This window comes from Centruroides vittatus, unplaced genomic scaffold (genome assembly GCF_030686945.1).
Source record: "Centruroides vittatus isolate TY-2023 unplaced genomic scaffold, ASM3068694v2 scaffold_944, whole genome shotgun sequence".
In the NCBI taxonomy this organism is placed as follows: Eukaryota; Metazoa; Arthropoda; class Arachnida; order Scorpiones; family Buthidae; genus Centruroides; species Centruroides vittatus.
This window is the reverse complement of record NW_027122722.1, coordinates 1,850,432-1,919,668: the sequence shown is the minus strand read 5'-3', so window position 1 is coordinate 1,919,668 and position 69,237 is coordinate 1,850,432. Positions and strand designations below refer to the sequence as shown.

At 42.5% G+C, this 69,237-nt stretch overlaps 3 protein-coding genes across 3 annotated transcripts; all 3 read left to right on the top strand.

Moving 5' to 3' along the window:
• Positions 1–23,102: 23,102 nt before the first annotated feature.
• On the top strand, positions 23,103–23,516 carry LOC136990540 (zinc finger BED domain-containing protein 5-like). The gene has a single exon (XM_067288943.1). It carries the CDS (start codon positions 23,103–23,105, stop codon positions 23,514–23,516), a length of 414 nt encoding a protein of 137 aa, XP_067145044.1.
• Positions 23,517–31,818: 8,302 nt separating this feature from the next.
• On the top strand, positions 31,819–33,661 carry LOC136990484 (transcriptional repressor scratch 1-like). The gene is made up of 2 exons (XM_067288870.1): positions 31,819–32,087; positions 32,511–33,661. The coding sequence occupies exons 1-2, from the start codon at positions 32,012–32,014 to the stop codon at positions 33,245–33,247; spliced, it is 813 nt and encodes a 270-aa protein (XP_067144971.1). The 5' UTR covers positions 31,819–32,011; the 3' UTR covers positions 33,248–33,661.
• Positions 33,662–57,247: 23,586 nt separating this feature from the next.
• On the top strand, positions 57,248–60,829 carry LOC136990557 (uncharacterized). The gene is made up of 5 exons (XM_067288959.1): positions 57,248–57,407; positions 59,045–59,188; positions 59,455–59,534; positions 59,772–59,887; positions 60,423–60,829. Exons 2-5 carry the CDS (start codon positions 59,046–59,048, stop codon positions 60,567–60,569), a joined length of 486 nt encoding a protein of 161 aa, XP_067145060.1. The 5' UTR covers positions 57,248–57,407; position 59,045; the 3' UTR covers positions 60,570–60,829.
• The last annotated feature ends 8,408 nt before the right edge of the window (positions 60,830–69,237 follow it).

Below are 69,237 nucleotides of genomic sequence, written 5' to 3'. Positions count from 1 at the left end.
ACTGCTATCACTGAAGAAAATATCGACAAAGTTCACGATTTGGTGTTAGCAGATCGCCGTTTGAAAACGCGTGAGATAGCTGAGACAACAGGCATCTCTGTCGACCGCGTGCACCACATCTTAACCGAAAATTTGAGTGTGACGAAGGTCTCAGCAAGGTGGGTGCCACGTCTGCTGACCGCCGAGCAAAAACGTGTTCGCACTTTGATGTCAAAGGAGTGTTTGGACTTCTACCAGAAAAATCCACAGGATTTCTTGCGTCGGTTTGTGACTACTGACGAAACGTGGATCCACTACTACACTCCTGAAACAAAAGAACAGTCGAAGCAATGGAAACACCACAGTTCGCCACCACCAAACAAGGCAAAGACAGTTCCATCAGCGAGGAAAGTGATGGCCTCGGTTTTTTGGGATGCTAAAGGCATCATCTTTATTGACTACCTAGAAAGAGGAAAGACCATCAATGCTGTCTATTACTGTGAACTTTTGGAAAAACCGAAGAAAGAAATCGAAGAGGCCACACTTGAAGAAGAAAAAGGTTCTGTTCCACCACGATAATGCACCTGCACATTCCGCCAGAATCACCGAACAAAAGATAAACGAACTTCGTTTCAAATTAGTTCCACATCCACCGTACTCACCTGATTTGGCCCCCCAGTGACTCCCATCTTTTTCGAAACCTAAAAAAATTCTTGACTGGAAAGAGATTCCACTCAAATGACGAAGTCATCTCTGAAGTGAATGAGTATTTTGCACACCTTGACAAATCGACCTATTGTGATGGCATAAAAAAGCTAGAACATCGCTAGAATAAGTGCATTGCTAATAAAGGAGACTATATTGAAAAATAAAAAAAGTTTTAACATTATTTTGTTTGTTGTTCTATTTGAGGCCGCGAACTTTCCGAACAGCCTTCGTAAATCTTAAACTCTCTCTTACATTACAATTTATTTTAACATCCGTCTTGAAAATAGACATTGAAAAAATAGAAAATCAATATAAGATAGCATGTATCGTGCATTTTCATACTATAATTACTATTATCTGATACCTAAGCTGCACGCATGCGTAGCCACTCTGATAAATATAAAGTCGCACGGGTGCTTTTACTTCCTGAGCACACAGCCGACAGCCCGACATCTACCTACACAACATTCATGATGATCAAATAATTTTTATATACGGGATGATTCGGGAGGAATATGCAATATTTCGGGAGATGATAGGATGAGTGACTCTAAGCAACATAATTCATATGAACAGGTATCGGATTTGTAATGGTTTGGGGCACCTACTATGGCGTGCCTCTTTTCGGGATCGATCTAGTATGCCGATCAATCAGATTACATCCACGCGTAGTGTCGTCGTCTCGTGCTGGATAAACAATTCAGACAGGGCGATACGCTTCCCGAGAAGTTGCTAAATATTTATTTCCATATCTATATACAAAATTTACAATTATATGTCGACCTCGAGACAATGTTCGAGGCGCGAGGTAAAGACACGACCAAGCAAAAGCAGGTCGACCAGAATATTGAGGTTAGCCTCGGTCTGACGTCACATAGTCAAGCGCCGTGTTGCCAACCGCTGCAGGTTACTGAGGTAGAGGAAAATAAAGTAGGAATTCACACCGTTTCCGCTCTGGAGCATTCTTCAGTACCATGACTTACCATGGTATCGACAAGTGCTTCAATGAGAAATTTGTTACATTTCATTATAATGTGTGTTGAAATTATTCCACAGTAATGCAATTTGTCAATGCATGTTAGAACACGAGTTGCTCGACTTAGGTCACTCCCGGCATTTCTTGGTTTGGGTAGTTTCCGACGTATATTTGTTTGTACGATAAAACCCCATAAACAGAAAACCGAAAGTTGGCCAGGAAATGAGCTGCCACCACCAATCCACCAGTTATGAAATATATGAACGAAATGATGGACCACTCCTAGTATAATAGGGTGGGGTTCCATCATCATGTAGGTTCATGCATTGCCATGTATTCAAAGGTACAGTACCTCTTCCAAAAACATATCACTGTACCTAACTTGTAACTGTTATGAATCCAACACACGTCAATATTAACTTTTCGAAATCACTCGTGTTATATATAATATTGCAGATTTGTCTCAATCATCACTATAAAGCAGGGATTCCGAACAGAGTCAATGGAATTTTGAAAGTGGTCAATGGGAAAATCACACTGGAAATATGAATTGACTTTGAAAATTTGATGATCACCGTACGGCAAGTTATTTTACGTATTACTTTTTACTATGAAGACCCCGCGAGGTGGTTCACGAGCCGATGTCGTGTTACGAAGGTACGGCCAAATGCCCTCTTATAAAATTCCCAGCGCTCAGGATGCCTAAGGATAACGTATGCGGGGTGGTTTGGCAATTGAGATATGGACGCCGGCTCTGCAGGAAACCCTTTTATTAGAAGGAATAAGACTCTTACCTGTCAAAAGGAAACGGAGAGTGGATCTTTAAGAAATAACTGAGCTTAAGGAACAGATCTTTGAAGAACCTCGCGTCTTCGAAACACGGGTTTTTATCTATTTTGTTCTCCGACCGGCCTCGGTGCCCATCTACCCTTTCGATTAGTCTCGTATCTGTTTCTAGGGTAATTCGAATCCCACTCGGGAAGCGGGAGCGATTTAATTCCATACCGCCTTCTAATACCAACAGGGGGAAGTCGATCTCAGGACTTCATCAGTTCCTCTGACTGTGTAAACTTTAAAAAGACAAAATTTCGTTTTTGCCTTTTTCTATTTCCTTGCAATTCAAACATTGTCTAAATTTTGGCGGCCCAGTCCGGAACCTTGCGTTACTAATTAATACTAAAAAATATGTTCACGAAATAACGGCGAATTTTGCACAATATTTTTACAAATCGATTAAGCTTAATCTTATCCGAAAAATTTTACTCCGGTGCATTTCGGCACTGCGCAAACTATACGAAAAAGCCATCAATGAGTTGTTTAACTTTCCCGGAAACATTCGGTGGCACCATCTGTTGTGATATTTTGTTTTAAAAACTTTATATTTTTAATTATTATAAAATACCAAAAAGCTTAATCTCGAGGATAAAAAAACGTAAATGCTAATAACGAGTAAAATCGCCATTATGTCCGACCCTACTCCAGATACGACACACATCCCACCCTTTATCTCCCTACCTCCTCGACCTTTAACCATCAAAATTTAATAGCATCGATCTTCCTAATAAGCCAACCTCGCTGCAAAATTTCAGAAATTTTCAACAAAAAGCACGGGAGTTATTAAGCTTGAAAGAGGGTGAACAAAATTGTGCCCCCACACACATGCACACACTAACATCCTTTAAACTTAGTAATAGAGCAGACCTTCTACCTGGTAATAAATGTCAGGCTTCCGGTGCTCCACTTTATTTTCAGACGTTCTCTGTTTCGCTCAATGCTTTACAGAAGGTGGATACATTGCGGTCGTAGCCGCTACATTTTTTTTTTAACCGACATATGTTCGTATATTGTTACATTCAGCATATTACATTTTATATATTTAAATTACATATTATTGAAACAATTAATATAATATGTAGATTTTTTATAATTCCATGTTGGCTGTTTTGTACTTTTTGTACAAACATTATAAATAAAAATAAATACAAATACAAAATGTAATATATATGTGGAGTTTTTTTTAGATGTTAATGATAGTATTAAAGTCTACACATGTTTTATGTTTTATTTAAAAGTACTTGAGATATTTTAATTAAGGTTTCATAGATAACCGCTGTGTTTGCTTGTCGTATATTGGCACTTCTCTATTATCACTGTATTTTCATATTACCACTATAGTATCGAAACGTTTCTGTAGCTGTACTAGTATCACTCTCACTGTCACTGAGTAGGTACAGTACATCCACAATTTAACACTTTAATTTGTAGAACTTTCACTTATAACACAAAAGGTATCACTTTCTTGTAGTACTTTCACGTGTAGTTTCTTAAATCACTGTACAGCAATTCCTCTTGCTCCTCCGTCGTATTTCCATATTATTTCTAGCACTTGTAGTACTTCCAAGATTATTTTGTTTTTCATGATAACATCTCATTCATAGCACTTATTTCATTATCACATTCATTATCACATCATTATAGCACTTATTTCATTAAACTTCCTTTTCGTTTTGTGGGTAAAATTAGATACACTTGTAGTACTTGTAGCACTATTGCCTGTTGTTTCTATTAGTTGTACCATTGTTAATAGCACTGTCGTTGTATTTCCACGTTTCATTATTTCTTCGTGATATTTTTCTACCGCTGTAATGTGTGTATTACTTTTCGCAATCGCTTATGATACTTTCATAATCATTTTTTGTTTGCATTGACGGCTCTCATCTCACAAATTTATAGCACTATAGTGGTTCTCTACAAATTATGTGAATGTTTTGATATGGATTGGTGTGCAGAGTTCATTACTCTGAGAATGCTTAGCACAATAAACACATTTAGCCATAAAGTTTGTAAATGTGTTAATAAATAATGATAAGCAAAGTCCAATACCCTTAGAGGCCATAACCCCAGTAGACAGAGTCCATTTCTCTGTGAATGCATATCACTATGAGCCCATTTGGCCACAATGTGCTAAAGTATGAAATGAAATAGAGTCTTATACTCTGAAATGGTATATTACTATGGATACATTTCAACATTCTGTATGTGGATGTTTCAATCCAGTGTGGAACGCAGAGACCTTCACACTGCCCTCCATATTAAATATAAGATTCTCGATAATAGAAACAATAATTAATACAATAATAGTAATAATGAAAATAGTTGTTGTTATATCATTCTCAGACCGACTGACTACTAGAATATATATACCTAGTGTTTTAAACTGTAGAATAACCGACAAAACCGACACAACCTCAAAAAGTATACAATAGCCATATCAGTAATTAAATTATACTAGTTAATGGGAATAATTTGACAATAGAGCATAACCAAACTAGTGAGCCAATATAGGTATCTACAGTGAATTTCAGCCTAGAAAGATTATTTATACAATAAAATATATACAGTTTGGTATACAGTGACAGGGGGACGATTATATTCTGGTTTTATAACATATTCCCCTTGTCAACTTGAAATACGATGGAACATTAAATATCGTTGAGAATTTTTAGAAGGGTCTAAAAATATGTTCGATTTTCTGCAAAAACGGCATCTAAAGTAGTACAGTACAACAAACTACTTCCAACAACCTTTACTCTGCAGTTAAATTATTTCTTTAATCTAACGTTTTCGGTTAGCTTTACTAACCCTCTTCAGGATCGACCAAAACCGTTATTTCAAAAAATGCTTTCGAAAAAAATCTTTACAATTTAGAATGCTTTCAAACTTTCCGGCTGCGCAATCTCAGATCATTCCCAGCTGCATATCGGCCGCTCTCCAAGCGGATGGGATTCGATACGATTCTTTAAAATTAATGCTTTGCTCTTTTTCATTGTACTTGCAAATACATCACGCCTCCGTATATTTAAGCTGCCTTATATTTGCCACTTCCTGTATAATTTTCGCATCGCCATTTGATAGACACCTCGTCCGGATCCGCTATCGCAAAGTTCGCTAACGCCGTAACCGGTTGCCTGTATCTTACATTTATTTTATGTTCCTCTATCCTTACCGCCAGCGATCTCTTCGTGGCCCCTATATAATACAGCTCCGTATTCCGCCTTTTATCTTGCACCGGTATTCTGTAAACCCCTGGAACTTTCATTCTGTCTATGGGCGCTTTGTCATTTCGTAGCAACTGAAATACAGTAGTGTTCCTCCTGTATGCTATTTTCTTATTCTTCTCTACTCCTATTCTTCTATATATGTTGCTTAATTGAGCTCTATACTCCATTATGGTAAATTATTTCCCCCCCTTTTCTTTACGCTCGTTATTACCTTTCTCTATTTCTTGCACCAACCCTTTTATTATGCTACTCTTTATTCCTACTCCTTCTGCTATTTTCTTGATGTAATCTACCTCTTTTCTTGTGTCTTGCATCCTGCTACAATGCGTGTACGCTTTTCTAAGCAGAGCTCTGAAGGCTGCCAACTTGTAGTTCGCCGGGTCATGGGAGGTCCATGGTATCATCTCTGGAATGTACGATGGTTTACAATACACCTTAGTAGCTATTTTTCCTTCTTCCTCTACTTCTATATCTATGTCAAGGAAATGTATTTTTCTATGGCTCTGTTGTTCTATTTCTAGCCTTGTTGGCAGCCTGGTTGGCAGCCTTCAGAGCTCTGCTTAGAAAAGCGTACACGCATTGTAGCAGGATGCAAGACACAAGAAAAGAGGTAGATTACATCAAGAAGATAGCAGAAGGAGTAGGAATAAAGAGTAGCATAATAAAAGGGTTGGTGCAAGAAATAGAGAAAAATAATAACGAGCGTAAAGAAAAGGGGGGAAAATAATTTACCATAATGGAGTATAGAGCTCAATTAAGCAACATATATAGAAGAATAGGAGTAGAGAAGAATAAGAAAATAGCATACAGGAGGAACACTACTGTATTTCAGTTGCTACGAAATGACAAAGCGCCCATAGACAGAATGAAAGTTCCAGGGGTTTACAGAATACCGGTGCAAGATAAAAGGCGGAATACGGAGCTGTATTATATAGGGGCCACGAAGAGATCGCTGGCGGTAAGGATAGAGGAACATAAAATAAATGTAAGATACAGGCAACCGGTTACGGCGTTAGCGAACTTTGCGATAGCGGATCCGGACGAGGTGTCTATCAAATTGCGATGCGAAAATTATACAGGAAGTGGCAAATATAAGGCAGCTTAAATATACGGAGGCGTGATGTATTTGCAAGTACAATGAAAAAGAGCAAAGCATTAATTTTAAAGAATCGTATCGAATCCCATCCGCTTGGAGAGCGGCCGATATGCAGCTGGGAATGATCTGAGATTGCGCAGCCGGAAAGTTTGAAAGCATTCTAAATTGTAAAGATTTTTTTCGAAAGCATTTTTTGAAATAACGGTTTTGGTCGATCCTGAAGAGGGTTAGTAAAGCTAACCGAAAACGTTAGATTAAAGAAATAATTTAACTGCAGAGTAAAGGTTGTTGGAAGTAGTTTGTTGTGATAATAATGCAGTTTATATAGTAATTAGTACAGTACAAGCCGAGTTCTTCGGGTAATCCTTAACCCTCTCCCTTCTAAATATACATTCTCATGGCATACCTTATTAAAACGCAGTAAAAACGCAAAACTTCGCATCTAAAATAGTTGAGTTCTTCAGGATAAGCCTTAAGCTTAGTTCACACTGAGCGCGATTCGCTGACGAAAACGAAAACCAGAGCGAATAACACGTCAGACATGACGTCGTTTCCGGCGAATTTTACCATTTTGCGAATCGCTTTGAAGTTCGGAACCGTCGAGCTTTTTCGCTAGCGAAAAAATTTCGCACCAATCGTATTCCCGCTAGTTGTCACGTGGTCATTGTTGTTTTCAAGATGGCTACAGAAACTTCCTACGCAATAGAGTAAATGTTGTAATTACGGATTTTTAATATTCCTCTCACCCAATATCGTTTTCTTTTTAATGTATCATTCATTTTCAATAAATAAACAAACGTGGTTAACGACGGAATATCGGAAGCGGCCATTTTGTTTTTCGAGATGTCGTTTTCTCTTACTTGCAAATGGTTGGCTCCTCAAAATTCGCAATCGCTTTTCGCTTTTGGTTGTAGGGTCAATTTTGCTATACGAATAAAAATCGCTTTTCGCTTTTCGCATTCGCTTTCGCTATTCGCTCAGTGTGAACTAAGCTTTAACTTCTCCCTCTCCCCTGCGGGGGGAATTTGTAAAAATCAGTGGCGTGCCTTCATTGGAAGCGGTGGAAGCAGCGCTTCCACCTTCCAATGACCTTCCCTTGTATTTTATAAAATATAAATTTTCGTATTTTAACGTACTTTGCATTAATTAAAATTAACATTTTATTATTACTGCATTCTATAGTACATGTGGAAAAAACGATAAGATTGCTATTGTATATTCGAATAATTTAGTGGCAGAAGGAATGTCGAAACCGGGTCAGTTTCCAATCAGCCAGATTATATAGGCATTAGCACATGCGGTTTACAGTGCACCAACCTCACCCGGTTTAGCTGGTAGAAGCAACACACGCATAAAGCATCTAATTTTATATCTCGGACCGGTTCTGAGCTGTTAGCCGCCTGCCTGTCAACTTCCAAGCAGCCAGATTATAGGCATTGGCGCATGCGCTTTACAGAGCACCAACGACACCCGGTTTAGCTGGTGGATGCTTCCTTCACACATAAAGCTTCTAATTTTATATCCCGGACCGGTTGTGGGCTGTTAGCCGCCTGCTTGCTAGATATTCGGCCGCCCTCGCCCGATTATGTGAATCACGAGTAGACTAGATCAACGGCGGGCAACCCCCGGCCCGCGGGCCAGCTACGACTCGCGAAAAGTTTCTATCCGGCCCGCGAGATCTTTAATAGATTATTAAATTGGAAAAATAACTAATTAATAGTTATTTTTCCAATTCTTTGTAATTTTCGAAAACGATAAGAGAAATAAATGTAATTGACTTTTTATTTATTTATTTCATATTTGCAGACTAAAAAAATTACAAATCACAAGAAGGCGTCAATTAACTACTACAACCCGCGGAAAAAAACGTAAAATTTATTTTGGCCCACGTTATAAAAAAGGTTTCCCACCCTAGACTAGATTTATAACTTAACCCAACCGATAGAAGTTTACTGGCATGTTTTTATGATAGTTCTGTATAGCTGACGGGAGTTTTAAAAAAATCCATTAAAATATTTGATATATTTATTCTGCGTTTATTCTGCTCTCCCATCTTATATTACTTACGGATTTCAATGTTAAACCGGTGATATTACGATTTGGTATGTCCCATCTGTAAGGGGATGCAGAAAAAACGTGTACAATTCTAGTAGTGTGTTAAAAAATTAACTGTTACTTTGGCAGCATCATTTACAATCAAATTTAATGAATGAGACGTACAATGGTACAAAAAAAGCTCTAGAATTTATTTTTCCTTAAATTTACGATTTATGTATCCATTGTCATAAAAATTTGTCTTTCCAATGTTTTCCCAAGACTACAGATATTCAGGTACAAAGTAACTGGTTTCGACTTATTTCTACTAAGAAGTAGTTAAATAATTAAAAGATTAGGGAATGGGGACATAAATGAAACCCTGCTGAAAGAGCCAGAATTTTACTTAAATAAAAGCTTAACCGAACCAATTAATAGCTCAGTACAGTGGGGAACTGATTTCCGTGTACTGTACACCTGGTACTAAAGCGAATTACAGTAGTTAGAAAACAAATGACTATTAAGTTTAACATATTTACATGTATGGTGAGAAACGTTTAAAATCTACAACAACCCTGTCGCGTCCTTTGAGACATACTAGTGATGCGACAAAAGAGCCATTTGACATTGACCGGTATCGGCACCCTCGGGATTTGGCAGCCCGCGTGCATGCACACGCCGCACACCTACCAGGACGTCTCTGATTCCATTCATTAGCCACTCGTAGGGAGCTATTTCACTAAGTGGATTGTTTTAAGATTTAAAAAGTAAAGAATATTTTGTTATTTTTATGTACGTTTCTTCACAAAGTTGTATCTATATATATAATCGAGACGAGTTGATAATAATAATAATAATAATAACTCTCCCGTGGTCACCACCTGGTCGTGGTGGGAGAGCCCAGTAATTTTACTGATCCATAGGGCAATGCAGGCTGGAGCATAAGCTCCTGGTAGGGACACCCATGCCAGTAAGGTCTATGGGGAGAAATGAAGCTAAGAGTGACCACGCCCACATTCTGTGGAGATATTCATCATGGTAATAACTAGATCAAAGTGTGATACCGGCTCGGACGTCGCCCGGGTTAACAAGGTCCGCGTTCGTGGGTTAGGCAGAGGCTCACGTTCGAAAAATAGGTCACAGTCTCCCTTGGTTACCGGTGGCGAAAGCAGCACCGGCCCAAGCATGGCTACTGCAATGCCCTCAACAGATGTGAGGAACCAACCCAGCCTTGGTGTTTCTGTGGCAATGCATCCACAGACCACAAAGGCTGGAAAACCACGCCAACGGATGAAATGGACAGTAGAAATGAACGAGTTTATCATCCGTACTTATTACACCATCACAAAACTCGAAACAAACATGACAGCATACAGACAACAACTACACCATAGATTCACACAACAGTATCCTCATCTCACTGTCACCAAAGGGTTGTTGATCAAAAAAGAACAATTATACACAACAACCTTATTCCACAAACAACACTTGAACTTATCAAACAACAGGTTGCTGATCAAATACATCAACAGACAGAAACATCTAACATTAATGAAGATCATGTAACCTGTCAGGATAATCCAGCAACAAGCATTGATAATAACACACATACAACAATTACCACTAATGATACTACAGACACTTCCTCATCCATCACTGATAACATAGACTTGGATTTAGTTAATACGCTCTCACTTATATTTCAGGAAACACTCACTAAATATACAGGTACAGATCCCACACAACGACCACGAATACCAAAAATCAACACGTCAAAGAAAGTAGGAAAAACACTAAATTATGTAAACACTCACTTACTACCACACTACATTCATTCAATTTCTACACTCTCAGACATTCATACATTAGTTTATGCTGGGGCAGTCACAGTAGTGACACAACATGGACTGAAAGTACAATCACAGACAAATACACAGAAAACACAATTCTATCACAAACCTGCCTGGCAGAGAAGAATAGAAACACAAATAAATGACATTAGACAGCAATTAGGCAGGCTGACACAATACACTAAAAACAACATAACACCCAAATTAAGGAAACAGCTCAAAAACATTTTCAAGAAAATAAAAACACACACAAAACACGAACATCACAACACACGCATTACAGAATACATTGATACACTAAAACAAAAACTTGCTGCCAAAGCACGTAGACTCAAACGATACAAAACATGTACACTACGAAAACAACAAAATAAATTATTTACAAACAATGAAAAACTCTTTTACAGACAAATTAATAACAAAGCAAACACTGATACACAGCACAGTGGCACACCAACAGAAGAAGAACTCACAACATATTGGTCTTCTCTTTGGTCCAGTGCTGTCACGCACAATGCCGATGCAGGCTGGATCGAGGAGGAGAACAGAAACTTGCACAACATACCAACTATGCCCTGTGCTGAAATAAACATACATGATTTCCAATACACTGTTAACAGAACACACAACTGGAAGACACCTGGTGTAGACAACATTCACAATTTCTGGTACTCTTAAATTTACCCCACCGAATTTGTGCCCAGGGCCCCTGGATTGGTAAATCCGGCCCTGTATACAGATACGAGCAGGTTAACGTATGCAACGTATCGACTCCGCAGTCCTACTAATTCGACACGATAAATGCCGCTGGCCAGTAAAGCGCGCGCAATCTCGGGGAACAGTGGTCCAGAAACTACAAGAATCGGCCGACCCCTCGATCCGAATCCTCATACTAATGCCAAAGATAAGCTTGGCGCTTGGAAGCGGTACCCACAAGATTTTTAGTGTGTTATTATTTTCTACATTTCGCCTCCCAGTGCCAGGCTTATATTTACCAAAGAAATCTCCCAAGGAAAATTTTAACCGTCGTTTAAATTGTCAATTTTTACTTGGCGATGTCTACGTATAACATTCGTAATTATTAGCGAGGTTGAGGCCGAAGTTTCAAACGCGAAAACGTGTACGTCGGACGTTCGGCGCCGCTTTCCTGTAAGCCTAGAAGTTTGACAATGGAGTTTGGAATGTCGAGCATGATTCCACTGACTTTCCAAACACCATTGTCAAACTTCTAGGCTTACAGGAAAAGCGGCGCTGAACGTCCGACGTACACGTTTTCGCGTTTAAAACTTCGGCTTGGAAAAGAGAGATCCGGGCGACAAAATAAGAGACGAACAATGCACAAAATACAAATTTTTTGTTCTCTTTATAAAAACCGCCATTCTTTTCTATCGACCCGGTAAATTTAGATAAGATTTTAAGAAACGATTAACTCTTTTCTTAAAAAATATTATTTAAATTTACGAGTTACAAGAACGATTTTGTAATTAACAAATGTATTTATAATGTATTTATACAGATTACGTATTGTATTTATTTATTTACTTTAAAAAGTAAATAGAAATGTCTGGAAAAACGGTTGATTTCTTCTCCCAAAATTAACAAATATACGTAAAAACAAAGTCGACATTTACATAAAAATACATTACATTTAATTTATATTATATTTAATGTATAAAGAAAAAATATATAAGAAGTTCTTGGAAAGAAATGCATTTCTTTGCTGCGTCTTGTTAACAGTTCTGACAAAATTAAATCATTTCCTTTTCCTAAGTTAGAAATAACTCGTAACTCGTATTTCGTAAGTCTTAACCATGTTTATATTTATATATATATTTTACCAATATTTACAATAAATAAGTAATATCCACCAAATCACATGCTTGCTAAGCGTGCAAAAATTTTTAAGTTTGTCGCTCGGTTGTCGCGTAACCCGAGGAAAGCCGTAATCGTGGCGTCGATAATTATTTCATTAATTACAGTTTTGGTATCGGTGCCTGATGCATTTTAAAGAAGAATATTTCGATTCTCAAACGCCCACTCGGAAGTGCGTTTTTTTTTACAGATCACAACTGCTTTCAACTGTTGCTTCAGTGTATATAATGTGACCGTAATTCCTTTAATTAAACTGTATAATGTTTTACTGTATAACTTTGTTTTTCGTGTATATGTAAGATTAAACGGTAAACATTTGAAAACGAGTGATCTACGCGTGTCTGACACTAGATTTTATACCCGTAAGGTGTACAGGTATGTTTTGGGAGATACGAACGGTTTTTTTTCATTTCTCCTGCTTTATAAACGGTTACGTTAGTTCACTGGTCCGTGATGTATTTATTTGTGGAAGGTCGTCACAGTGGCGTAGCGAGGGGGGGTGCAAGGGGGTCTATCATGCACCGGGCGCCACTCTCAAAGGGTCGCCCAAATGGTCTCCAAGACAAACTATATGTGTTTCTGGAGGGGGAGGAGGCGCCAATAAAATGTCGTGCTCCGGGCGCCAGTTATGTTCGCTACGCCACTGGGTCGTCAAACAAAAATACGTCTTATATAGATTCTCCATAGTGGTGAAATAAATGGAAAGATAAATTTGGAAATAATTCTTTAAATATTTTTAAAATTATTATTCGTAGCGAGTGGCGAGAGTTTAATTTTTCCAACACCTGTAAACGAATCTGTGTAAAATGCAATAATTTGGACGAATTAAATATTTTCGACAAACGAAAACGCATGTGCTAGTATCGTACCGGGGTGTACTATAGATTACTCCCTATGGAATTTCAGGATTTTGATTATATACAGTCAAACCTGTTTTTATGCGCTCTTTTTATGTGCGATTTTTATTTGTGCGATTTTTTTAATGCGAATTTTTAATTTGTGCGGTATAGTTGGCGACTAGTCTCGTGCGATTCGTCATGTCTCACGTTGACTTATTATAGCTAAATAAACTTATTATAGCATAAATGCACTTATTATAGTAATATTATTGCATGAATATGCGAAAAATGAAATAATTTACTTTTTAAGTCAACAAAACACCACCTGGACAAAAATAGTAAAACAGACGATAGACCAGACGATGCAGTCAAGTGCTGACATCTGTTGTCAATAAATTCTATTTCGTACGGTTTTGAGTTATTTTCTACGTGAGACTTTTTTTATGCGGTCCCTGTTGACCGCATAAAAAAATTATTTTTTAATTGTGTTGCGAAAACTATTATTTACAGCCATTCGTGAAGTTTCGTGAGATTTTTTTTAATGCGTTTTTTTTAATGCGGTCTCTATCCCCCGCATAAAAACAGGTTTGACTGTATTTGAACTCAGGGGACCGAGACGAGTTCAACGGTACCCTATTTTCTGACCGGAAATGAAAAATAAAAAAGTTATCACACTTTTTAAGTTACCATACTTTTTTAATGCTCTCATGCAGACGGCACCGTAGTTGCTAGTATTGCCATCTTGCGGTAAAGTCTGCAAACCGTGACGTCGGACTACGGTTATCTCCCGGAGGGTAAACACGCGATACGAGAGCGGAGAGAGCGACGCGACTTCCGATCATCGCGCGATCGCAAACATGGCGGCTGTTCCCACTGTTCGTGCTCCCGACTGACCTCTCGTACGGGAGCCACCACACGCCGCCATGTGCTAAACTAGTGATCGATTCACGGTAGTTCTTGAACAAAGTAAAAAAAGGGGGGAAACGTCTACTAAAGGCAATTTTAACGGCAAGCACGCGACTCCCGATCGCGATAGCGAGGCCGCCTTAGCGGAGAGCGACGCGACTCCTTTTCATCGCGCGATCGCCGGAATAAAGTGTGATAACTTTTTTATTTTTCGTCTCCGGTCCAAAAATAGGGTACCGTTGAACTCGGCTCGGTCCCCTGAGTTCAAATATATAATCAAAGTCCTGAAATTCCATAGGGAGTACACCCTCGAATGCTAAAGACATATCAAAAACCATTGTGTATACACCACAATCCACTCCATTTGGTTGTTGCACCACTCTCGGAAAGTTCAAACAGATGTCAATATTTACAGCGGGATAAATCTCGGCAAAAGTGTAGCTAAGTAAACCTGACGGCGGCACTTCCGGTCGCCATCTTGTTCGTGAACGAGACGTCCACAAACAAGAGGGCGACAGGCGCAACTACTAATTACACCGGCATTTAAAGATGATAATCTTTCACCCACCGTTAAAATATTTCTAATTCCTTACCTCCAATTTCTTCGGTAAATAACGTGGTTCGGATGATTCTTTTACAAATTCATTCTTTTCCATCGTAGAAACTTTTTCCGCATTATTAACACACGTCTACATTCGTTTTCTTAAGATTTTCGAATCTATTGGTACTTTCTTTCAGGACTAAAGGTAAAATTCCTGGTTTTCTCAAAACTGAAACACGTCCCAGAGCGGGACGTGTTTCAGTTTTGACAGTTAAACGTTACTCGTATGTTGAACAAACATATCGAAACTTTCTCCTAGTTTTGTCCTTTTGCTCACATCTGTCTCGTCGATTCCGACAACCTTTCCAGGTCTGCCAATTTTCGGGGCAAATTAGTCTATGAAACCATCATAACATGTAGTATGAAATCCGCCCAGTCAACAGCTGTTCGACTACTCTCGCCCACAGCCGATCAGATTAAGCTCAGCGTACATTCTATGCAAATTAGATGCAAAATAAGCGAAGAAATAGTTCCCCAGGAAATTTTCCCGAATTTACGTTTAAAAGTTCTTTCAAATAATGAACTGTTTATGTTGCATTTATGGCATCCAAAGGAAACAGAATCACAATCCTTTCGATAAATTAATTAACGAAGACCATAACAATTCGAACAATCTGCATCTACAAGTTGCAAACCAAACTTTATGACAGTGATTCTCAACCTACTTAGCTCCGCAACCCCAAATAGTAAATATAAATAAAATTAATATTTCGCGACCCCCCACCCAAAGGAATAATAACAGTAAGGGGCCATCCATAAATTACGTAAGGGCGATTTCGGCCATTCTAGACCCCCCACCCACCCCTGTGTAATAAATCGTAATATTTTCTTTGATCCCCTCCCCTTCCCCTTCCCTTCCCTATCTTACGTAATATTTAGGCATAATTTTATAGAAAGATTTTAACAAAAATAAATTTTTTTAATGAAACCCTAAAAACTTTAGGTCCAAAATATATAATTATTAATTAGTTAATTAATATGTACTGTTATTTATAAAAGACTATGTTAACAAATTTAAAAATATAAAAATTTAATGAATTCGAATGAACAATTTATTTTAAGAACTTTATTTTTTAATTATTAACAATCTTTTTATTATTATCATTAATCAACATCATAATATTCATTTTTATATTAATTTTAATTTTCACAAAAGGACGCAAAATACTTTGACAGATCGACTAGCTAGTGCACGTGTAAACAGAAACGTCATACAAAATGAAACAAGAGAGAATAGAGAGAAACCACATTCCGTTGCCATATTGGTTACATCTTGGCTAAGGCCAAGAAAATAATCTACATGCTACTAAAATGGGCAAGATTCTAGGTCCGAATGACGCGGGGGGGGGCAAACTGTCGACCCCCTGGGGAGCAAAAAAGTCAAAGGAACCATACCTGTATATGTGCGCGTTCGCGAGATATAGCCCTCGAAAGTTGGGCCGACGTCACGCGGGTTCGCGGGCAAAAAAGCCGGGTCACGTGACCCAATATTTTTTTTTTCGATTTTTCCGCCTCTCAGTGTTTAAAAAAAGCGTGCCCCCCTTTCCTAGTCCCCCCGCGCGCCTCCCCCTCCTGTCCGAGCCGCCGCCGCCGTCTCCCCTTCGCACGCGGCCCGCGGGCCAAGTCTCCCGCCCGCAGTCGTCCGGAGTCGCCATCTATTGCCTGTAAATACAAGTATCTATTATTATTACACCTCTTACCTGAGCGGGGATTCGAACCCCGTCCTGGCAGGCGCCGGTCCACTCCCGTACGCACCCGCCCGTCAAGTCGCTCTGCCAGAACCTATTCGGAACTCATATTTCAGGCATGCGAGGCCGAGGAACGCACTGCGCATGACTGACCGTCCACGCGGGCCCCACCTCGGCCAGAGATGCAGCGCGCCCGACCACGCGGCCCCACCTCGGCCGCGAAGTTGAAGCGGGCCCCTCGCGCGGTCAATGGCGAGCCGGCCGCGGGTCACGTGACCGCGGCACGGCCTACCGAAGTGTTATAAGTCCGTACGCCGCCTTCGGGCATTTTCGGCCGGTGTTTGTCACCTCAATAGTCGGGAGTGCAATTCAGTAAATGTTCAATAGTTGTGACATTCGAGGCTACGGAAGAAGAAGTAATGGTACGTGTTGACAACTTTCAAAATCCGAAACTACGTAATTTACTTTACTTCTCCCAATACTAAAGTCTTTTGATAACGTACAAACTCGAGTGTGGATTAAGTGAACGAATCGGACAATCGTCGCGAAACGATTCCGAATGAGACGAACAGGGGGCTCCCGCAAGTTGTGTATCATTTCGGTATTTCCCTAAAGTTTTCTGAATAATATCACAATAATTTGGAGCAAGTTCTGCACCTGTGAGGTAACAACAGCATCATTCAGTGACGGAGCAGACTGTTTTAGATGATGCTGGGAAACTCGGTTAATGTTACCTATGGTAGCAAACATGGCGGCTCATCTCTGAAACAGTGGGGATGCACGTTCTAACCTATTCTAATAAATTACCCCTATTTAATAATTTGGTTGGCAATAATTGTGGTAATTTATTAGAATAGGCTAGGTTAGAACGTGCGTCCCCCACGGTTTTCAGAGACGAGCCGCCATATTCGCTACCATAGGTAACATTAACCGGAAACTCGTTCCGCGATATCATAAAAGCCATGGTCGAGTGATGTGAATCGCTTTCCTCTTTACATAAACTCTTCAGTATAACCGATCTCAGCGTAAGGAAACCTTCTACCGTTTAAGTCACGATAATCCTTACGTAATTGTCCAACGGTTATGTTCGAGGGACAGGAAATCGACAGCGAAGGCACGATTTGTTTCGTTTCTAGTAAAAGATTGTCGATTCCGCTCATTTTCGATCTTGTATTTCGTAAACCATCAATTATCGTGTCACCATCCCGTAATCTCTACATAAAAACTTTTCCTCGTGTGAAGACTGCAAAGAGCAATGGTTTTCAAAAATCAAATGTCCAGAATGAGATGATAACACTTGTTGGAGCTGCTTTTAATCTCATACTTGGTATTGGCTCGTGACAACTGTCTAAGCGATTTACTTTTACTTTCTCCACATATGTTATCAAAAGACTTAGTTACTTTTAAAAGAAATATATATATATTTCTAAAAGACTTTGTTACTTCTTTGAAGAAGTAAAGTAAATGATATTGTTTCGGAATTTTTAAATTGTCAGTTTGTAATCACATAGCAATGTAATGTCAAATTCGCTTTCATCGTCTTGATTATCACAATGAATGAAGTCAGGACATAGTTACTGTACTTCCAAATATTGCGTTATTTTATAGATCATCCAGAACATGTGAAACGGATTTCAGTTTGGTGACACATTCTGTCTTCATCTGATCTGTTGAAAGCATTGCTCTCTGCAGCTTTGAGTGTTAACACAAGGAGAAGTTTATATGTAGTGATTGCCTTTTCATTCGTACTTCGATTACAGCTTTCCTGTGCATCAAGGTTTCCGGTTTTGACCATTCACAACCCGGAAGTTGAAGTGTAATCGATGGTTTAGGGAATGTAAGGTCGAAAGTGAGAGAAATGAACGATCTGTTCTTAGAAACGAAACAAATCGTGCCTTCGCTGTCGATCTCCTGTCCCTCGAACATAACTGTTGGACAATTACGTAAGGATTATCGTGATGTAAACGGTAGAAGGCTTCCTTATGCTGAGATCGGTTATAAGACCGCTGAGGATTTCGTTAAAAGCTTGAACGACGAATGAATGGATGCCTAACCTCAACGAACATGGATTAGGACTTGTTTTAATCGTAGCTTGGAAAGTTTGGCGGCGAAGGTTTACATGTGAAGATCGACCGACGTTTCTGTCTTCGCCGACATGTCTGCATCATATGTATACGTGTGTTTTCTGATGTACCCGTGCACGAGGGCGACGAAGAGAAACGGCAGGGGAAAGACGACTGGCCAGCGAACGGCGAAGCTTGTGTGTGTGTATATGGTGCGCGTTACCGAAGGATACTTGTACGCGAAACCTGGATTATATGCGATTGTTCGGACACCATCTTCGTCGTCGCCGACCTCCGGGACATAGCCGAGGAGGAGGCGGCGACCGGCGACCTCACCCCGTTCTACACAAGATCGGAAACAGGCTAGACGTCGTCAGGTAGCGAGAGGAGGAGACTCTGTCGAAGGTGAGTGCAGGATCTGTTTTCTTGGCCTTTTCGGTAGTTAGAGCGTGTTAGAGATAGCTCGAAATAGAAGAAGCGCGCTCTGTTTACGTAGGAGCGGCGTCGGAGAAAGCGTTGCCTAATTAGTCTTGTTAATCGGGCTTTTCTTTCGTCGTTGTCGACGAGTGTCGTTAGAATAGGGCTTGCTGACCGTTAAACGCGCGACAGGCTTAGCGGAGAGAGCGGCACGAGTCCCGACGGCGCTCCCCGGAAGTGGCGGTGGAGAGGTGACACCCTCGTGTTTGGTGGCTTTTCTTTGGTCGTTGTCGACGAGTGTCGTTAGAATAGGGCTTCATTTGGGCAAGACTGCCGTTAAACGCCCGACAGAATTAGCGAAGAATTTTAAATTTTACCCCATTTTTGAGGGTCTAGAAAAGTTCACATATAGTCATTTTGGGGGGCCTATATCTCGCGAAGGCGCGCTCGTAGACCCTGGTTCATTAGACTTTTTTGTTCCTATCAGTATGCTCTACAGCTCTGTTAAAGTCCCAACCGCGTCATTCGGACCTAGAATTGTACCCTAAAATGTGCTAGGTGCACCGGGGAACTAAATCATAAAGCTTATAAAACTGTATATAGGCCTAATAGAGCAATACCACCAATGCTACTTTACGCGGCTTCTAGCTGGAATCATGTAACTAGTAAAAATTTAGTAGAAAGTAAATTACTCTCTTTTCAGACAGTTTGCCATCAGAATTTCAAAGTGCTGCAGAACTGTTTCTACTAATGCCTCTCTGATACTAGCAGAGCTCCTTCCTTTGACACTATGTATTGTAGAAAAGGTTCTAACCTACTACATCAGAACTACAAACATCAAGGCTCACAACAGTCTCTACTCCTATCTGTGGCTGTTCAAATGCTACCATATTGTAATTACCCTATCTCTGATCATCACCCTGTAAAGAAGGTTATTCCTAGGGTACATTACCATGGATCTTCCATGGATAATCATGCAGACATTAATATTTACACAGATGGGTCCAAAAGCCCCCTTCATGTCCGCTCAAGTATCTGTATTTTCCTCGAAACTGACATATTTTGCCCAAAATATGTTAGAAGATACCCCCATATATCAAGCTGAAGAAGATGCTGTCTACCAAGCTTTTCAGTGGGCCACTTCACTACCAAACAAAACTGTCTATCAACATTTACAGTGATTCTTAGTCCGTTTTAAAATTTCTAATAAATACCAATTTCAATAGCAATAAAATCACATATATCCAGCACCATATTAAAAATCTTGTAAATAAGATAACTGTTATGTTTGTTCGTGGCCATACTGGTACCCTAGGAAATGAAAAAGCCGATTTTGAGGCTAAGTCAGCTGCAAAGGACAGTGACTTGGACTACACTCACAACCTTCTCTCACGCAGCAACCTTAAAAATTATATTTATGACAACGCTATGCAAAAGTGGAATCAACAATAGTTGAGCCGTAAAACTGGTGGAATAAGATTATTTTCCTAGCGTTGAATGCAGGTTCTCATCACCACATAGAGATTTAACGTTTGCTACTGCTCAACTACTTACTGAGCATGTATAACCGGACAGAAACTGTCTCTTGCTTTTGCTCTACAGAAAACCTGGACACCGTCGACCATATGATCTATCATTGTCCAATTTACGATCAAGATAGACTTATTCTGAAATTAGAAATCTTTACGCTTGGTTTCAGGTGGTCATGTCCACTCGATAAGCTTGTTCAGAAGCCACTGTTTGATACTTTTTACAATTATTTTCAAAAATTATGGAAGATAAGATTATTTATAATTTCTAGTTTTACATTTTAGTTTTCACTAAAAATCGAATACTAATTTTATGTTTACTTTGTATCATGTATTTTGGTTTATGTATTCTTAGTGTTATATACCCATAGGAGTGGTGCACTTATTCAAATAAAAAAAAAAAAAAAACAGTGAGAACACGGCTTTTCTCCCATGATAAAAAATGTGTAGAGAGTGAGTCTGCTAGCGTTATTATTCTACACGTCACATCTGATGGCGTCAGTACAACGAGCGTTCTTAATAGAAACAGCCAAATTAAAGCCAAATTCAAAACTCCATCACTCAACGAGATCAAAAAATAAAAACAAGAATATTACGTAAGACGAGATCTATACCCCCTACCTCCGAGTAAGAAATCGTAAGAAATCCTTGACCCCCACCCACCCCAAAATACCTTACGTAATTTATGGACGGCCCCTAAGCCTTACTATTACTAATTGAATGTTGACTGTAGGGGAAGGTGGGGCAGGATGAGGAGGACGTTAAGGTTTGAAAAATCTTGCAAGATGGCAACCACTTTAATAAGAACAACATTTTTTTTATTCTCAGCAGCTACAACATTTGGTAATATATAATACAAAATTTAATTTTTGAAAAACGTTTTTAAGAAAACAAGAAAATTTAATATTTTAAAATTATATGTAAATGCACCATCTTGCCCCACCCATGGGGTAAGATGGGGATATTATTTTTATATACAACAAGGACAAATTAAAATGGTTAAACTGTCGTTTTCTTCAATATGGGCACAAGAAAAGTGTGCCCATTTATCACAACGACTACATTTATTATTATTTTCCGAATAAATAAATATAAAAGTTTGAACTTACTCGTATTTACTTTACCAGACGATACTGTCGCTTCGCGCATGCTCAGTTTCGCTATTTTGTAAGCAGACGATATTTTTTTCCGTGGAAAACTTTTTATTTCGATTGTTATCTCACATTTTATTTCTCGTTAAGATAGTATTTAAATTTAAAAAATGTTTTCATAAATAAAATAAAACGTAAAAACATAAATAATAAAGTAATACAGTATATACTGTATAAATTTATTACAGTTAGATATGATTTAAAAGTGGAATATTTCATTTCCTATAAAAAGATCATTTTTAAAATTATTATTTTATATATTCGAAAAGGTGAAATACAATTATCAATGACAACGAATTTAAAACTAGTTCACTGCACTATAGTCAGCAGCAGAATTCATGGCCAACCTTGGGCAAGATGGGGTAACCTATCTTGCCCCCACCATCTTGCCCCAACGTGCACTTTTCATACTGATTGCAAACACGGGTCAACTTTATTTCAGAACTAAACATTTTCAGTCTTAAAGGTTACTTCGAATACAATAATATCTTCATCTAAGGTAATGTAAAAGTTCACAATAATACTTATTTTGTAGAAAGTTTTTAGCGGGCGTAAAATTAGATGAAGTATTGCTGAAACATGGAAAACAGTCTTACTTCCAAACAAAGAGACGTTCTCTCGTCCCGTGATTCCTTTTGAGGTTGACATTTAGTTCCCCAAATAACAGCTAGATGAAAGCACGTTAACCACGAATAAACAGACGTCCCCGTTTACCCCATGGCCCCATCTTGCACCACCTTCCTCTAATTATAAATGTCAATTTTTTTAAATATTATATAATCACATTGCACTAATTTTATACATTAAGAAAATACCGACAGTATAAAAAATGTAATACAACTATTCCTATTATTTTATGTCGTTGCGTTTATAGCGACGGGTATGAACATGCATGTATGACGAGTACATGCATGAGCAATTTACAAGTTCTAACTTGATGTGTACGTGCTCTTTGTAATTTGATCTCCTTCTATAATACTCGCTGTGATAGCACGTTTGAACATGCATATGGATGCGTTTGAACAAGTCGTGCTGTCACTAGTATAAAAGAGGCGCTGGCAATTGCGCTACTTCAGTTAAGTTTCGAATGCGAAGCGTGCGTCCGCTGCGTTAGTGTGCGGTCAGCCGTGAAACTGAATTGTTTTTTTAAATTTCTAATGCGAAATGGATAAATTTGTGAAAAAAACGAAGTGAGCCATCTACATCCAGTGAATCGGTTGGTAAAAAGACAAAGTTGTACTGTACAATGACAGTTATTTAAATTATGGTTTCACCTCATTGGATGGAAAGCCACAGTGCGTTGTTTGCTCTCAAGTTCTCTCCGATGAAAGCATGAAGCCATCAAAATTAGTTCGACACTTGGAAACTAAACATCCGGCTCATAAAAACAAATCCTTGGAATTTTTCGAAAGAAAATTACATACCTTGAGAAATCAACAAACTTCTACTTGTAAGTTAAGCCATGCTGATAAAAGTGTACTTGAAGCATCTTATCTCGTAGCATTAAGAGTAGCTAAGATGTCCAAACCCCAGACAATCGCCGAAAACCTCATATTGCCTGCTGCAATTGATATGGTCAGTGTTTTAATAGGTGTGGGAGAAGCAAAAAAATTGAAAAACATTTCGCTTTCTAACGACACAATATCAAGCCGAATCGATGGCATGGATGCCGATGTTCGCGATCAGATAATTCAGCGAGTTCGAGTGAAATTTTTAGAATTCAATTTGATGAATCAACAGATGTAGCAAACATGTCTCAGTTCTTATGTTTTGTGAGGTATGAATGCGATAGAGACACATCAATCAAAGAAAATATATTGTTTTGCAAAATAGTACCGGGTCATGCAACAGGACAATGTCTTTTTGATGTTTTTTATAAAGCTATGAGAAACTATACTAACATAGATTTGACAAAATGTAGTGTAGTATGTAGTGATGGTGCAAAGGCGATAACAGGAAAGAACAGTGGATGAATGAAAATATTAAGAGATCGTCTTATACCAAGGGCGGAACGGACGCACTGCTTCGTTCACAGACACACTCTTATCACAAAAAATATGCCGGAAAATCTCAATCAAATTCTTTGCGAAGCTGTAAAGTTGGTTAATTTTATTAAAAGCCAACCGTTACAAAGCAGGCTGTTTGCTAAACTATGCGATGAAATGGGCGAAAATTCTTTTCCATACAGAAGTTAGATGGTTATCGCGAGGGAAAGTGTTAACCCGGGTACTGGAATTGCGAGATGAATTAATATTTTTCCAGGATAAACAAATGCCATTCTCATTGTTTTTACAGAATAATGAGTGTATGTTGTTGTTGGCTTACTTAGCTGATGTATTTTTGCATTTAAACGACTTGAATGTGATATTTCTTTGTAAAATGGGCTGGCAGAATTACAATTTAATAAAAAGTAAAAATACGTTACAGATGGATACTAGTCCTATCTTCACTGCTGTAACGTATTTTTACGTATTTTCACTGCTGTAACGTATCTGTAACGTATTTTTACTTTTTATTAAATTGTAATTCTGCCAGCCCATTTTACAAAGAAATATTATATTTTTAATTGTGTTGGGATTGTCACCTGCGGACATTTTAAACTGTTTTGCATATTTGTGCAGAGGCATAGCCTCTAAAGAAAGGTTGTCTCTGCAATGGAAATAGTTGTTCCTGGTGATTGGACATGGCAAGCAGTGAAGATAGGACTAGTATCCATCTGTAACGTATTTTTACTTTTTATTAGACTTGAAGGTGAATTTACAAAGACGTGATAAAAACATTTTATTAATGACAGACAAAGTTCGTGCCTTTATTAAGAAGCTTGCTATCTGGATTATTCGCCTTGAAAGCAAAAATTTGGATATGTTCCTACTCACTTCGGATTATATTGAAAAAAATTTGAATGAACAAGACACTATTATTCACCACAGTTTGGATTGCGTGAAGATGCATTTGCGTGAGTTGAAACTCAGTTGACGGAGTATTTCCCGGAAGATAAAAATGATTTCTGAAGAGATGGGTTTCGTTTAGTGAAAATGTTGCCGCTGCTAAGTTACCAGTTGAGATTCACGACCAGCTCATCGAAATGTCTGCCGACAAAACGCTACATCTGTAGATTTAAATACATTTTGGCTTTGGCTTGCTCGTCGACATGAATATGGAAATTTAGTCATAGAAGCATTAAAAATATTAATCCCTTTCGCAACGTCTTATCTCTGTGAAAAGGGTTTTTCGTCTATGGTTGCGCTAAAAACTAAGTACAGGAATCTTCTTTTATCACTCGAAAACAATTTACTTTTGTGTTTCTAAGATCCACGTATGGAGAAAATTTTAAATGAAAAACATATGCAACCATCACATTAATTTTTTTTCTTTACAAGTTTATAAGTTTATAATACACGACTTTTTTTCATAAAATGATTTCATTATTGTTTCGCGACCCCTTTAATTTCACCGCGACCCCCAGGTTGAGAAACGCATCACTAGAAAAACGAGAATTATAAAAGTTTACATTACAACCGATGTATAGTGAGTTTAGTTCATTGGAAATTCTCTTGATTAACGTCTCTCAATATTAAAAATTCATCACCGTTTACGAAATCAGAATGTATCCTTCGAGACCCGCCATCAAACTGTCATAGTTAGAAACAGATAAATAAGTGAGAACCAGCAATTATTTATTGTGACATGGACATCATGTCGGACTGCAATTTAAAAATTTTTTTTAATTTAAAATGTATGCTCTCCACCTGAAATTAGTAGTGTCTTGCCCCGGTACATCATACTTTGCCGTTAGCAATAGAGTCGCGGCTGGTCATCTAACTCCTTTCGGCGGAAAATTTTTGAATCGAAATGACGCGACTTCCGGTTTTGACCGGAAGTTCGTATATAGTAAATCGAGCCCTCCTGTCCCTAATCTTTCCATATCTGGTTTCGGCTTTTATATATCTAACTCCGTCGTCGAGATTAAGGAACGACAGACGAACGAAAGTGAGAATTTATAGGTCTACAACTTTTTCAAATTGCAGCCAAATTAACGTTAAACTACCCGTAAAAACTCCTGGTAATAATTGATTTCGACTATAACGAAATTATCAGATATATTAAGTAATTCAAGCTTACTGTTTGACGAACAATTAGTAACAAACAGTTCACCAGAAGCTCTTCCTGGTCCAACCGGTTTACGCGCTACGCTTCCTACGATAGTTATTGACGAAGCAAAAAATGGCTTCGTCGAAAGTTTTCGAAAGAGCGACACCACGAAAAAATTCACATTCACGAGATTAGAAGACTAAGTTCCTCGACAATTCTACGACAATTCTACGATTCGAGTCGAACTAGGTGGTATTCCTTGATCCTTCCTTAGTTGCGTGTAATCCTCCGGGGCTTTTCCTTTCCCTGAAAAAGTACTAATTTGAAGCATGACATTATTTACAAAATCGTACGTAAAATTTTCACCGTCACTCTTTCAACAATAGGCTTTAAGATAAGCCACTTTATTCTGCCGTTTTGCTTGGTTACGAACTAGGTCATTGGCGTTAGGCATTTGGGCAAAAAAAAAAAAAAAAAAAAAAGGCAAAGCGGTGCCGGGATACGAATTGGATGCAAATTTCGGAACTATTTAGGGCCTATAACAACTGTCATTTAATAAGAAGTTTTTGGTGTTGGAAGTGGGATTAAGTCACAGTGTCGACGGCCGTATTTTCTAATTTACGAGAAGTCGGAGTCCGGCCATTTTCGGGTTTCTTTCCCTTTCTTGCCGAGTTTAGTGTAATACGGACGGGGAATGCCTAGGCCACGGCGACCAAAATAGCGGCGACTGGCGAAACATCACAACGTTTCGTCTTCGGGTTTATTACCAAACTCGCGCCGTTCCGCGCAATCGGAGAAGGTGAATATCGGTAATAAACGGGGAAGAGTCCGGAATGGCTGGGCAGTATTTCGTCTCGGATTCTTTAAATTCAAAGTATAGTTCTCTATTTGTTGGATTGTATTAAAAATCCGCCTCATTGTATTTTTTATAAAGTATAACTCCGTAAGAACGTTTTATTCGATTTATTACACCATTAAATTTAGGTAATTGTGTGGTTATACAATTTAAGCGGTAGCTTGGCTCGGACGTACTCGAATATTTGACGCAATTATCTTTCCCGGATAATAAATCTCCTAATTATAAGCAAAAATAGACTCGGGAAAACGAATATTTTGTTTTATTTACATCGATTTCTACTCGATTTAATGCCAAAATATCGCCACCGATATTTAGTTCTGCCTGCAAAGCACTAAAGTTACCGTGGTCGGTACACAATTCGACCGCCGCTACAGTCTTAAATGGTTTGCCGCTGTAACGTTTTGTAAGACGGAGCCGAAAAAAAAATATTTTCACTCTCCGTTTAACGCTTAGAATTACGCAAATCACGTACATTAGTAGATAAATAAATTACGATTAAAATTTGGTGGTGTTTCCCACGGCACGGCACGAGTCATTGCGAAAGAAACAGACACCGAATTGTCTACCGGTATAATAATAATACTGTAATACTATTTTGTTTTGGTCAAGTATTGGAATATCCCAGACGGACCGGGTCACACTGCAAGAGCCGGATGAAAACGGCGCCACACGACATTGGTCCAAACTACCGTCCCGTTTACGCCGGACCAGAGCATCCGCCCGACCCCAAACCCGTTCTCGTCCATCCACTTATAATTCTAATGAATTCCTTTCTTCTATAATCGTTTTTTCCGTTTGACAAAAGTCGACGATACCGCCGTCGGGCCACGTAACAATTCTCGGACCGTCCCAGGGCGTCAACCGGACCAAATATTAACGCGTAATCCGGCGGCCGGGTCGCCTCCTTCCTCCCTGTTCTACCTTTCCCCGGGGGCGGGGAACAAATCGGCGCTTCTGTCTCCGCCTCTCCTCCGGGGAAGCCGTTTCCTTTTCCGGTGACGCGCGCACGAAAAGAGGGGGGGCGATTTATCAATTAAAGTAAAAGACTCACGTCGTTTACTTTAATCGATTGGGTGCGTCGCAAAATTTTTTTTTCGTTTGCGCGAAAAAAGAGCGTAAGGCGAAGGGAAAGGTGGAAAGAGGCTGAATCCAGCGTTACGCCGGCGTCCTAACCTTATTTACCAGCGGCGGGAGGGAGAGGGGAGAGGGGAGGACGAGGAGGGAAGGAGGGGACGCGGCCACCCCCGCGGATTAGGTTTACCCACGGCGCGTCTTCCGGCGACGAGTGACGGGAGAGCGTCTCCGGGCTTCGGACCGACTCCGTGTTTTCTTTGCTGTTTTTTGACTGCGGGTTTTTTTCGGGGGCGTCGAAGGTCGCTCGGTCGATCGATCTTCTCGCTCCGAGAAGAAACTTAAATCGCGCTTTTATCCAGATAAATGGAAGGCGATAAATTTTCCTCTCGTCCCAATTAACCGTCCTCCTCTCCCCCCTCCCGCCGGCCCCGACGCCAGAGTCCGCGGCCCGACCCTTCTTCCTCTCCGAGTCGGCCGGCGGGAGGGGAGGAAAGAGACTCCCGTTTCCTCCTTTCGTTTCCGTTTCCGGTCCTTCGGGTGTCCGATTACGGGCCGACGCGCGCCGCCCTGACGAACGAGCGACAGGTGCGGGACGGCGCGTCCGGTAGCCAACCGCTCCCCGCCTCCGGGTCGTCGTCGCCTCCGCGGGAGAAGGACCGACGGGAGGAAAAAAGACGGAGCGCCTCCCCAGGCTCCTTCCGTATTTATTGAGTTTCAGTTGTGGCGCGGGACTCTCTCTAATTCCAGACGGTATTCGGACGCGAGGGGGTGCCGGGAGAAGGGAAGAATCCGAGTGGCTTTCCGTTAAACCAGTATCATCCGTACCGGTTTAACGAGTCGGATGCGGCTTCCTCCGGTTAATCGAACCCGGACCGTCTTTAAGTTAAGAGCGTCGACTTCCTTTCAAAGAGACGCTCGCACCGAGACTAAATAAACCGGGCCGGAGGTTCGGGTTCGTAACCTCGTCCGGCGTTTCCTGCGGAAATCCCGGGTCCGTCGGACGAAGTCCGAAGAGAGGGGGAGATGCCGACCGCCTGCCCAGACCGGAGCGGAAGCGGCGGAGAGTCGAGTTTAAAGGATAAGGGAAGCGTGGGTAGCGGGGAAAGAAGTTCGGGCGCGGAGAAACGAGAATAGAAAACACCGAGGAAATAAACTCCCGGAAAGTTTTTCCGGGACTTCCTTCTTCCAGTCTCCCGGCGTCCTAAATCGCTCCGCCAGTTAAGGAAGGAGTTTCCGGGAAGAATCGACGGGGTGGAGGGGGGGTCGGCGACAAACTTTCCTATTTCTTCGTCCGGTTTCCGAAGGGAAACGGAAAGTAAATAACAGAGGAGAATGTCTCTTCCCGGAGTGGAAATGTCCGGGGGTTTTATTCCGGAGGCCGCCGTCCCGACTCTTTCCCCGTTTCATCTGCCGGCCTTTATTATACTGTAATAAGTACCGTACTAGGTAGCCCGATAGTTCGATGGACGTTAACGCCCTTACCATTACAATTTTTAAAAAATCGGCTAATTCATACAACAAAAATTAACGCCGCAAGTAAAGTACGGGACCGTACGACCGATAAAAGAAAGTCTTGTTTGTTTGGCAAAAGGTAATCGAGCGGTGTCTCGTTTATTCGTAGAAGAAAAATCGAAAGCCAAACCGTCCGAAAAAACGGGCCCGTAAAAATTACATTTTGTCTCCCGACCATCGACGGGAATCCCGGAGGAAGGGACGGACACTCGATTCGTACACCATTACGGGCTGCCGAGCGGGCGCGAGGAGCGGAAGGTGGATTTATAGAAGGATCGTAGATAGGTAAAAAGTCCGCGGGGATTAGTCCCACCCCCGACGATTTTAAATTAATTTGTCCGACTCGACACCAGTGGCTTATTACGCGCCACCCGTTACCCGGTAATATAAGAGAACGTCACTGTCGGGCGGAAGGTGGAGTGAAATTCGTAACCGTCTATTCCGTAGGTTATAATTTATAATCTAGACCTGAGGTGGGAGTCGACGGATAAACATTAATCGTATTCGATGGTTTCCGGAAAAGAAGTCGATTCCTTCCACCGCCATTTTAATACGCCGTTCGGAAACATTCTTCACCCTTCGTCGTCGATTCCCACCCGACGGAAGTTCACCCATCCAGGGCCATAGCCAGCAACCATTATCTCCTTCGTCCCAGGCCATTACCAAATAATCCCCCTTCCCACCCCCGAAAGCTTAAAATATCCGGCCATAGCCCCAAACCGGTTAACCGAGTTATTCGAATTTCCATTTCTCTTTCTCGGCCCCCGGAAGCCTTTCTCCACCGAGAAAGAAAAAGACGTCGTCCGTAAAAAATGTCGCCGTGGATTTATCTGGGAGGAAACGACCGAAACCGGAGGGATTGCTCCCGGGAGGGAAATCGCCGCGTCGTTTTCGGGTTACTCACTCCCTCCAACTTAGATCGTTCCTCCATCCGTTTGGCACGCGACGCTTCCTCCCTCCCGGCGCCACCTCCCCCGCCTTTTTACCTTCCGCGCTCCGTTCCGGAAAATTTCCGTCGGTGGAAAGGCCGGCAGCGGCCGAGACGGACAGGGAGAGAGAAACCGACCGACGGAGTGCGGGGGGGAGAAAAGGGCGGGTGGCGCCGGGGAGCCTCCCGAGTGGCCAAAGGCTTCCGGAAAGACCGTCGGTATCGGCGGGACCTTTCCGAGCCCGGGTGTGGAACGAAAGACTTCCGGCGTGGGAAGTCGCGTCTTCTCTTCGACCTCCTTCCCGCACCAACGTCTATTTTTAATTCGGAACCGAGAAGAGAAGGAGGGCGGACGGGCCCCGACCGAAGAGGTCGAAGCGCCTGGAAAGACGAGACGGTCCGGAAGGGGTCCGAAGGCGCCAATTCCCGCGGGCTTTGATGGTAACTGGAAAAAAGGAAAGCGGAGGAAAGACCCAGACGGGGGTTAAGAAAGAGCGCGGCTCTGTCCGAAGCGTCGGCGGAAGGAATCGGCCGCCGTTTATTCTCCCCTTCGTCTTTCGACTTTGGCCAAAATTTCCGGATTCCGCCCCTCTTCTGGTCCAGACCGTCCCCTTTATCCTCCCCCGCCGTGAAAGAGACGAAGACGCAAAGGGACGAGTTCTTCGTCCCCGCAATTTGCAAAACGACGGATTTATTCCCGGCGGGGGCCGAGGGAAGCGCGACTCGTCCCGGGAGAGAGAGGGAAGCGACCCACAGCGGCGACGACCGGCCACCCGCCGAGACCGCGCGTCTACCCGACGCTTCCGGTCCGGATCCGGTCGGAGTGGCGGTTCGGACCCCGAAAAGCGGTGGCCGGATTTCGGGTCCCATCGCCGCCCGCCTCGACCAAAGAGGGGCCCGTCCCGTCGGGCCCGGGCGGAAGCTTCTAGCGTATCCCGACAGGCGAAAGTGGAGAGTTCCTCAGGGATAAGTCTCTCTCTCCTTATTGAGGAACACTAGAGCGGTTGGTCCGACGTTCCCTACGGAGGAAGACCCGGGGCCCGCCGACCAGGAACCGACATCGTCCCTCTTTCGTAAAATCGGCCAAAAAGCGTTTAGCAGGATTCCCTCCGGCGGAAGTGGCTTCGGGCTTTCTCTCGCACCCCGATGCCAATTTCTCGTCACCGCCTCCTCTCTCTTCTGTCGACTTCTTAACTCACTCGGTCCGCCCATCGCCCGGTATCGTCTCTTCCGGTGCACGCTCCCGCGCCTCTTCGGATCCGGATCAAAACCGGCGCGTGCCGCGGGTCGGTCCTGTTTACCGCCCGGCCTCTCGAATTGGAAAAAAAGAGGGAGTAACTGGCCCGCGGCCCCCTCCCCGGGGAGGCCCTGAAATCGGTTTAGGACCTTCTTCCGACGGACGTCCTCGGTTCCGGTTCCGGAGCGTAGACGGGCCGGCCGCGGATCCGACGGACGCGGAGAACGCCGGAGAGAGAGGAGGGGAAAGAGCACGAGTGTCTGCGCGCGTGGAGAGGGAAGGTTGCCAAAAATGCGGATCTATTTCGGTCCCGCGTCGGTGGCGAGCCTTCTATTGGTCGAGACGGGATCTGCCGGTGTGCGTAAGTTGGCCGCGGTCCCCCGAAATATTATTCGATCGCCAGCCGCGTCCGGCGAAGTAACGTCGAAAGGACTTCCGCGCCACGACCGTAATTCGACTCCCCGGACCTCGGTATCCCCGATCCCCCGGCGCGCGGCCCCCGCACACGCGGTGTGGCCGGAGGGACGAGGCCAAGAGCCATGCCCAGAGCCTTCCTCATCACCAATCGGCGCTACGACGCCGACTTCGACTATCGACGCTCGCACGTGCCCACCGGTGAGTACTTTTCTCCTTCTTCTCGAATTCCCGGCGCTCAGCCCGTTCGTTCCTCCCTCCTCTCCGCGGGCCGACGACTACGGAGAGAAACTCTCAGGTCCCTTCCGTGCAATCCCACGCGTCGACGCGGTCCTCCTTCTCCGGTGGCCGCGTCGGAAACGTCGCTGTCAGCGCGTGGACTGGACGGGCCCCCCGGCAAAAAACTGCGGGAGTTTTTTGCCTGGAAACGGCACGTGGAGAGAGGGTAATCGGACCCTTTCGGTGACACATTTATCGTCGTCCGGAGAGAAGCGTCTGTCGAGGAGGTCGGGGTCGACCCTCCGGCGTTAATCCCGGCGCGGAGTGGCGTTTCTCGTCTTCCGACGCGTATCTCTTCCCCGGTGACGTGTGTGGCCCGGTGTGACGTTTCTTTTTTTCTTTCAGAGAACAGCCCCGAGAGGAGCGTCCGGACGGCGGAGGACCCGACGGACGGAGAGGCCAGCGACCCCCGACCGGCCCGACCCGACGGTCCCGGATCCCCGGCCGACACCACCCGCGCCCCGTCGCCGGGACGCTGCCCGCCCCAGCCGGGGCCTCCCGGGGCCCGGGCGCTGGACTTCCGCGCCCGGCGGTGGGCGCGGGGCCAGGCGGCGGCGCTGCACCGGACGGTGCTGGCGGCGGTGGTGCGGCGGATGGCGGGCGAGGAACGGGCGGCGCCCCCCCGGGAGGCGCACGCCTGTCCCGAGTGCGGCAAGCGATACAGCACCTCCAGCAACCTGGCAAGACACAGGCAGACGCACCGCAGCGTGACGGACAAGAAGGCGCGCAAGTGTCCACACTGCGACAAGGTGTACGTCTCTGTGCCGGCCTACAGCATGCACGTCAGGACTCACGGCCGAGGCTGCCAGTGTCCCTACTGCGGCAAGTGTTTCAGTCGACCCTGGCTGCTGCAGGGCCACGTGCGCACCCACACCGGGGAGAAACCCTTCGGCTGTCCCGTCTGCAACAAGGCCTTCGCCGACAAGAGTAACCTGCGGGCCCACATCCAGACGCATTCCAGCAGCAAGCCCTTCGTCTGCCAGAGATGCGGAAAGGCCTTTGCCCTGAAGAGTTACCTCTACAAGCACGAGGAGTCGTCCTGCATGCGCCTGCACCGCCGACAGGCCGACCCGCGCGCCTAGAGGCGCCCGGCCGATTCCCTTTTCGTGGACCACGGACGCGTCCGTCCCTTGCCGGGTCCGGCGGCGTTCCGAGGGACTTTTTCGCCTCCTCCGAAAATAGGTCCGGGCCCAGCTCTTCCCGGAATCTCTCCTCCGCCTCTATTTATAGTCGGCCGCACGGCAGGTCACCGCCGCCCGGCGGCGCGGCACGCGTCCGTCCTATTTATTTCGATAACTTATTTACGGCGGGTCCGTCCGACGGGAGAGACCTTCCGCTCCGCGGATTCCCGTAGGGCGGCGGGAAGAGCCGGCACTTTATTTTTGTAAGCATCTTCCGCCCGACGTATTTTTTTGTACTTTTTTATAACGAAGGACTCAGCGCGTCCAATTGTACTTCTTGTGTTTTTGTATCAATAAACCGAGTTTTGTACTTAATCCGTCTCTGTCCGCAAAGGAAAGACTCGGGCGGAACGTGCGTCCGTCGTCTGGGGCTTTAAATAGAGAGATGCCCGAAATAAACGCGGGTCGACGAATCCTTCCCGGGGGGAGGCCGAACCACCCGAAGGAGAGGAGCGCCTCCCGGCCCGCTCCTCTCCTTCGGTTCGGCACGCGCCTGAGAAATACAACTCCGCCGGATGCGAGCAGCTATATTTATCCGGGACGGGCGCGTGGCCGAATCTTCCCCCCGCGGACGGGAAAGTGGCGGGCGGTGGGAGGCAGCGAGTGGCGACGTTCCCTCCTGGACCGCTTCCAGAGCTATAAAAATGCGACAGGTGTCGCCCCCTTCCTCTCTCCGTCGGGAGGGAGGTTTGCCCACTTTCTAATTCGGTTGGCGCCGGGAGAAGGTCGCGACCGACTTTTCTCTCGGGAATCCTCGGGTGTCGGTCCGACTCCTTTCTTCGTCCGCATCCGCCGGCGGAAAGACGACGGCCAGACGACAACGCTTTTCTTTTCCGGGAAAGAAGTTGCCTCGACCTTCGGTAAAGTCCGTCGCCCGCGGACGGACTTTAGAACGTAAACAACGGGGGGAGGAAACCGGAAAGAAAGAAACGGAGAGGAAGAAGGCGAGAGACGGGTGATTCCCGGAGGAGACGATGCGGCTGACGTCTTCTCGCCGTTTACCGGATGAGTCCGGCACGAAACGGAGGAAACGACGCCGGACCGCGGGTTTCTTTTCGAGGGAATCCCAGAGAGTAACACTACCCGGTATATCCCGTATAAGCGCCTGAAAAAGGCGTAAACCGTCGTCTTCCTACCTCTGTATCCAGTGCGCGAGTACAGGGAGAGTTGGTCGTCCAAGCGGATGGGAGAAATATCTCCGGAAAATGTTCTCCGAAACGCTCGTGGCCTGACGTCCTCCTCCTCCTCCCCTGGGCCAGTTCGGATCCCCGTAAACCGCTGGCGGGACGATGGTCCCTTTAACCCCAGGAGCGGACGACGGAGGGGACCGACGATTTACACGGAAGGAAAAGGAGGGTCGGCGGGTTTTTTGCCAGAAGAGAACGCTGCCACCGGGACTGACAAAGAAAAGTAAAAATAGAAAGACGCCCGGCGTTTCCCGCGCCCGACGGCCATTTCCCTTCCGCTCCGACCACCGGACGGTCTTTCTTCCGACGCGGGCAAAGTTTCCCGGTCCTCCGCTTTCGGTCCTCTTCCCGTCTCGCGCTTTCGGGAGGTCGAGGGAGAGGGGGAGGCCGACGGATTATCCTTTCCTGGTGTGGCTATTCCTCCGTCCCAGAGTACTTGGAGAAGCCAAATCTCGTTCTCCTCTACATCCCCGCCGCCCGGGGAGAAGGGTGAAAAATGGAATTTTTACGGACGTCGGGACCTGGCGCATCCGCGGGTGGAAAGCATTATTGAACGCGTGACTACGCGCGCGTTTACCGTACAGCCGTGGCCTGTCCCGTGTCGACTCCCGGAAGGAAAAGTTGATAGGAAAATTTGGAACGGTAAAGGTGGAAAGCAAGGCAAAGAGGAGGCAGAGAGGGAGCTTACGATTATTAGTGGAGAAAATGGCTAAATTATTTGGAAGGCCGGGAAATTGAAATGTGCGTACGGTATTCCTCTTTGTTTGTCCGGTGACGTAAACAAAGTTAAGGTTAAAGTACGTCGGACTCGGGATTTTGTGAATTTATTTAATTAATCGTAAGAGACTCCCGGCTACGTCCACCCGTAAGATCTTTTCCGGTGGGCTCTCTCACCTCCGGAGTGCGTGTGGTCGACCAAAGCCCATCCATTTTTTCCAGTTGCGGGATGATTCTAAGCGGGCCACGGAAGTTAGATGAAATTTTCGCCGGTTGTTGAGTTAAGCCCGCGTTTTACCTATCGTCTAAAACTAAGGCTTCGATAATATCCTTAATCTTCTCCCAGTCCTCCGCATAGTACCGGGCTTCTATCCGCGCCCCGTCTTCTTATCATTGGCCCGAGGTAACGGTTTGGCCTGGCATTTGCCTAAAAATGCCCCGTCCGGTTGGCATTTTTAGGGGCGCTTCGAGAATACTTTCTCGCGTTTTGCGTAAAGAAATCTGCTTTCTCGCCAGACCACCGCAATTCCTCTTCCACTTTGAGGAAGGCGAGTAGCGCGCAACATTTTAGGATAGAGAACTTACCGCTCTAGGCCCGCTTTTACCGCGTGAGGGGCTGCGTGGATGAGAAGCGGGAGGACGTTTTCGTACGTTATTTGGTCCGGCGGGGAGTTTTCGTGGCCCAATCGAAGAGACTCACTACCGTCAGAGGCATAGCGAATATAACTGGCGCCCGGGGCACGACACATTATTGGCGCCCCCTTCCAGAAACACATATAGTTTGTCTTGGAGACCATTTGAGCGCCCCTCTGCGAGTGGCGCCTGGTGCATGATAGACACCCTTGCACCCCGCTCGATACGCCACTGACTACCGTCGAATTGTTTGTAGACTGCACCACTTCGGCCTGCAACGAATGAATTCGTCTGAGAAAGTTTTTCTCAGAGTTCCGATTATGATGTAGCCGACGAAATGATTCTTTGCATCCGCGGTTTCCTCTATGAACGTCCAAATGATTTCTTTGTTCCCATTACCTTCCTAATACTGTACGCGACGTGGTTTAAGGTTTCGTTCCGGCAGTGTAATTTTTTCCGGTCGTATATTGTCCAGACACAGACGCCTTTCGATATTTTTCTACAACTTTTCGGAATACCGCATTCTCCAGTTTATAGAAAGATATATCGGCCGCTGACAAAGCCGATATCGGGTCATTCCAAAACCCACACCGCTGACATTCGGCTTGTATTTCCCTTTCGATACAAGACCGTATTTCAATTTTCCGAGTCGATCTGCGTCTTCCACCGGGATGCTTCCACCACCAGTTTGTTATTACGGTGTCGGTAGGCGCCGTGGCCGATCCGTTGTTACCGCTACGTTGCAAATACCACACGAAAGAACTTTTGCCCGTGTGCCAAAGATGTTTCTACCCAACTTCTTAACCCCGGCAGTTGGCAATTTCTCCAACTCGCTACTTTAGGCGTTGCCGTCTTCTTCCTCCACTTTTCACTAGTTAACAATTAACTTGCAATACGCGTAATGTGCAGAAAGATAGCTATTTTCGGTCACTTACGGCTAATTCGGCCGCGCTGGTTATTGCAATAAGGGGAGGAAGATTATTTTTGTAAATATTAAGGGCGCTTCTTACGTTTCGGAAGAACCCATTTTCTGATATATAAAAATAATATTAATCATTTGAAATTGCAAAAATAAAGAAATATGTAAATATTAAAAAAATGACTAATTTATGTAGCAAATGTAACGTATGTTTTTACGTAATTACATAAACATCCTAGCTTTATTTATTAATTTAAATTAAAAGATTTTATTTTATGTTAGTAAAGTAATGATAATTTTATAGGGATAGCAAACGCCACGGTCACCTAAGTTTTCCCGGGACGCGGAAAAATTCCCCTCCCCGTCCCAGCCACACCGCTTCAACGGACGAAACTTGTCCTTCCAAAAGTGACCACCAAAACTGGTCAGCCTGTGCGCATTTGCACAGCAGACATCCGACGAGAAGTGTAGAAATACTTTTTGTTAATAATAAAGTTTTATTTTTATAAATGTTTCGTCGCGTCTTCAAGAGTTTATTTATTTATTTATTACAATATACAATATATGTACAGTACAAGTAAGTTAGCTGAGCGGGATCGTAGCGCGTGCTTTATTCGATTCCCTCTGTGGAAAAAGTCCAGCAACGATTTGCGTAACTTTTCCGGCTGTTATGAAATTTTTTTTATTAAGCGTAATTAAAATTACGTGTGGCGCCATCTGTTACGAGATTTTGTTATAAAATGTTTTTATATTTTTAATTGCTATAATATGGCAAAAAGCTTAATTTTAAGGATAGTGATCAGTTTTATAAAAAAATTGTAAATTCGATACCCACGTAATAAATGTTATGGTAATTGTCGGATACTGTTTAATGTCTATCGTCTTCATAATCGGATTTTTCGGCCTGGTCAAATCGGATAAGCGCACTATAAGACACCGTGGGATGGCAGAAACGAATTAGTGCATTACAAGCAGAAAAAATGAATTGTAAATCAGAAAACGTCTTTCATACCGAATCTTCATCGTTTATGCAAAGGCTATTCGATTCTATAGAAGAACAACTAGACGATAAAGAATTACAACTGCCGAAAATTCGCACGAAGGGTGAAGGTAAGTCAGTAAGCAAGATATGAGTATTAGTAAAAAAAAAAAAAAAAAAAAAAAAAACGCTGATTTTCAAACCAGTATTTGTGAAGATGTTACTTAATATTAAAGTGAGACACGTTTAAGTGTTTTCGAAGAACCTGCTGACGAATTTATTGAAAAACCTACAAGTCAAGAAATTAAGACAAGTGGAGAAGATTTAGCCTACCATTGTCACGTTTATCGCGACACTTGGACGGTTCGAAATGTCACCATTTCATTGGTCAGGTAGACGCCAAGTGCAAATATAATCTCTTAAATTTTTTAACGTGTCATATTTTTGTCCTAATGTTAACGCTAAGAAACTACCATTCATAGCCGAATATCAAACGATAATTTGCCAACCAATCAAATTTCGCGAAAAACGGACCAAATACTTAAACTCAGCACCTTCGAAAGTCAGTTAAAACATATTTTGTGCTCACCGGTAACCTCGTATTACGTAATTTTCCTATTCGAATGCCACCACGACGCTGGTCCGATAGATAAAAGAAAAGAGGTTGAAGTAATTCCACCAAAAATAATGGATGGTCTCCTCGAAGAGAGAATGGTCAATAACTACTAATTAATACTGGTCTATTGCTAATACTTTGAAAGTGATCCGTGTAGACAGCTCGTGATGGTCCCCGTTAAATAAAAATAAAAAAAATCTTGTAAAAATGCTAGAACAATTGCTTTTATGTAGTAATAAAGTGAAAAGTGTAGTAATATTTTTGCCACAGATTCTGTAAACTAAGTAGGAAATATGTTCTTGTAAACATCGCGTTTATAGAAAAATTATTGGAATGCAATTTGAAAAAATTGTAGACATATAAACTCCCACTGTTGTCCGTTGTCTGTCTTTCTTTAATCTCGAGAAAGGAGTCAGATATATAAAACTGGAGATCAAATATGGAAAGCTTAGGGGAAAAGGCCACGATTGACTATATACGAACTTCCGGTTTGCACGGGAAGTCACGTTATTTCGATTCAAAATTTTTACCCGAACGAAGTTAGAACTGGCATGACGGTATTGCTAACAGGAAAAGTATGATATAAACGGCCAAGACACCACAAAGAATTAAGAATATTGTGACGAAAAGTTGCAGTCTGGCATTGTAAAGATGTCACAATAAATAATCGCTCGTTAGAATTAGTTTGGTTTATTTGGTTACACGCGAGCGAACTGCCAAGAGGGATGCCTCCTGGCAGTGCCGTAACTAGCCATTCCTGTGCCCTGTGCAAGAATTTGCATTTAGGCCGCTTAATTAATCAGATTTGGAAAAATAATAAAACAAAATACATGCATTTGGGCCTCCCTTCCAGTGGGCCCTGTGCAGATGCACCTGTTGCACCTGCCTAATTACGGCACTGCCTCCAGGGAAGACTTTTACGGGAAGCTGGGCCCTATTTAGGTGGGAAAAAACCAGGAAAACTCCACGTGGCCAGCCCGTTTGCCATGTCCGAACCCACGACTAACTATGAGAGTTCGGTGGTTTTATGTACTCGGCTACCAGATGGCGGTAGAGAATTAAGAAAGTAGAGAGGTCGCGACCGTCGTATTCAACCCAAAACGTGAACGGCGGACTGTCAAGCGCCGGCATCTGGCAATTCTAGACGGTGGATAATGGCGTTCGCTACGTCTAGCATGGCGAGTAGACGATCGGTTTAAACTTCATTTTTTTTTTTTTTTTTTTTTTTTTTGGGGTTAAAATTATGACGTATTTTATTAAAATAATGCTTATTTAAGCATTTACGAATAATATTGTAAAGAAACAGACGATTTGAACAGAATTGAGCATGATAAAATTCTATTTCCGTAAATTTCGCATATCGTAACATCGTAAACCTTCGGTAAAATTTATTGCTTGTGTTTCTTTGAAATTCTTCTACTTTAACATTTACTTTATAACCGATTTCAAATAACAAGATTAATTTTAAGCCGAAATTAATAGGAAAATAACGTTAATCGCATCCCAGACCGAAATTATTAAAAATGCTTTTCCGAAATTTCAATTTCTGCTAGTCTGGCGGGAGAAAGAAAGAAAACAAATGATATTGTATTGATTAAAAGCTTCAACAGATGGCGCGAGAGTAATGTGCGCGGTCCAGTCGTCAATTTTGGAGTAAGAAGCCGTCTGGTTTACTTTTCTCCTCGCTAGATGGCGGGAGATACGAAAAGTTGCGCGCCCGTCAGGTCAAAGGTTAGCCGGCGGGTTGAGATTTTTCCATAAATTTCTACCAATCCGCCGAAGTTTATAATATATTTGTCGGGTTTCCGGGCAGCGGGCCGGGCCGAAACGGAAGAAATTCGTTCCCGTAGTTTTCTTTCCGACCACGGGAGAGCGTTAGAGTTTCTCCGCGTTTATAAGGAGGGCGTAAAATAAGGAAAAACGAAATACGACGTGGTTCCGAGAGAAGATCTAAAGGTAGGCATGCGCTTCTTGATTAAATCGTTGTATAAGGAAGTGGCGGTGACGCCCTCTCTCGTTAAACTCGACGCTAGTTTTTGCAATTGTCGGCATGACGTCATCCGCAAGCGGAAATTTCAATTTTACCTTCGCGTCTATTTAAGAACTGATAGCCAGATGCGTCGTTAGCTTATTTCTGTTAAACGGCAGGCCGGGGAAGACGGAGGGAAGAAAGGTAAACGTCGATTAAACGTGGAAAACAAAAATCGGAAAGAAAAACACATTTAGCGGAAAAGGCGGATTTATTCATTTATTTTCGTGGCCAAACCGAAATAAAATTAAAGTCGTCAAAAAGGAAATACAGTAGTTAGCTCGAACGCCGGCGTGTTTGCTCGGTCTTCGTCTTTTTCCCTCGGACACATGTCCAACACGCAAAAACCAAGTTTCGTTTATTTATTCATTTTTGTCTACGGTCGGTCGATTTATTCCTTTCCGATTCTTTGTATTTTTCTCTTATAAGTACGAATATTTATATTATTTTCATCCACAGCAATCGGACCCCAGCTCTATGCCCGGCGCGTACGCATCGCCTAAAGCTGGATCGTGTTAAAAAGTGAACGGTGGTCGACGTTAAATGTCATAATTAAGGTTAACTGCTACGCGTAAGCGCAGGTACAGTACTTAAGAACGGACGGCGTAAATTGTATATTTTTTGCGCGCCCTTTGTTCTACGCCACAGCACGTTTCGCCTGGTTTCGGGAGGAGCGGCAGCTACGCTCCCGTCTTTATAAATAAAAATAAGTAAATAACGATGTTTAGTCTACGATAGAATCGGCCAAGGTTAATTGTTTTACGAAATGGAAACTCCAACGAGAACACGGGAAAGAAATAATTAAGGTTTGAGGGAATTTAAATATCCAATAAATAAAACGCCATCTTAAACAAACGATTTTGTTTTTTGGACCCTGCCAGGACGGGGTCGAAAGTGTAAGAAAGACGTTTCCGGGTCCGAGGGAAACAAATTGGATCGTAAGGCGTGTTAACTTACATCGACGGACGGAAGGAAAACGTGGAAAGACGTCAATGAGAAACAAATGGAAAGAAGACCGAGTCGTTTATTCCGGATCGGATGGCGTTTCTCCACTTTAAATTGCGTGCACCAGACGAAAGTATATATTTTGTTTGGCTTTTGACAAAAAACCAGCGGCGACGATACGAGAAGGTTAATAAACGCGTGGGGGCCGGGACTTTTTTCGCCCGGTCTGGCAGATATCGTCTTACGTCTCTGCCTCGAACCTCCCCCAACGTCTTTTACGCCACCCGTCGCAGGAGAGAGGGCCTATCGAGTTACTCGACCACCGCCGAGAACTATTAAACTGCGCTATTCGATTAGTAAACGGGCATCTTCCCTGTCCCGTCACCATTGTCGCTAAACCTTTCGTAATTTCCGACTCTGTTCCGTTTATAAAAATTAGGGATTTACTAAAAACTTTCCGTTAGAATCGTTCCGTTTCGGTCGACGGAACGGCGTAGCTATTTTGAAGGCGCGTCGAGCCACCCCCGAAATTTGGATCCGGAAGTCGGCCACGAATTTACGGAAAGAGGCTGGGGATGGAGAAACGAGTTCTTTAATGACCGGTAATCGCTCTGTTACGTCAGCAGAGGGTTCGCCGTTTTAATGTCTTAGTTTAGTAAGAACGAAGGCGCGCGAGTTACGGCTACGTTTTCATTTGTAAAACAGTTCTTCAGAGAACGCCACGTTTGGATGGAAATTTAAAACCGTACCAACTGCGGTCACTACAACCACGCAATACTTCGGTGTTAAAAAATTATATTTCGTACCTTAATCTAAATATTTCTATAAGCGAACGTATAATATTTATTAATGCCGGATTCCGTCCTTTGTATTCTTTCGGATCTTTACCACCGGTCTAGTCCGGTGTTTTTCATCCGATTCTCAATTAAACGGTAAATCGGAAAGAATTTCGATAATTCGGTGTTCCGGATATAAAAGTGGGTGGTGACGCACTCCCACCACGTCGTCCCTTCCCGGGTTTTATGGAACGGTCTGGCTATTTCGAAGGCCACCGTTGGCCTTTAGAAACATTGTCGGTTAGGTCGCGTTTCTTTATGCAACGAGAGTGTAGCGAAATGACGTCACGAGCAGTGTTGGCCAATTAGAAACCAGTTTCAGTGTGTTCGCTATAAAGCGCTTCTCGAGCGCTGTATAAAGAAACGCGGCCTTACGCTTACCGTCGGTATTTACGGGCTGGTCACCGGCGGCCCCCACGCTTTTTAGTCACGCGATAAGGGTAGAAGAAAATTGATTTTTACTTTTCACATCGTTCGTGCGAATAAAAAGCTTCCTTTAAAATTCTTTTATTCTTCTTTTACTTTAATTACTGGAACATTCGTGGTCGAATAAAGAGAAAACAGAAAACGAAATTAAGACGGTTATGGTATTATTTCAATCTACGTCACGGCCATGGCGCGGGGTAACGGGTAAAACGTTCACGTGCTGCGGAATAATACGAGATTTTTACTAATTCTTTCCGACGTTTCGGCCGCTTCTGCATTTAAATTAGGATTTGTTACGTAACTTTCTGTCTTTTCGTATCGTTCGTTTTCCCAATACCTATCCGGTTACGCAAATTATTGCCGAGGAAATTTTTATAATTAACGAGAAAGGGGAAAGAAGTAAGAAACGACAATAGAGAAAGATAACGTAATTATTAGATAAGAAAAGACGATTAACGAAACGGAACTAAGTATTTTATCCACGCAATTCGGAAAAAGTGAAAATATTTATGTTTCTATAACTAAAAAAAAATATGAATTTTTACCTTAAAACTTTGCGGCTTCGTGCACTATACCGCCACCTGGCGGTTACGGCAGAAAACAATACTATAACGATTTTATACCGCGTATAAACGTGGCCGGAAATGCCCAATTGGAAAGGTCCGCGCGTCCACCGGTGGCCGAGGGGATAAAACCACGAACACCGGTAGCGGGTGGCGGGTTGGCGCCCGGCCTACGGGCCGGTCACGTGCAGTTTTCGGAGGGGGTTTTTTTTTGGCCGGCGTATCATCCACTTCAGGCCAGTTTCCCGCAGAAAATCCTCTCCGAAAGGCATCGTCCGGGCCGAACGTAGGCCCGTTGCCGTATCCCACCCGTCAAATCCCTATCCGGCTTTTCCTCCAACGGAAAATCTCAACTAAGTAAAACCCGGATACGGCCGAAAAAATTCTGACCTGCGACCGTCATTTTACGGAATAATAATCCGTTTTACAGATGATTAAAGGCGAGGCCATAAGCGTTTCCTTCCCAACGACCAAAAGCGGCTTTCTGCTTGATCGACCCCGCGTGATTAATCGTATTATTAAATGCTTCGTGTATTAATAGATTTTGCGTATTGCGATAATAAATATAACAAGAACGTTACTCTGCACTATTAATTAATATAAAATTTATATTAAGTAGCGATACGGGCATTGCCAGAAAGCATATACGAGTCGAATTGCAGTGCGTAAATTACCAAGATGGAGAAATCTTTGGTAAAATGTTTACTATTATTATTACTCATTTTAATACTTATAACTTTATATACACAAGTATATCTCCCGGTTTTCCGGACTTCGGTCTTAGTTCGAAAATGCGTATTTTATATTTATATATCGACGCGTCACTCGTCGTTAAGTCAGTGGCGTAGCGTGGGTGTCAGCCGCCCGGGGCGGAGAAAAATTTTGCCGTCCCCTTATTTAGGTATAAGTAATGAAAAATTCCGTGCTCATTTCAATCGGTCCGACTCGAAGGTGCGACAAAAATATAAAATAAAATGGTTCAAATTTTTACAAGATATTAGGCCTATTATTTATTGTGAAATGTTGCCGCCCCCTAAAAGTGCCGCCCGGGAGGCGCCGCCCCTGCCGCCCCCAATACGTTACGCCACTACGTTAAGTACTTACGTAAATGGGAGTAAAACGCAAAGTTTCGAAATTTCGGCCACGGAAAAAGGATCCGTAACCGAAAAAGCCACGGAAAGTGTGACCTTCCTGTCGGTCGACGTTGACAGCCACGCGTTATCGCGCGGGCAAAAGGAGCCATGTTCCGGGACCTCAAACTGATCTTTTATAAACTCCTTTACTGTACTAACGATATTTAAATTTATATTCGGAGACCCAAAATTGTCGGTGAGGCACGCGCGGAGGTGGCGTTAAACAACCAACGAAAATATCGGGGAATTCCGCCAAATCCCCCCAAACAAAATGTTTGAAGTCGAGACCGTACGCGGGGCCCCCTAATTCAAATTTGCCCGGGACCCCACCAATCTATAAAGCGCCACAGAACGTTGGGGGAATTAAGAGAAAGAAAAAAAAATACGCGAAAACGCTATCGTGTATTTTAATTCCTATTCCATTGATAAAATATACATTAGTTATTTTAGGAGTAACGTTCCTTTAATAGAAGCGATATTTTTACAATAATAATAAATTCCGCCAATGCTAAATTTACATTATTCGACGTATTTAGACAGATTCTAAATTAACCTTTCCCGGAACTCTGTTTCCGGGAATTTTATCGACGCGGCCGCCCCGATTCCTTAGAAATGTTTGTTTAGTCACGACAGAAATTTCCTATTATTCCGACGTTCCCGTTTTACCTCGCATCGATCGGATTCAATTAGAATGATATTTTGACGCGGTCCAGCTCTTTCCTCTGCTGCAAAATCTAATCCGGTCGACCGCCTTTCCTTTTAACCAAAAATTTAAATATAAATTAGAATTTTTTATCTTCGTGGTAAAAATGATTTAAAAAGTTAAAATCCACATTTAAAAATAAACAAAAAAAGGTTTCCGTTAAGACCATTTGCACCACGAATTCCCTACGGTTCTATTCGATTTTTTTGCTTTTTCCACCACTCTCGATAACGCGGCCTTTGGCATTTCCAAACCTCTTCTCATTTAACCGGAGAGAAAAGTGTAAAAGTGTTCGCCCGAATAGGAACATTCCTGCCAATGCACGCGCTCAGCATTTTCCAAGAAATACGAATTTCCAAAACAATTTCCCCTTATTCTCCATCCTTTCTTTTCTTCGGGTGGATAATTGTTTTCTCAAAAATGCACGAACTCCGGGATATTTCCTAACGAATATTTATTGCAATTATTTATACGGAGAGGAAAGGCGGCCGTAAGAGATTAATTGTAAGTAAAATCCCGCCGAAAGCCACGGGATAAAAGCATTTTTCCTATCGATAAGGCGTTATTATAATTTGTTCCGAAACACGAAAAGTTAATTGTATGGGATCGCCAATTATATTCCACGGCCGTCCCGTTACCGGTTAACCGATTTTACAGTTTCTTCCCGAATAAAGCCTGAAGGCATTTACGATATTCTAACGGCGGCTCCATTATTATTATACGCGCCTTTAAGCCGCGCTTAAGGACCCCGAACGTAAGGTTCCAGACCCGGTCCGGCACAGTTTCTACGGAACGGAATAAACACCGGAATAATTTTTAATTAACCCAATCGATAAAAAAATATATATATAAAGACTTAAGTACCGTAGGATTTTTCTGTTTCTACTTTTACAGATTGTGAAGAACAGTTTCCTCAAAGAGCAAATATCTACAACCAGGGAATTTGCCGAATTATTTTAATAAAAATTTAATTATTTACCGTGCAATTTACAGAGTGTAAGCGCCGCCCTTCTCTTATATTTAACTTTGGCGGTGACGGTGGCGACGGAAAAGTCTTTTAGTAAATTAAAAGTCATTTGCAAAAATTAGAGACAACGGAATTAATTAAAATTTTGCGGCTGAAAAAGTAGAAAGAATGATTTGAAATTTTAATTTGACGAGCGTAAAACCCATATTTACACAGTATTATGTATCCATTCGTCCAATTATAAAACCAAAATAGGCGATTGGCTGTAAATGTTATGTGATTGCAGTGATTATTTTTGTAATTCCTTTGTGGTTTTTATCTTTAGTTTTTATTAAAATAAATAAATTTCCTTCCCCGGCTCTGTTATAAGCCTATATAACAAAGGAAAAGTATGACCATGGGTCAAAAATGTCCCTAGAGTTTTTTACATTTTTGAACTCGGTGACCTCGAAACGTCGAGAAGTGTAAAAAGAATTTAAGGGTTTTTCTGTAAGTATGGATGTTAGTGTGTGGGGGGGAATACGATTTCGTTCACCTTGTTTGAAGCTTAATAACTCCGGTACTTTCTGTCAAAATTTTCTGAAATTTTGCAGGGAGGTTTGTATATTAGGGGGGTCGATGTTATTAAATTTTTGGAGGTTAAAGGTCGAGGGGGTGGGAAGATAAAGGGGTCGGTATGTCGTATCTCCAGTAGGGTCGGACTTAATCACCATTTTACTAGTTATAACCATTTACAATTTCTTTATAAAACCCAACCTACCCTCAGAATTAAACTTTTTGCCATTTTATAATTAAAAAAATTTTAATAAAGTATGGTAAGGAATGGCACCACGAAAATTTTAAATGTTGTTGGGAAAGTTAAGCAACTGGTTGCTGGAATTTCACTTTGTTTATAAATCTTTTTGTAGATTGCTTTTGAAGTATTTTTTCTTTTCTGTTTGATATTAAATTTGTTTACAAGAAAAGAAATTTTTCGTATAACTACCCGTAATATTTTCTAACAATTTAAAACTTTAAAATTGGAAATTAAAAAATTTTGTTCAAATTCTTATGCCATCGCTAACGTGGAGGGGCGATGCCCTAAGCATTGGCACTTTACCAAATTTTGAATACGGGACTACAACTTCTAGTTACGCCAATGTATTATAATGACGGATCGGACGGAATGTCTACTTTAAACTATTTTCTAACTAACAATAACGTTGTCCAATATCGTATTATCAATTATCATCTCGTTTGTCGCGATTATATATTTCGCGAGTAGTCACAATCGTACGAAAGTTAAAACGATAATTATCGACTAATCGACATGAAAAATCAAAACTTGCGGAATGCGGTCAATAAATAACGTTGATTGAAACGGATTATTTGAAACGAGTGATGTCGAGCTGTTTGCTCAAACTTTTTATGACTTGTTTTTACATTCAATTAACTTCTACGTTCCTGTAATTGTAGAGAATAACAATGTAAATTCCGTTATACGTTGTCGCTTTAGATCTATTCTCTCCTTTAAAACTAAACAGTTAATTACGAGAAAAAGTTTCTGGCGTTAAGAGTTAATCTACAATCCAATTTTCTAGTAACAAACACGAAACCAGAAATTAATTAATATCTTAATTAAGGAAATATGTCATTCTTTAAGATATAATGAAATAAATTAGGCCTTCTATAATAATAATAATAGTATTACGTTCTGGAAGATCATACAGTAAGTCTGGGTAGAGGCAAGCCGTCAAGTAAGCCAGCGAACGAACCAACGGCTTAACAAAGCCAACCTTACTATACTGGAATTACGACACTTTCTGCCTATCCCAATTCACATTTTATTAAAAACTTAAAGATATACGCCTCATCCGGACAATATACGAGTATCGTCGTGCTCTGCTAATTTTTTTTTCCACCTACCTTTCAAATTCCATCCATTCGTTCCCGAGATATCGATTTTTATCCATATTTTTCTTTTCATTTAAAAATTCTCCTTTTTTGGTTTGTTTGTTACGACAACGCGACAAACCAAAGACAACCCCCTAGGCAGATGTTAGAAGGTGTTAGATAGATGACCAGCACCATTCTATTGTGAAAGGAAAAGTATGATGTACGGAGGCAAGCCACTACTAATTTGAGGTAAAGAGCACATATTTTAAGTTTAATAAATTAAAAATATGATTAAAAATTGTAGCCCGGCATTGTGACCGTGTCACAATAAATAGTTGATCGTTTACTAATAAAAACAAATGATTAAGAACTCGAATAAAAGTATAACGTTTAAAAATATCTTTATAAATTTAAAATACTCAAAATTATTCCTTAAAATTCGTGTGACATTGTCAATTAGTTTTATGTTCAAAAATCCATATAAAGAGTTGAGTGTTCCGTTAAAAGCTGTATTCGTAAAATCACAAAATGAAGAATGCGTTGGTAGTTCCGGAACTGGAACTGTCTCGACCCTGGACATGGAACTGTTTGTAGTAGTTTCGAATCCGAAACGATTCCCAACAGAACTACCCGCCTCTAACTCTGAAATGTTCGAAATTGGAATCGTCGGAAGAAGTACCACTGCATCCTTTTGTCCTTTATTTAATAAGTATTCGAATTTAAAAAAAAAAAAAAATTGACGAGATTTCATTTCATTACTCCAGTTTTATTAAATTATAGATCATTTGTTTACCGAGCTGTCTGTTAGTGAAAAAAACAACTATAATAATTAATGGAAAACTAGAGGATTTGCACACGACTTTTTTTGCCCATATTCTACAAAACTGTACTTATTATTCGATGTTACCACCCAATTATATCTTAAATCCTGCAATTATCGATCATATACAAATTATTAATAGCAACGATCTGCAAAAACATACGTGTATTTGCTCTTATTACGACACAAAACGTATTCGTATATACGGTTCTATAAATTACGGTAAAATATCTACGGTACTCAAAGTATTCTTACGAAGATTGTATCCTCGTATTAATAATGACATCTTTGAACTTTTTGAGAATACGTTGCCGTATTCTCAAAAAGTTGCCGAAAAATGAATAAATGTTGCCATTTATTCATTTTTCGGCAACATACATTTATTTCTCCACTATGGAGAATCGAGTGCGACGTTTCTCCTCTTACGGCTTTCCAAGGATAAATTCATTGTAAACGAGTGGACTAATGTAACTGTTTATAAAGCACACGAAATGAAAAAACCAGCGATATCCGCAAAAACATACGTGTAAACCTTACAGATAGACCGCGTTTCTTTATTCAGCGAGAGCGTAGCGAAATGACGTCACGAGCAGTATTGGCCAATTAGAAACCAGTTTCAGTGTGTTCGCTGTAAAGCGCTTCTCGAGCGCTGCATAAAGAAACGCGGCCGTACAGAAACTATTGTCAAGCATGCGTAGATCAATCGTTTTTAATTATTACCGTTTTATCTCAGATATACACGAAACACAATAACGTACGAGACCTTCATTCAACGAATACGTTTTACATTCGTAATTATTTGGCTACGGAAAGTGGTGATATCGGAACGTCAAGTAATCTTTCCTTCGTCAAAAGCCGTAATAGTGGTGTCGAGAATTTTCGTTATATACAGTTTTGGTATCTGTGCCAATGTCATTTCTAATAAAACGATATTACGGTTTCAAACCACACTTGGAGGTGCGTTCATCAAACTGTTTATAATGAAATAAATCTGTAATGCATTGCTCCACTGTACTGGGTTCAATTTTTTCCAATACCAAATCGTCATGAAATTTTTGTTGCGAATGTTCTATTCATGATGATTCACGGATTCCCGGTGCCTCCGAATTTTTTTTTTTTTTTTTTTTTTTTTTTTTTCGTGACGGAAAAAGGTCGTTCTTGTAGAATAGATTTGCCTATTAACAGGAGTTAATTCTTCGTTTAACATAAATATTATAGCTTTCGTTTATTACTCCACATTAGTTTATGGAGATTTTCAGTTTTCGTTTCTTAATTACTGGTATATTAACCATTTTTTTTTTTTTTTTTTGTTTTAGAATATTATTAGAAAGTTCCACCGCAATAATGTTACTATTACTTTAAATTTTTAGTTAATCGATGAGATTCAAATATTCTATAAAGTCGTTATCTTTGAATAAGAATGCTTCCGGGTATATCTAGCGTGTTGCTCGATTTCTTCTGTTTGTATCTATTCCTGACATTCGGATATCTCTTTCTTCGTATTTTTATTTTCCTCAACTAACTTTTGAGTCTCGGTAGAGTTTGGAAATATTTTCGCTTTCCGTTTTAATATTTTACTTTTCACATTTCTGAATTTATCAGCCATCCAGTTAAGAGTATATCATCTATTGTTTGATTATTGCATCGTTAACTGTCGAGTTATTTTCGCTATCGTTTTTATGTTTACATCATCGATTGTTAAAGGTGTCAAAAGGATGACTACTTCTATATTACTATTCTATTTTGACGTACTGCATTTGCAAACGAATAAGGTTTACGATCTCACCCCTGTTGCACAAGTTCGGTTTTCCAACAGTCGTAATTCAATTGTCATTTTCGACTCATTGCAATTCCTTCCAGTTTTACATCCACAACATTTCCCGGTATCTTTATTTTTCTTATTAAGCTTTTTATAATTTAAGTGAAGAAATCCCGCACAATCATAACGAAAATTTCGTTTAAAAAACACACGACAGTCTTTCGTTTTATTCGATACGTACTGTACGATATACAACACGTAGTATACGGAAAGAACGAATCATTTTTCAAATTTCTCATTTGATAAATCAATAAATAATACTACAAACAATGCAGATAAGCAATTTTTACCCTTTTACCAAAAACAAAAAAAAATTCTAATCCCGCCGATAACTGCATTATTTAATGGACTAACGACTACCAATAAGTTACGACGACCGTCTGGAAAATGTTTTAGAATTTTAAATTTCATTAAACTAATTCAAACTTTCTTCTGTAATAGTCTTAGATTATTTCCAATGGATTTTCGTCTTTATGTCTCCGTGGTATTCTATTATGGCAATAATGTTACGATTTCCCATGACTAAAAATCAAAACCGTGACAAGTGTAATAATAACAATGGATACAAGTTACGTATCTCTCGCCTGAGTGAGGTCACGATACGAGTTCAGAAAATAGGCCTAATAACGATAGGACAATAGGTAAATCATCAACAAAGCGTAAATATTAACGAAGACGTAACCGATGAATTAGTATATACAAACGTACAGTACAGTACAGTACAATACATACAGACCAATTAGTAAAGTTTACAAAAACCAGAAATTTTCTTTCTTAATAATAACATTTTATGCTTTTAAAACAACCGATTATTACCTTTCCTACAAGACTAAAATCTTTTATTATTTTAATTTCAGGTATCCAAATAGAAGTGGTGCAGTACCGGCGGCTGGTTTTCACGCCACCGTTTGACACTGCGATTCTTACGGCCGTAATCCACACTTTTAAAGTGGAAAAGGTAATTTTCCGTCTAAAATCGGTTTACCGAACAATTACGCGAAACTCGAAATGTAATTCGAAAGCAGCGACGTAGGTGTAAGCTATCCGATGGTCGTTACTACTTATAACACGCTTACCGGCAACATTATGCCTTAGGCTGGCAGAGACATCTCGAGCTTTTTAATTCGGTCATAAATAAGTTCTCATTTGATCCGAGTAATTTTTTGGCAGTTTATTCCTATTTATCTTTTTAAAAACAGGTTTTTTGACTCTCTCCTAACGCATCACCCGGCACACTTCGACCTATGTTTAAGGATTTCGAGTTTTCCTTTCAATGTGTTATTTAATTTACACTTGGTGAAACGGTTAGTGCTACAGACAAACTGCCCGTTTCGTACCCGTAGTTCGGACTGCATACCATCAATTTTTGTAAAAAAATTCAAATTAATTAATAATAGGCTTACCATTTTAGTATCTTCATATTTTCCGTTTATACCGAATCAATGGATCCTCGCTGCAATTTATACAATTTCTTTAAAGGGAAGTAACAAGTACGGGCAATTTCGAATTTACTGACCTCCGAAACACGCGTTTATTGTCGTACAGGACTAGCTCCTTCAACTATATGTAAATTACATTCAGTCGAACACTGTGATATACAGCATTGTTCGACGAAATCCAATTTAGTAAAGACCCGGTATGAAATTTTAAAATATTTAGAGAACAAACAAGTTACTTGCGTAGTTTATTTGGACCACACTCGGGCGTTTGGTTCCCAGCTTCCTTTCTTAACAATAATTTCAATTTAAATTCAACAATTCCTTCTCGAATTAATAACTTCTTCCTATTAAAATAGAAATAATTAAGTTAGTCATTGCAAGCTCTACTATTTATGTCATAAGTTTGTGTGTCAAATAGGCCCATATACAGGAAAAAAATACCTCTAATTTACATTTCGTTCACGAACGGACGTATAGCTTTTCTACTATAGTTCCAATTATAGACCAATAGAATAGAACGATTATGTCACACGACTGCAAATGGCTACTTGTAAAATAAGGGCTACACGATTACACGGTAAGAATGTTGTCGATAATGTGGGTTTTCTTTTTTAAATTTTTTAAAAAATTAAACAGTTATTTCAGACAATTATTGTTTTAAATACGGTATTATCGTATAGTAGACTAATGGCTATCGGCAGTTCGGAGGACGAGAAGGAGTGATACTATCTGAAGAAGAGAGAAGTAGAAAAACAAAAACATAATCCCACCAAGAGTAAAAAGAGTGAAAGAGAAATTCAGGTAAATACGAAAGATTCCAAACTTGCCCCGCGGATTTTTTGTAACCATACAAAAAAGTCTACTGGTAGGCCTACTATATTGCGTGGAGTGTATATGTTATTAAATGTGACATAATTCACTTCCATAGTAATTTTTACAGGTATTCATAAAAACAAAGGCAAGATACCGCGATTCTTTCCTCGATTTCAACTCTAGCTAGAGCTAGAAAAGCCAATGCTGCTAATGGAGTTGAACATGTGACTTTCGTACATTGTTTTTTTTTTTTTTTAAAAATAGTTTGGAAAATCCCGGCGACACACACATTTATTCCGATTGTTTTCAGATCCCAATTCGCATAACTGCTCTGCTGCGTTTCTCAGTATTAGCCCAAACTCATTAAGGACCAAACAGACATTTCCAAACTTTCATCCTTAGTTTTGCATGTTGTAAAAGGTGCGGATTCTCTAAATTCATTGGGGATATTTTAGAGGTCCGTAGGGAACTATACATCAAAAACACATTGTAACTCTAACCATATTAAGAAAGAATGATGCCTTTTTGATATTTCTCAATATTCAATTATCAACATTTGTTATTATTATTATATACACACTGTGTATTTATTGTAATTATTCGATAGCAACTATCAACGTTATTCGTTAGAACTGATAATTGAATACGCCGAATGTAGAAGCACAAAGCCCTAAGTACGCTAATATCAGGAATACATATAGGCTTACCGAATATATTAGATTGTCATAATACAGATCTATCGGATTTTAGTATTATTAATAATATTATTATATTTCATTTCTCGCGGTCTCGTAATTTTAACATCTAAAAGAATGGAAACGGACTCTTTCTCTAAGTTATACAATGAGCTAACTACAGCCTACAATAGCAAATCTCAAACGGTACTCCGCGAGATGCGGGTAAGCGTGCGCCAATATTACGAAAGTATATTTCGGACACGAGAAGAAATTCGTTGGTATTAAGATTTATTAAATTCGCCGTGGACGAACGGCTAGGCTCGTCCCCTAAAATAACGTTTATCGTCGCGCGCGGCTATTCGTACTTTCCATGATTTTGTATAGAAAATGTACTGTACGTGTTTAACACCTCCAACCGAAAGGGTGGAAAATCACGGGATTATGATAACTATTTCTACGACTGGGGGCTTGGCTTCCTTATTTCCAATAAGTAATATTCGGAACAAATATTTTTTTGAAGCTTGATCGATTTCCAGTGCCGCCGTTTCCAAGTTTAATTTGCGTGGGAGAAGACGTCTTCTATAAACAAATACAGTATACTACTTTTTACAAAAAACAGTGCGGTTTGAAGCCACGGGGAGGCACAAATCACGTTACCGTAATAACGTCCTAGACGTTATTACGGACACGTTCTCTCTACGTAGAGAAAACGTAGGATTTTATTTGCCGGGAGATACATTTACAGTCCTAATATTACATTAACAACAGATGTTACTATAAGAGGGGGAATTAGAACACGTAGATGCGTCCGCTAAGGAACTACGTCGGCCCGAACGTTATTTAATACGCCGACCGTATTATCGGAACAGGCGCGGCCTTAAATTCGGATAAGACTTACGGAACAATATACGAAGAATCGAAATAAAGCGGAGTCTTTTTCCCTATAAATTAGCAAAGATTCCAAGTCAAAGACGGACGAATGGTCGACGGGTTCATTTTCATTTTAATCGTCCGGGGTAAATCTACAAACCGCCGGATTTACGGAATGAAGAAACAATCGGACACTTCCCGAGCGAGGACATTAAATCGGATTCACACCGAGACTCCGCCGGCGTAAAAACCACGGCCGTAATTCGTTTTTAATTACGCCGCGTTAATTAGTTAGACTTTCCAACCCAATACGTCGGCCAACGGAAGTGGAATTGCACGTGCCAAAATTACGGGAAACGAGCTTTTACGCACGTTGGCCGGCAAAGTTTCTCGTCGACCCGGCTACTGCGCTTGGTTTCCGCCCAATCGATTGGCTTTCGACACCCGCCGCGGCCTTATAACCGGGCCGGCGTCTTCCGGACCCGGAAAAGATAAATAGTCGACGTCATCGAAAGAATTACGTCCGGGGTTTTTACGCGGACGTGTCCGTTAAAAGGGGCTCGTTTGGCTCTCCCCTCTAACTGGAGTGGCGGGTGGACCAGAACCAAGAAAATCGACAGGGTGCGAAACCCGACGAGTCGGCCGCACCCGGTCCGGGAACGGCCCACGCCACGGGCGTGCCCGGCCGTCGGCAGTAAGCGAAAGCGCTAATTAAGGAAGGCCCGGTTAATTTGGCGGTTGGCCTCTTCTACCAATCAGTAGAAAGGAGACGGGAGATAATTAGGGAGAAACCGGAAGGGAAGAGGGTCTCCAAAGCCAAGACTCGGGGTCGACCACATCCGAGTAATTTCCATCCCCGTCTCAGCCATAAGGGACCGGGTGGCCTCCCTCGAACGGGGGAGGCCACCCACCAAGGCCTTCGTCGCCCACAAAATTACTCCCAGCTTCGGTCGACAGTTGGTGGGAAAAGAAAAATCCGTCGGTCGGAGGGGGAAAACGGAGAGACTTTTCCCCAGGAAAAGGCGGTGGGAGAGGGGAAGTGTTTAGAGAAAAGGAATTTTCTTCGGGGTTGGGTAATTGGGGGCGGAAGACGGGCCGCCGGCGGAAAAACCAGTTAATCCTCCGCTGGGCGGGGAAGGCCTTTGCCCGAGAACCGCGGTCCCCTACCCTAATAACGCGCCGGGAGGGCAAGCCGAGAGGACCCGACCGCGCCCCGAAATTCTCCGTCTTTCTCCACGTTTTTCCTTCCGGCGCGTCCGACCTCCTCGGTTACCCGCCACTAATTACGGTCCGACCGAACGACGACCGTTCTTATTCCGAACCTGGACCGACGTTTACCCTAGGCCGGGCGAGGAAGAGAGGAAAGGAAGACTCTCGACCCGTCTTCCACTCGTTCTCGGTAAAGTCCCACCCTCTCCGCTTCGGCCTTCTTAATTACCCGGACGTCGGCGCCTCCTTTTGCCGTCAACTGCCCCTTAAAAGGGAGAAAGCGTCGGAGGAGCGAATTAAGCTTTCGGAACCGGACGAAGAAGATCCCCCGCCGGGAGGATTCTCTGGTCCGGACCAAAGTCCGAGATAAGAGAAAGGTTCTTTCGCAGAAATTGCCGTCCGAAAGCCACCTCCCCTCAAAAGAAGTGGTTTCGTATTAAAACTGTCGGCCGGCGTTTGTCGTTTTTTTTTTTCTGTTATTCCTATAAATTTGGCCACCAATTATTAAGACCGTTATTCCGGTTTAGCCCTTTCTCTAGGAATAATCGCGTCGATCTCGTACAGTACGTCCGAACGGAGACCCGTTCGGACTGTACAACGAGATCGATGCCACACATCGTAGTTAATAAGTGGGGGTGGCTATCTCATACCGACAAAAGTCGGTTGTCGAATTTCCCGTAAAGAAAATTTCTTGTATTAAGAAATTTAAAGGCCTTTCTTGCATTTATCGCCCAGAGGACGTGATTTTCTTATTCCTAAATGGCGTGGTTTCTTTAGGAAAATTTCCGAAAACGTAAAACAAAAACTCGGTAGTGTGTTGAGGAAGGGAAAAACGGAGTCCCGGAGTGGTAGCCGCCGGAAAAAGACGGCCGCTGTCGGTCTGCCTTTAGTTTACGTCCAAACGCGGAAAGTGAGAAGAAAAATCTCCCGCCCGGACAAAACGGCAAATTTTTTTACCGGCTTTCGCACCTTCTTCGCTTTGGTCTTTGCCCGGGCTTTATCCTCCGACCGAAGACCAATTTATTCCCGGCGGAAGAGAAGGGGAAGTGGTTTTGCAGAAACCCACGCCTTCTTTCCCGGCCGGTCAATAGTTCCTTGACAATATTTAGGGAAAAAAGTCTTTCCGTCCTTCTACCGGGCCGCAATTTTCCATTTAATTCCGACTGGGATACAAAGTTTTTCTCAGAAATCGGCCGCGGGGAGAGTTTTCGGGGAAAAATCGTAGACGATGAAAGAGAGATTCGCATCCGCTTTAAGGAAAATATAACCGCGGGAAATCGACTTCTTCCGGTGGAGGAAAGACGACTAAATCCCACCGCTTCCGGGAGGGAAAGAAGGTGGTCCGAGGAGCCCCCAGTCTCCGTCGGGTAAACCGGCACTCGATTAACCAACCGGGAGAGGTTTCCGGACGAGGCGACGGCGGTCCGAATCGGCCACCGGTGGGGGGAAAGGAAGAAAGAGTCCCCGCACGACGCGGCCGTCCGAACTCCCGTCGTCCTACGCCGGTTTCCACCCGACCGGTCGGTTGAATAGGCGGCGGAGGGATCCGGCGCGGCCGCGGTTAACGCCGGGAGAAGGGGAAAAAAGGCCGGCGGCGGTGGCCGAATCGTCGGTAACGTTATTGCGCGATTCGGACGGAGAAAAAGAGCGCCGATGCCCGCCTCCAGCCGGCGCGGAGTTACCGCTTTTCCGGTGAGCGCATCGGCAGCCGCGTCGACGTCCGGGCAGTCTCCGCCCCTTTTCGACCTCGTCGTCGGATAACCGGGCGAGGGCCGGGCACGCGTTGGTCGGAGCGACGTGACGTCACGGCGCCACAAGCGGGAGTCGGACGCAGTCGAGATCGGACTCGGACCCGGACGGCGGCTGTTCTCTCTCTCTCTTCCCAGGTAAGCAGTCCCCGTCGGAACCCGGGCTTCCCCCGTCTCTTCTCGGACGCCAGCCGTCCGTCATTCCCGCCACGACCACGGGATCCACCCACATTGCCGGATGAGGGAAAGGGACCAGCCGGGCCCCCAAAGGCCGGAGACGGGGGTTTATCGGGCCGATATAAAGGGGAAAGGGAAGCCCGTTAACGGACGACGTCCCGTCGGGAAGGGGCGGGAGGCGGCCGACGGCCCGCCGCCGGGGTGACGGCGGCGTCGGTCGATAACCCTTCGAGGCCGCCGATCCGGGCGCGGACGACGGGTCGGTCGGACCGAAAGTCTGGAAATAAGGCCGCGGAACCGGGCGTCGGAGGCCGTTTTGTTGGTAGGGAAGCGGAACGGGGGTGTTAGGCCCCCCGGGCGGTGGGAGGCGAGGGGGGTTCGCGGAGGTAGAAAGAAAAATTCCCAAACGAATGGAAAAACGTCAGCGGAGAGGCCCGAGTCGGTCCGCGGTCCCCCCTTTCGTCCTTCTTGGCGGAACGAAAGATCCGTCGGGAGCCGCTAGTTGGCGCGTCCGGCGCTAAATAACGGCAGAGGGACGTGGCGTCGGAGGCCGGCGGCAAAAGATCCTCGGTCGTTAAAAGGACTTTAAATAGGAAAGTAGGAAAAAGACGGAAAGAGCCGAGCGCGTGCGGGTAGATTCACGCCACCGTCTACCGACTGCATCCGCCGCCAACCTTCCTGTACCGATCCGGGGTCCGGCTACTCGTCCGCTTACCGTAAGAAGGCGCCGCGGTCTAACCCGGGTTCTAGACCCAATTAACGGGCCACTCCTTCGGTCCTATTGTGCTTTTTATCCGCCGTCCGGGAATACGGCGTGGGTAGGTAAGGGCCGGATCGGTCGTCGGTCTAGGTCTAGCCGGTTCGTAACCTCCGACGCGGCGCGGCACGGCGCGCTAACGCCCCAATTACCGTAGACGGGCGTTAAGTACGTCGAATCCATTACGTGGATTTCCACCCGAACTCCTCTATTAATTTTCCCGGTAAACGGTTGCCCTCTACCCGGGATTCGTCCCGGCGCGCCAATTATTCCTAGGTATTTGCCTTGGTTCGGAAAATATGGCGGAAAGTAAATATCCCCCAGTTTCTGGACGCCGCCCTCCCCGGAGGAGGGAAGGCGGGTCCGGTCGACTCCTCCCGGAGACGGAGGAAAGGACGGGCCTCCGGGTTCCGCGTCGGACGGGGGAAGGGTGGAAGAGTCGCAGATAAATATTTATCGGATTCTTTTCGAAATCGAAAGGAACCCGCGGCGGGGTTCTTGGCGGTTCCTGCCCAACCGCCCGGGTTTCTGCCCGGTTATCCGCCCGAGAACGGCACGAGTTTCTTCCCAGTCTTTTCCCTTCCGTCTTAATCTGGCCGCTTTCGCCCATTTGCTCGTCCTGCGCCGGACAGACTGGCAAAGGGCGGAGACGGCGGGGGTCCGGCTTGGTCGATGAAGAAAACCGGGTGGGGGTCCGAAAATTTTCTCGGTTTTAGGCACCGGCGCAGGAATTTTTACGCCTGCTTACTTATCCGGCGTTAAATTGGCCGGGAGAAGGGAGGGACGTTTTATGGTCGGTGGCCGTGGTAACTTTTAATTCGTACCTCTTTTTCCCGCGCAGAATGCGGACCGACAAGGGAAAATTGGTTTTATTATTTGCCGTTATCGCCGTCTGCCAGCTGACAGAATGTAAGAGGAGCAGAGATAAGTTCGGCAAACACGTCAGATCGCCCGCAGCCAAACAAGCAAGATTACATCACCGCAAGTGAGAACTTTTTCTTTCTTCTTTACCAATCGCGCTCCGCCGTCCGGGCCTTACGCGCGCGGCAAACGGAAATTTAAAAAAAACAGCCAGACCCGAAAACGGCGACAGTTTCTCGGTTTTACGGGAGATTTTGGCAGGCGGAAAAATCGGGCCCGACCTTGTTAAATACGGGAAGAGGGAAAATGGCAGTAACCAAGAGGAAAACGCGTTAGAAAAGTAAGAGGAAGCGGCGGAACCTGCGGGTAATTTGTTTGGTGTCTTTGCAGAGGGACGATCTCGGACCGGACGGAAGATCCCGCGGGACACAATGAAGAAATTGCCAACGTCCTGGCCTCGTCGGACAAAGGTAAATCTCCGCGCGGGCGGACCGTCTTCCTTCCCCGACCTTCGGGCCAAACCTAACGCCGCGCCGCCGCCCCGGGAACCCGGTGGGTTCCCGAACGAGCAGGCGTCCGGGTCCGGACCGGGAGGGGAACGGTTCCGGTGGACGCCCCTTTAAAAGGGACATGTGAGACGGTGGAGAGGGGCGTTTTGGCGGAAAGGACGTATCGTTGACGATTTCGTTTGTTTCTTTTTGGGGCAGTCGACTGTCACAAGGCGGCGGTTCACTGGTGCGGAAAGAGTTTCACCAAAGTTTCCAAGCTGTTGAACTTCTTGTCCGGAGACCAAGCCTTTCAAGCCAAGTGTGCCCTTAGAAAGGTGAGTTTCTTGGCCGTAATTTAACCACAATTCAGCCGCGGTTAACAGCTTTTCGAATCGGAAAGCCGGATTCTTCTCGTCCGTCGTATCGATCGTTCTGGGTAACTAACTTCTATTTTCGGATTACCGAACTATTTGCGTTCTTTTCTATTTATAAAGTTCCTTTGAAAAATCCATTGGCAATAATTTATATTTACGTCGGCGCCTACCGTCGACCGCCCATGGGGTGGCCCTCCCCGGTATTGAGGAAGGATCACCCCCGGAGACGGCGTTATTACCGGGCTTACGGCGGAAATTCCACGTCCACGGAATATCCGGGTTAACGGAAATACTGTAACTTTTTAAGCCAAACTCCCGACGACTTTTTCGTTTACCTTAGTTTCTCGGAGGTGGCAGCCACCGGAAAGAGAACCTAAAGAGTAGGCGGAAGGACCAGGAAAGTTTCCGTTAACCATTTTCGCTCCCGCCGCTATTTTATTTGGTTAATTGCCTTTGGGCTACTTTCTTAACCGACTTGGCCTTTTCTTTTCGCCAGGCGTTCTTCACCTGTCTGGACAAGATCAAGGAGAAGCCCTGCAAAAAGTACCACAAATTCCACAAAGACGACAACTTTCGCAAGAAGCTGGCCGACAAACTGTGGGCCACCAGGGTCTGCGTCCTGGGTGTCAAAGACGCCGAATGACCGCCCTCTCCCTGGCCGCGGACGACAAGAAATGCCAAATTAACCGGACGAAAATCCACCCTCGGTCCGGTTTATCGAACAAACAGTTTCCTCCATTAAACGTTATCGTCGTTTCTCTTCCGTCACATCACTGTACAAAATGTAAATTACCGTCGTCCGGGAGTTTTGTAATTACCCGTCTGTCGGATCGGAACGCGCCCACCCCGCCGGAGTTCCGAATGTATAAATTTTCCAAATAAAATCCGTGTCCTCGTCCCGGTCGACAGTCTTTCTTTTCTTCCCCTCCGATCGCGCTAATCGGGAAGAAGTTTTCCCCGACCCTTTCGATTTTCGGCGGAATTTGCCCGGTGGTAAACGTTCGCTTCCGGTTTTTCTTCCTCCTTAGGTTTGTTTCCCCGGCGCGGGAGTTTATTTTATCCGGAAGACGTCCGGTGTAACATATAAATGGGTTTAAAACGTCGAAGAGCCGATCACTTCACATACGTCGGACACTCCCCGTCGCTCTTTATATTTTACGACATTGGCCACTGAGTCGAGCGGACCCGTCCAAAACTGACAAAGGGACGAGTTTTCTACAACTGCGCGAGAAAATACGATAAAGCAAGTTTTTGCCTCCGTAAGAAATACAAGGAAACTTGATAAAGCCATAGAAAAAAGCTAAAACTCTATTATCTGTGTATTTACATCTGTGTCGTTGGCCTATCTCCACAAAATATCTGGTAAACCACACGAAACAATACTTAGCAAAAACGGTATCTTATCAATTAATTTCTCATCGTTTGTTTGATAATCGTTACTTCATTCTTCGAGCGATTTTAAAGAAATGGACTGCCGTTTACTATGTTTTCGGCCTTACTTTTTCTTCTTTTTAACCTTCCTCGTCCCAATTCTCCGGCTCTTATCGCGCTACGGCCTTAATTGGGAATGCCGGGGAACCATCGCCGTTATACGTTTCGCCGGGAACCGGTGTATAATTGAAGAAATGGCCATTTTGTGGTCGACGTCCGGGCCTTCGACTTTACCGACGCAGAGTACCCCCGGTTCGCCCACCTTCGGTTTATTTACGCGCGTAGAAAGTACTGCGAAAGGACACGTTGAACGGAATGGCCCTGGCAGAAGGCCGGTTCGAGTTTTTTCCACGTCAGAAAAGTGCGGACGGCACCTCCCTCCTATTTAATGCGTCTTATTACTCGACCAAACTCTCTTATTCTTATTTTCCATAACTATAAACCGTGTCCGCCGTGACTAGGAAACGGCCCCGGGGTTTGCCACTTACCGCCGTTGTTCCGGAACGTAACTTTTTAATAAAATTCTTTTAACGACTTCTCGGACGATAAATTTCCCCCCTTTGTCCCTACAAATTTGTAATACTTCGACCTAAATACGAAAAACGTTCCGCAGGAAAAAGTAGACGAAAGAGGTAGACCTTACCCTATTTATAATCTTACCGTTTCCCGCCCCAAGTTTATCGCCATTAACCATCGACCGTTAAAAAATTTACCGATTAAACGAAAATAACGTTGCCACTTTTTAAAAAGTCGGGATTTAAATAAATCCACCGGTGACGAGAATACCGCCAATAGAATTATTTATCCCCATAGGTGTATTAGGTGTTTTCCTCACGCGTTAAACTACGCCCGGTAACGAAATAGACGAAAAAGCCCTCTTCCATTAAAACGCGTAAATTAAGATTTTAAATCCGTCCGAAAAATATTTAGGAGGCTCCAATTTGGCCGTCTGACCTGTACAATACGTTGTACTGTTACGTAAACTGATGCATTTACGAAATAATTTTCTACGCTCTCTTATACGATTTAAGTTAATCAGATAATTACTAGTATCCGTGCCTATATAATTACGCCCAACTTCATTAGAAGGCAGAAAAGAAGAAACCCATAATGTATAACTTAGATGTTGTACTTTACGTCAAAAACAACTAGGTGTTTTGCCACGTAGACCGCTACAGAGTAGAGTAAAATATCCATTTTTGCATATATTTTCTATTAAAATAAAAAAGTTGGAAAGCATCGACACCCAGAATCGAAGTTTTTCTATTTCCGGGACTAAACAAATTATGAGGGAGCAAAAATCCGTTTTATATTCGTCTTCCTAAAAGTTGGGATTCCCGGCAAGAAATTGTAAAGATTAATACAAATTACTGATAAATGAAAATACAAATTAAATAACCTACCGCCCGTGTTTATTTCGTCGAAAATATATCCAATTCGGACGAGTATTAACTCAAACTAATCTTACGTCGTAACGGCGTTTATTTTCCTTTTTTAAGGACTTCCGAGAAAGGCCGGGCCGATGGACGTTCGAGAAAGTTTAAGTTTATGCTTTACTTGTATTTTAAAAAGACAAAACAATGGCCGAACGCCTTACCCCAAAAGTCGCTAAAACGGTTCTACAGGTGTTGGAATAATTACCGAAGAATAGATTTGTCCAGGCCGGGCACCGATGCACGGCGGGCTGGCCATCCTACCGGATTCGTGACATTCCTATTTACGGCGACGTATTCGAAGAGGGAGGCTTGAAAGCGCTGCCAGTAATTATTTACATGGACGCAAACGTTTCTGGAATTTTCTACAACCGAAGAATATTCCAAATTGTTCTCCCACAGACGGAATCTACAAGTTTCTGGCGGGGTAGCTAAACGAATGATGACGAAGTGCACCATCGGTGCAAAGTATTGTGCCAGGCCAACAAATGTTTTACAAATATCTCGAGTTTGCAACGCCTTGTCGTTTCGCATACCTGCGCTTTACGATTGTCGTTAGGTTATAAAAGCGGCCGGTGCTATCGTTGGGCAAGAACGTCGTCTCCGTCGAAAGACGGGCAACACAGAGTCTAAGACGAGCTATGCTCGACTTACTCGGTCGCCACCAGTTCAACGTCAGAAAGGTCTGCCAGATGGACGTTTGGGTACCTGGCAATCTGAACGAAAGCCACAAAGTTGGCAGTGGGAAGGCGTGAGCCCGACTTTTAAGAAGCGTTCCGCACTAAGTGGCCACGGATTAACATCGCGCGCTTTCTTCGTCACCGCGTTAAACCGCGCCTGTCGAGGTTGACCCGACCAAAGCCGAGAGGTTCTCCCTCCGTACGGCCCAGACCAGACGTTGCACCTCTCCGTGCAACACTTCTTGGACGGAAGGTGGTTCACCGACCACCGGCGGATGCAAATCGTACTGGCAGAGTTCTTTCTGTCGAAATAAAGAGGAAAAAAATCCAAGTGAGTTAACGCCGCCGTCTTCGGCTCTGAAAGTCGGTATAAAAAAATCTTTCTTTTTCCGTGGCAGACGTCATTTTGGCTTATGCGGAATGAGCTCTTCTAAAAGTACTCTCGAAACAGATACCCGCTCGGCTCGAATTTAGGAACGTTTCTAGGAACGTCCGTGGATCCGTGTCTCTGGGGAATGGAAAAAGACGGAAAGCACGAAAAATCCTGCCGATATCCTTGGCAGAATGTGGGCGAATATCGCATCGTTGTTATAGAACCGACCGTTTTTGCTGTATTCGAAATCGACAATGAACGATATTTATTGGATGTGGGAGTGAAACTTCGGAATGAGTTCGGAACGGAGGAAGTTGTAGATATATTCAGTTATATAAGTTGCGGTGAAAGACAGAATTTCCGTAATTATCTAAATTGTTTTTTCGATAGATTTAAAAAATATTTAATGTATTAAATTGTGTGAAAAAACAAAAAGACTGCCGGAAAGACAGTTGTTTACAGTTTAAAATCAATGGCAGATCTATTCTATCGCAATTAGAAGCGATATCGCCTACACAATTCGCGCAGGGTGGACAAATTGATAACGTTGCTACGATCATTATATTTTTACGGATCGACAATGTGATATTGTATATCTTATAATACGCAATGGAAAGGAATGCAGGTACAATGCAGTTTTCGTTTTTCTCTTTCCGCCCCGTGGACGTCTAAGTCCGTTTTTAGCCTGGTTTCGCCTCTGGCTAGGTCCAACGTATCGGGGACGAACCGCCCTCCGAAAAACTGCTAGGGTTATCCACCCGTCCGGACACCTTATCCCAGGCGCGTTACATTTCGGTGTCGCCCCTATAAATTGGCCACACCGAAATATTACGCGCGTACTCAAAGTAGCACGCCGGAAGATTTCTTTCGGCAAGCAAAGTGTCGTACGATTTTACTTATTAATATTTGTTATTCCACAATATTCGGAACAATAATTATTATTTATAAATAATAGAATACGGCAGTAATCATAGTATACTAACTCTAATACGAAATACTCCGAAATCAGTTTAACAATGTCATTTCCACCGAGTAAACGTCACATAAATGACATTAAAATTTCACCATTTAATTTCTATTTCTTGTTTTACCTGTTTACATTTATTCTACTTACAGTATATTCATTTAGTTTCTTTAAAAATAGTTTTACAAATTAAATACTTCAGCAAATATTTAAAAAAAATTAAATATGTAGTCGGAGACAGAAGTCTGCCTGCCAAATCCCTTAGGCCAACGAGATTCGGTAACCTTGACCTATGGGAAAATATAACCAAGTATAGAAACTACTGTTGTTTGTTGTTCGAGGAAAGACCGCATTTTCATTTTATCTTATTAATTAAACGACGAAACGGGTATCGTCGTTACCGTCATCCACCACGAAATGTTCAGACGACAATATCGAAGTAAATCGAGAAATTGTCAGATGGACGCTTTTTATTAATAGAGAAACTTTCACTAATTTCATTTGAACGAAAAACAAAAGGTAAAGGGGCCGGTTGTACTCCTGGCCCCGTATAGGCTGTCGTCGGCCCCGAAAGTATCCATGCAGGGAATTTAAAACTTCATTTGGTGATGACGCGCGATGGCTTATCGACGAAGTTGCGAATTATCCACTTTTCTGAATTACGGAATGCGAGATAATCGGCGATTATCTTTTTTGATAACTTTTATCCCCGAAACGACAAATAAAGTGCTTATCTGGATAAAGTTAAATAGAAATGAAATCATCTTTCGTTGACACGTCGACCGATAGACTTACGTAAGGTTATATGTTGTCATCAAATTCTTACGCGCCCAAGAAATTGTTAAAAATAAATTTATTTCTCGTACGTAATGCACGTCACGGATGGAGAAGATCTAGTTTATTGTTCGCTTCGCCTTACTTTAAATGCTTACCGTTGTAATGGTAGTTCCTCTCGACTGGTCGAAAGGTGGCCAGATTAAAAGTTTGAAAGTGAGGGCGAAACACTATCACTTGTATCCATACACTGATTTTCGATAATTCTTTCTTTTTATCGTAGTGTACTCTACTTGAAAAGTGTCCTTCGAGTCTTACACAAATAAGTGTTTAACGATTTCGTTCACGAATAAACACTCGGTCTTCGGTAGCGCTAACAACTCCCAGAATTACGGATTTTACGTTGGTAAAGCTGCAGCTTGTTAAGAAAGTTGGCAATTTTGTCTTCGACTATCGCGTTTTCTTGTACCGAAAGGATAAACTGGCGATCTCGATATAAATGTCTGAGCGACAGACTATTTTTGGAATGAAATTTTCCACTTTTAACAATTCTTTTGCTTTCTAGGAAAATATAAGACTTTCGGCGAATATATCTAAATAATAATACTATAATGATAATCCTTACTAAGGCGAGAATTCTGTTCAAAATTTAGAAATATTTGTAAGCGGGACCTTTAAAATCACTCCGATACAAAAGAAGGCGTAGAAAATGCTTTCTAATTTCCAAAGTAATGACTAATTGTAGGAGCCGGCACAAATTTCATTTCTAAGCTTACTTGCGTTTTATTAAAAATCCAGTCATGCCATGCTGTTTGAATCCGGTAAAACCAATTCGATACTACCTTGGCAGAAACCTCCGAAATGTAGAGCGAGGACGGTTCGGTTCTTATTCCTGAAGTATTGTGTAAAAATAAAAATTTCTGAGATAACAATCCGTAAAATCCAATCAAATTCTTCATTTTAAATAATAAATGTTCTATACGGGAGTCACTTCAAATGCATTTTGGTATTTCTGAGTAAACGTTGTAATACACACGAAATACGAAGTAATAAAGGAACCAAGACCTAGTTAACAACACGATTTTCCAAACGATACGAAATGACTGGATGCGGGGTGCAGTCGAAATATAAAGATATTTCGGTACAAACGAAAGTTTTCGTGGAATAGTTCGATATAAACGAAGGAAAATGAAATGACATTTCGTGATTTTGGAATGAGCATTAATGGCTCGGGAGCCAACTTTACATGATCTTCGAAAATATCCTAATTTGTTAGACAAAATGCTTGGTTAAATCCATTCGGATAGATCCAGAACGGGCGGTTTCCTTTTAAATACTTAAGCGTTTTACTTGTCAGCTCCGCATGACGTGGCTCGAAATCGTTCTTCAGTTTGCAGTTTTCGGCTCTTCATTATTTCGAACGACGTACTACGGCTTTTCTCTCGACTAGTGAAATACTACCAAAGCCCCGTTATAAGAACACTTTTGTAATTGTATAACCGTTTCTTTCTTATTTGATCGAAAATATTTGCGGGTCTGGAATACAAAAGAGAGGTAGTCAATCGATTAGTTCCGAAGTAAAGAATATTTCAAATATTTTTTATTGTATTCGGCCAATCAAATGCAACACAATTAACAAGTTGCGTTCCATCGAATGCGATTCTACAAAAATATACATAAATAAATTTCCGTTATTTTACTCGAAACTACTGTATTTACACACGTGTAACGAGAATAGAAAAAGAGCTTATCGAAGCGAAAATAATACTTAAGTAACTAGGCTATGTGGACTTTACATTAACAGTAAAGAATATCTTTAGGCTTCTGTTAGTTTCATTAGGCGTATCGTTAGGTTTATTATCACTGGTAACGAGGTTAGTAATTACGCAAGTGAAACCTCGTTACTCATGCTGTCACATATCCTGTCAACTGTGAGTCGGCTAACATTCGAATAGTCCTTCTTTCCCCACTTTATTGTTTCTCACTATAATATAATAGTTACATATAATGTAACTTGAAAGTTTCGAATAGAGAAATTATGTTACTGCGAATTTATGTTTTGAATATAACGTGGTAGATTCATCAGAACGAAATATTTCCGAAAAATTATTTGCGCGTAAATAGTATTAAAATTTATTAAAAAATAAGATTTCTTAATTAAAATCGAACAGTTTTATTGGACTAAAAATTAATTACTAAAATAATTATGGATTGTAAGCCGTATGACAATTAATGGTGCAAAAAGTAAAATCTTTTTACTGCGAATTATGAAAAATGGTTACAGTTAGTAAACAATTATTTTATTTAAAAGTTTTAAAAACCTATTTTATATCGCAATTATAAAATTTACATTTAGTAAAATTGGGGAATTCTAAGTATTTTTCGATGTTTGAGTGGTTAGAGAATTCTGGGTGTTCCCACCTTGGATCTTCTGGGAAAAGTTTGCTGTACCATCTGTAAGACCAGCCAGACCGGCAAAACATTTACGCAGAAAATTGTTAACCTTTCTTTTCATTAAATTGTACTTGGTTTTTAAAGATATCCGTCAATTCTTTCTCCAGCGTAACGCCTCCAATTTCGGACACAATTGGCCAATAAATCCAACAACGCCACTTTTCTTTCGTAATTACGTCTTCTAACTACCTACGGTTAAAGTACGAATAACGCAATTGATCTAAATAGAAAGACGTGGTGTATATCTAGCGCCGTATGCAACATACGTCATTGTCAAATTATCGCCGAAAACTCGAGAATTAAGTGTGCTACCGGCAAATAATTCAAACTTTGTATCACATGCGACATTATTCAAGATTTACATATTCTGTTTGAAACTAACATATTAGGTTAATGCGCAATTATGAGTGGAAGAGACTATGTTAGGGTCAAAAATACTTCCAACTAAAAGCAATATTGACTAATAAACGATTCCTAAAAGAAGTTCCAAAAAACAAAATCGGGGTTAACTCGATACTGGTGCTAAGTCATCTTATAACCGTTCACTAAGTGAGTAAGAAACAAACGATTCGTAATTTCTAAAAAAAACCCATTAAACTGGAGGACTCACTCGATACTTTATTTTCGTTCTAAACGATATTTTTTGCTCTATAAATAAAATATATAACGTACTGTACCGTACTGTACGTTACTAAATAAAGTCAACTGTTACAAATACACAGTATTTCAAGTAACTCGCAATTATGACGTAACGTATTTATCCCTTTCGTCCTTTCACTCTCGTATTTTAAAGTTAAAAAACCGATAATGGCTTTTTAAATTTGACGAGACGTTAAAACGTTCAACATTTCCCGATGCTTTCCAAGGTCGATCTAAGTCCCGGATGTAATAAATGTCGGCCGTATTTCAAATTTATGCAAGTATTTTAATAAATTATCTGTCGCATCTCGTAAAGAATAACTATAGTCTATGGCACGGCAGAAGGGCAAAATCGTAATAAGAAAATGCTGGATGGAATTGTTTCTTTTTGTGGATTTAATCTTCTCATTGACGAGTGGAGACGTTACGCCGTTCCGTTCGGAGAGGGTGGTCCGCGAATTGTCGTTGTCCCACCCTCCGTCGTCGCCATTACGACGTATTCGAGGAAAAATGTACGCGGCGTAGAGAATAAGGTTATCGTAGTTGTTGCATTAAGAAAAATA

Coding starts and splice junctions, on each gene's coding strand:
- LOC136990557 (XM_067288959.1), top strand. CDS start 59,046: ATGCGGACCGACAAGGGAAAATTGGTTTTATTATTTGCCGTTATCGCC. Junction 59,189..59,454: donor GCAAGATTACATCACCGCAA/GTGAGAACTTTT, acceptor GTGTCTTTGCAG/AGGGACGATCTCGGACCGGA. Junction 59,535..59,771: donor CCTGGCCTCGTCGGACAAAG/GTAAATCTCCGC, acceptor TTTTTGGGGCAG/TCGACTGTCACAAGGCGGCG.
- LOC136990484 (XM_067288870.1), top strand. CDS start 32,012: ATGCCCAGAGCCTTCCTCATCACCAATCGGCGCTACGACGCCGACTTC. Junction 32,088..32,510: donor ACGCTCGCACGTGCCCACCG/GTGAGTACTTTT, acceptor TTTTTCTTTCAG/AGAACAGCCCCGAGAGGAGC.
- LOC136990540 (XM_067288943.1), top strand. CDS start 23,103: ATGAAGCCATCAAAATTAGTTCGACACTTGGAAACTAAACATCCGGCT.